Source organism: Zea mays, chromosome 4, assembly GCF_902167145.1.
Source record: "Zea mays cultivar B73 chromosome 4, Zm-B73-REFERENCE-NAM-5.0, whole genome shotgun sequence".
Lineage (NCBI taxonomy): Eukaryota > Viridiplantae > Streptophyta > Magnoliopsida > Poales > Poaceae > Zea > Zea mays.
This window is the reverse complement of record NC_050099.1, coordinates 169,139,167-169,211,255: the sequence shown is the minus strand read 5'-3', so window position 1 is coordinate 169,211,255 and position 72,089 is coordinate 169,139,167. Positions and strand designations below refer to the sequence as shown.

The following is a 72,089-nucleotide window of genomic DNA, read 5'->3' as shown; positions in this document are numbered from 1 at the left end:
TTTTTCAAGTCCCTACAAATATTTTCTTCATAACTTTCCTCATGCTCATACGTATACGTATGCCTCCGGTGTCATACGGTGAGCTCTACAAGCTAATTACACTCATATAAGGCAAATCCATGCTAATTTCCCACTAATCCTCTCATCCTCCCACTAATCCTCTCATCCCTCCCCCTAATCCCCCCACCATGGCTATAAATAGAGGGGCAAGGGCCTCCTCTCATCCCACCCCAAGCCATTTCATGGCAACTCCCTCCCCCCCCACACGCCCACTCCCACTCCACCTCCCACACAAGCACCCACTAGCACAAGGATCATTCGGTCGTTCTTCGATCGTTCGTCCCCCTGTTCTTACTTTGTTCGTTCGTTCGTCCGATCGTTCGATCGTTCGTCCGTCCTTTCGTCCAAATAATCTTTTTCCTGCCGTTATGCTGCCGAAATTCCGATCGTTCGTTCGTTCGATCATCCGATCGTTCATCGTTCGTTCATAGTTACTATTCATCGTTCATCGTTCGTTCATCGTCACTATTCACCGTTCATCGTTCGTTCATATGAACTATTCAACATCACTATTCACTGTTACTATTCATCATTACTATTTATCGATCATCCGATCACCCCAAATTTCAACTACTCATCCATCATGTTGTCCAGTCCACCTAAGACCAGCCAGACCCATATTCCAGTCATACGAACTCCGGTGGACTGTGATTTTCATTCCAGTAGGGAACTTCCCATCTGGTCACCCATCCTAGATTTCTCCAAGTTGAGCACGCTTAACTTTGAGATTCTTTCAAGCCAGACTTCCAAAAATAAAGGCAAACCATGTTTGTATGGATACGTCTTCAATCCTATAAAACCTGGCCCAAGATACCACAGCCCACTCGGACCAGAATACCACAGCATTCCAGCTATTTGGGTCCCGCCTCACTGCTGTCTGATGTGACACAGTAGGTAGGAACAGTTTCCACCAACATAAACCTCTGCCCAAGAAAGCCCAAAAATAATTCCTCGCACCCCGCTCAAAAAATACATTTGTATTTTTTATTTTCCAAATATCTCTAAATATTCAAATTCTAGAATATTCCAAGAATATTCCTTTCCTTTTCTTTCTCTCCCGATGATTATAAAATCCAAAACTCCTCCATCCAAACTCAGATTTCAGTCATTCTTGTTTCTAAAATTCTTGTCAAACTATTCCCTATCCAACCATGTCATCTGAAAGGGAAATGTGCCCTTGGGCCATTTCTAAGTATTTTGGTGATTGAGTGCCAACACAAGTGCTTAAATGTGATTTTATGCTCATGGATGGACAAAGTGCAAATCAAAAGTAAAGGTATGTTTCTAAGCCTTAGTACATTGTTTTGAAGACTAATGTATTGTGTCTAAGTGCTTGAAACAGGAAAAATCAAATTGAAAATGTCTTGGCTCGAGCAGCCAAGAATCCGCTGAGTCTGGGAGCACCGGACTGTCCGGTGGTGCACCGGACAGTGTCCGGTGCGCCAGGCTGGCTCGAGCGAAGTGGCCGCTCTCGGGAATTCGCCGACGGCGTACGGCTAAAATTCACCGGACTGTCCGGTGTGCACCGGACTGTCCGGTGAGCCAACGGTCGGCTGCGGAATCTGCGCGCGACACGTGGCCGGGCCAACGGTCGGAAGGGGGCACCGGACTGTCCAGTGTGCACCGGACATGTCCGGTGCGCCAACGGCTCCCAGATCTGCAACGGTCGCCAGCGCCATTTTAGGAAGGAAATCGGGCACCGGACAGTGTCCGGTGTGCATCGGACTGTCCGGTGCACCCGACGACAGAAGGCAAGATTAGCCTTCCAGATTTGCTCTCAACGGCTCCTAGCTGCCTTGGGGCTATAAAAGGGACCCCTAGGCGCATGGAGGACAACACCAAGCATCCTTTGAGCATTGTTGATCACTCACACTACATTCTTGCGCACTTGTTCGACATTCTAGTGATTTGAGCTCCGTTCTAGTGTGCTAGTCTCTTGAGCTCAAGTCTGGGTTTTGTGTGTGCGTATTCGCTGTGATCTTTGTGTCGTGTGTGAGTTGCTAATCCCTCCCTTGCTCCGTGATTCTTTGTGAACATCTTTTGTAAGGGCGAGAGGCTCCAAGCTGTGGAGATTCCTCGCAAGTGGGATTAAGAAAAGCAAAGCAACACCGTGGTATTCAAGTTGGTCTTTGGACCGCTTGAGAGGGGTTGATTGCAACCCTCGTCCGTTGGGACGCCACAACGTGGAGTAGGCAAGCGTTGGTCTTGGCCGAACCACGGGATAACCACCGTGCCATCTCTGTGATTGATATCTCTTGGTTATTGTGTTGTGTTGAGATCCTTCTCTAGCCACTTGGCAAATTACTGTGCTAACAATTAATCAAGTTTTGTGGCTTAAGATTTTGAAGTGTTACAGGATCACCTATTCACCCCCCCTCTAGGTGCTCTCAATTGGTATCAGAGCCGTTCTCTTCAAGAAAGGGACTAACCGCCCGAAGAGATGGATCCTAAGGGCAAGGGGATGGTGATCAACGACAAGGAGAAGGAGACCTTCGTCAACGAGCTCAATGATGACAAGCCCACCGACTCAGGCTCGGGCCACAAAAGAAAAGACGGGAAGAAGAAGAAGACAAGGCGCATCAAGGAGATCGTCTACTACGACGATAGCGATGAGTCTACTTCTTCCCAAAAGGACGACGACAACGACTACAGGAAGACGGTCAATTCGAACTTTTCATTAGATTATTCTCGTATTCCACATAGTTCGAATTCACATTTGCTTTCCATTCCTCTCGGCAAACCTCCACACTTCGATGGGGAAGACTACGGATTTTGGAGTCACAAAATGCGTAGTCACTTATTCTCTCTCCATCCAAGCATATGGGAGATTGTAGAGAATGGAATGAAATTTGATAGCTCGGATAGCTCTATGCTTATAAATGAACAAATCCATAGAAATGCACAAGCTACTACTGTTCTATTAGCATCTTTGTGCAGGGAAGAGTACAATAAGGTGAGCGGCTTGGACAACGCCAAGCAGATATGGGACACCCTCAAAATCTCTCACGAGGGGAACGACATCACCATGCTCACTAAAATGGAGTTGGTGGAGGGCGAGTTTGGACGATTCGCAATGATAAGGGGAGAGGAGCCAACCCAAACTTACAACCGGCTCAAGACCCTTATCAACAAAATAAGGAGCTACGGAAGCACTCGATGGACGGACCACGACGTCGTTCGCCTAATGCTAAGGTCCTTTACCGTTCTTGATCCTCATCTTGTAAACAATATTCGTGAGAATCCCAGGTACACGATGATGACGCCCGAGGAGGTACTCGGAAAATTCGTAAGCGGGCGGATGATGATCAAGGAGGCGAGATACGTCGACGACGCTCTAAACGGTCCAATCAATGAGCCTCAACCTCTTGCTCTCAAAGCAACAAGAAGCAAGGAAACGCTACCTAGCAAGGTGGCACAAATTGAGGCGGCCGGACTTAATGATGAAGAGATGGCTCTCATCATCAAGAGATTCAAGACGGCACTAAAAGGCCGCAAGGGGCAACCAAGCAAGACCAAGACAAAGGGGAAACGCTCATGCTTCAAATGTGGTAAGCTTGGTCATTTTATTGCTAACTGTCCCGACAATGATAGTGATCAGGATCAAGGGAACAAGAGGGAGAAGAAGAAGAACTATAAGAAGGCAAAGGGCGAGGCGCATCTAGGCAAGGAGTGGGACTCGGACTGCTCCTCTTCCGACTCCGACAATGAAGGACTCGCTGCCACCGCCTTCAACAAGTCATCCCTCTTCCCCAACGAGCGTCACACATGCCTTATGGCAAGGGAGAAGAAGGTGAGTACTCGAGACACCACTTATGCTTCTTCTAGTGATAATGAGTCTAGTGATGATGATGACATAGATTATTCATGCTTATTCAAGGGCTTAGATAGATCTAAGATAGATAAAATTAATGAATTGATTGATGCCTTGAATGATAAGAATAGGCTTTTAGAAAAGCAAGAGGATTTGTTGTATGAAGAACATGACAAATTTGTAGAAGCACAAAAATCACTTGCATTAGAGATTAAGAGAAATGAAATGCTTTCTTTTGAACTATCTACTTGTCATGAAACCATTTCTACTTTAAAAGGTGTCAACAATGATTTAAATGCTAAATTAGAAGTAGCAAATAAATCTAATTCTTGTGTAGAACATGTTGTAATTTGTACTAGGTGTAAAGATTTTGACATTGATGCTTGTAGTGAACACCTAGCTTCAATTTCCAAGCTTAATGATAAGTTGGCTAGTCTTAATGCTCAACTTAAGACTAGCAAGAATGATTTCGATAAGCTAAAATTTGCAAGGGATGCCTACACGATTGGTAGACACCCCTCAATTAAGGATGGACTTGGCTTCAAGAGGGAAGCCAAGAACTTAACAAGCCATAAGGCTCCCATCTCCGCCAAAGAGAAAGGGAAGGCCCCTATGGCTAGTAGTGTGCAAAAGAACCATGCGTTTATGTACCATGATAAGAGACAAACTAGAAATGCTTATAGGAATTATAATGCTTATGATGATTTTAACTCTCATGCCATGTTTGCTTCTAGTTCTTCCTATATGCATGGTAGAAATATGTCTAGGAGAAATGCTATTCATCATGTGCCTAGAAAGAATATTATTCATGCTCCTAGGAAAGTAGTGAATGAACCTTCTACAATTTATTGTACGTTAAATGCTTCCTTTGCTATTTGTAGAAAGGATAGGAAAATAGTTGTTAGGAAGTTAGGGGCAAAATGCAAGGGAGACAAAACTTGCATTTGGGTCCCTAAGGATATTTGCACTAACCTTGTAGGACCCAACATGAGTTGGGTACCTAAGACCCAAGCCTAAATTTGCCTTGCAGGTTTATGCATCCGGGGGTTCAAGCTGGATTATCGACAGCGGATGCACAAACCATATGACGGGGGAGAAGAAGATGTTCACCTCCTACGTCAAGAATAAGGACTCCCAAGATTCAATTATATTCGGTGATGGGAATCAAGGCAAGGTAAAAGGGTTAGGTAAAATTGCAATTTCTAATGAACACTCTATCTCTAATGTGTTTTTAGTAGAGTCTCTTGGATATAATTTGCTATCGGTTAGTCAATTATGCAATATGGGATATAACTGTCTATTTACAAATGTAGATGTGTCTGTCTTTAGAAGAAGTGATGGTTCACTAGCTTTTAAGGGTGTATTAGACGACAAACTTTATTTAGTTGATTTTGCAAAAGAAGAGGTCGGTCTAGATGCATGCTTAATAGCTAGGACTAGCATGGGCTGGTTGTGGCATCGCCGCTTAGCACATGTGGGGATGAAGAACCTTCACAAGCTACTAAAGGGAGAACACGTGATAGGTTTGACTAACGTGCAATTCGAAAAAGATAGACCTTGTGCAGCTTGTCAAGCAGGTAAACAAGTGGGAGGAGCACATCACAGCAAGAATGTGATGACCACCTCAAGACCGCTGGAGTTGCTACATATGGACCTCTTCGGACCCGTCGCCTATCTGAGCATAGGAGGAAGTAAGTATGGTTTAGTTATTGTTGATGACTTTTCCCGCTTCACTTGGGTGTTCTTTTTGCAGGATAAGTCTGAAACCCAAGGGACCCTGAAGCGTTTCCTCAGGAGAGCTCAAAATGAGTTTGAGCTCAAGGTGAAGAAGATAAGGAGCGACAACGGGTCCGAGTTCAAGAACCTTCAAGTGGAGGAGTTCCTTGAGGAGGAAGGGATCAAGCACGAGTTCTCCGCTCCCTACACACCACAGCAAAATGGTGTGGTAGAGAGGAAGAACAGGACGCTAATCGATATGGCAAGGACGATGCTTGGAGAATACAAGACCCCCAAGCGGTTTTGGTCGGAAGCTGTGAACACGGCTTGCCACGCCATCAACAGGGTCTACCTTCATCGCCTCCTCAAGAAGACTTCGTATGAGCTTCTAACCGGTAACAAACCCAATGTATCTTACTTTCGTGTATTTGGGAGAAAGTGCTACATTCTAGTGAAGAAGGGTAGAAATTCTAAGTTTGCTCCCAAAGCTGTAGAAGGGTTTTTGTTAGGATATGACTCAAATACAAAGGCGTATAGAGTCTTCAACAAATCATCGGGTTTGGTTGAAGTCTCTAGCGACGTTGTATTTGATGAGACTAATGGCTCTCCAAGAGAGCAAGTTGTTGATCTTGATGATGTAGATGACGAAGACGTTCCAACGGCCGCGATACGCACCATGACGATTGGAGATGTACGGCCTCGGGAACAATTGGAGCAAGATCAACCGTCTTCCTCAACTATGGTGCATCCCCCAACCCAAGATGACGAATAGGTACCTCAAGTGGAGGCGCATGATCAAAGGGGAGCACGGGATGTTCAAGTTGAAGAGGAAGAAGCGCAACCGGCACCTCCAACCCAAGTTCGAGCGGTGATTCAAAGGGATCATCCCGTCGACCAAATTCTGGGTGATATTAGCAAGGGAGTAACTACTCGGTCTCGATTAGTTAATTTTTGTGAACATTACTCCTTTGTCTCTTCTATTGAGCCTTTCAGGGTAGAAGAGGCCTTGCTAGATCCGGACTGGGTGTTGGCCATGCAAGAGGAGCTCAACAACTTCAAGCGCAATGAAGTTTGGACGCTGGTACCTCGTCCCAAGCAAAATGTTGTGGGAACCAAGTGGGTGTTCCGCAACAAACAAGACAAGCACGGAGTGGTGACAAGGAACAAGGCTCGACTTGTGGCAAAAGGTTATGCCCAAGTCGCAGGTTTGGACTTTGAGGAGACTTTTGCTCCTGTGGCTAGGCTAGAGTCCATTCGTATTTTGCTAGCATATGCCGCTCACCATTCTTTCAGGTTGTTCCAAATGGATGTGAAGAGCGCTTTCCTCAATGGGCCAATAAAGGAGGAGGTGTACGTAGAGCAACCCCCTGGCTTCGAGGATGAACGGTACCCCGACCACGTGTGTAAGCTCTCTAAGGCGCTCTATGGACTTAAGCAAGCCCCAAGAGCATGGTATGAATGCCTTAGAGATTTCTTAATTGCTAATGCTTTCAAGGTTGGGAAAGCCGATCCAACTCTGTTCACTAAGACATGTGATGGTGATCTTTTTGTGTGCCAAATTTATGTCGATGACATAATATTTGGTTCTACTAATAAAAAGTCTTGTGAAGAGTTTAGCAAGGTGATGACGCAGAAATTCGAGATGTCAATGATGGGCGAGTTGAACTACTTCCTTGGGTTCCAAGTGAAGCAACTCAAGGACGACACTTTCATCTCCCAAACGAAGTACACGCAAGACCTGCTGAAGCGGTTTGGGATGAAGGACGCCAAGCCCGCAAAGACTCCGATGAGGACCGACGGACACACCGATCTCAACAAAGGAGGTAAGTCTGTTGATCAAAAGGCATACCGGTCAATGATAGGGTCATTACTTTACTTATGTGCTAGTAGACCGGATATTATGCTTAGCGTATGCATGTGTGCTAGATTTCAATCCGATCCTAAGGAGTGTCACTTAGTGGCAGTGAAGCGAATCCTTAGATAGTTGCTACGCCTTGCTTCGGGATCTGGTATCCAAAGGGGTCTACCTTTGACTTAATTGGATATTCAGACTCCGACTATGCTAGATGTAAGGTCGATAGGAAGAGTACATCAGGGACGTGCCAATTCTTAGGAAGGTCCCTGGTGTCGTGGAACTCTAAGAAACAAACCTCCGTTGCCCTATCCACCGTTGAGGCCGAGTATGTTGCCGCAGGGCAGTGTTGCGCGCAACTACTTTGGATGAGGCAAACCCTTCGGGACTTTGGCTACAATCTGAGCAAAGTCCCACTCCTATGTGACAATGAGAGTGCTATCCGCATGGCGGAAAATCCTGTTGAACACAGCCGCACAAAGCACATTGACATCCGGCATCACTTTTTGAGAGACCACCAGCAAAAGGGAGATATCGAAGTGTTTCATGTTAGCACCGAGAACCAGCTAGCCGATATCTTTACCAAGCCTCTAGATGAGAAGACCTTTTGCAGGTTGCGTAGTTAGCTAAATGTCCTAGATTCGCGGAACTTGGATTGATTTGTAGCATACATGTGTTTATGCCTTTTGATCATGTTCCTTCTGCATTTTGTTGCTTAATGGTGCTCAAGTTGTACAAACACTCCCTGGACCTCACAAGTCCGTTGCAAAGTGGTGCACATGTTTAGGGGGAGATGTGTTACAACTTGACCCTTTGAGACTAACCATGTGCTTGAGTTTGCTTGTTTTAGTCTCAAAGGAGGATTGAAAGGGAAAAGGTGGACTTGGACCATGAAAGACTTCCACTGCACTCCGATGAAAAGAGTAACTCCTCCAAGTTCATCTTTATACTCTTATTGCCTTTGTATTCTTAATTGAAGATTTTGGTGAGGAAATGGGGTTAAAGGGCCAAGATTGATCCCGTTTTGGTGCTTGATGCCAAAGGGGGAGAAAATAAAGGCCAAAGTGATAAATGGATCAGCTACCACTTGAGAGATTTTGAAAATAGTAGAATAGTGTTTTTGCTTTGTCAAAACTCTTTTATTGTCTCTCTTGTCAAAAGTTGGCCTCTTGTGGGGAGAAGTGTTGATTATGGGAAATAGGGGGAGTTTTTGAAATCTTTGATCAATCTCTTTTGGAATGACTCTCTTTATGCTTCAACATGTGTGTTTGACTTAGAGATAGAGATTTGAGGTTGATTTGCAAAAACAAACCAAGTGGTGGCAAAGGATGATCCATATATGCCAAAATTGAATCAAAATAAATTTGAGTTTTATTTGAAGTGATATTGCACTTGTTCTAGTTGCTTTATGTCGTGTTGGCATAAATCACCAAAAAGGGGGAGATTGAAAGGGAAATGTGCCCTTGGGCCATTTCTAAGTATTTTGGTGATTGAGTGCCAACACAAGTGCTTAAATGTGATTTTATGCTCATGGATGGACAAAGTGCAAATCAAAAGTAAAGGTATGTTTCTAAGCCTTAGTACATTGTTTTGAAGACTAATGTATTGTGTCTAAGTGCTTGAAACAGGAAAAATCAAATTGAAAATGTCTTGGCTCGAGCAGCCAAGAATCCGCTGAGTCTGGGAGCACCGGACTGTCCGGTGGTGCACCGGACAGTGTCCGGTGCGCCAGGCTGGCTCGAGCGAAGTGGCCGCTCTCGGGAATTCGCCGACGGCGTACGGCTAAAATTCACCGGACTGTCCGGTGTGCACCGGACTGTCCGGTGAGCCAACGGTCGGCCGAGCCAACGGTCGGCTGCGGAATCTGCGCGCGACACGTGGCCGGGCCAACGGTCGGAAGGGGGCACCGGACTGTCCGGTGTGCACCGGACATGTCCGGTGCGCCAACGGCTCCCAGATCTGCAACGGTCGCCAGCGCCATTTTAGGAAGGAAATCGGGCACCGGACAGTGTCCGGTGTGCACCGGACTGTCCGGTGCACCCGACGACAGAAGGCAAGATTAGCCTTCCAGATTTGCTCTCAACGGCTCCTAGCTGCCTTGGGGCTATAAAAGGGACCCCTAGGCGCATGGAGGACAACACCAAGCATCCTTTGAGCATTGTTGATCACTCACACTACATTCTTGCGCACTTGTTCGACATTCTAGTGATTTGAGCTCCGTTCTAGTGTGCTAGTCTCTTGAGCTCAAGTCTGGGTTTTGTGTGTGCGTATTCGCTGTGATCTTTGTGTCGTGTGTGAGTTGCTAATCCCTCCCTTGCTCCGTGATTCTTTGTGAACATCTTTTGTAAGGGCGAGAGGCTCCAAGCTGTGGAGATTCCTCGCAAGTGGGATTAAGAAAAGCAAAGCAACACCGTGGTATTCAAGTTGGTCTTTGGACCGCTTGAGAGGGGTTGATTGCAACCCTCGTCCGTTGGGACGCCACAACGTGGAGTAGGCAAGCGTTGGTCTTGGCCGAACCACGGGATAACCACCGTGCCATCTCTGTGATTGATATCTCTTGGTTATTGTGTTGTGTTGAGATCCTTCTCTAGCCACTTGGCAAATTACTGTGCTAACAATTAATCAAGTTTTGTGGCTTAAGATTTTGAAGTGTTACAGGATCACCTATTCACCCCCCCCTCTAGGTGCTCTCATCATCCCTTAAGCATGGTTCATATTCCAGAAAACTCCCAAAATACTCTTGTCTCATATTCTGCTTATAACTCTCCTGTTCATATTAAGTCAGACGATTCATTCATCACTATTCTCACCAACAGTGAACTTCACTATGCTACACCACATACACCTAGCTATAAATACACCCAGCTACCCTCTCCCACTCCACACACTCAACACCCTCAGCCAAGGCAAACACCCCACTCACTCAGTTACTCCGCTCTGCCGGCTACACGCATAGTGCCGCTTCGTCTCCAGTCCACCCTCCTGGTAAGCACCTTCGCTCCACCACCACCAGTATCTCAACACCATATGACACAGATTCTACTCACGACTCTACCCATCCATATATCGCTATTCTGACCACTATACTAAATATTTGTTGGTATACTTGTTGGTTTATATGTTTGTTTGTTCATGTTGCATAGTTATCGGAGCGTTCGTGCCGTCTCGTGGAGGCCAGATCTGCAAATCTACGCCAGGCAGTGGAGCTAGAAGCCAGTTCCGCGAGCTCCTCTTCCCCCTTCGCCGGATAAGCACGACAAGCTCACTAGATCCCTTTGATGCATAAATTACCTATGTTTTTCAACCACAACCCTCAGCCTGTTATTTTATGCATGATATGATTTTGAGACAAGTTATTATGGCCACCCAGCCGCTTGCCGCAATCAATCCCTGATATATTTGTTACAAATGATTTGAGGAAAGGTGTGAGTTTTCAAAAGAAAATGCTTTTCAAAATGTGTATGATGAAGGGTTTTCACCCTTATCACCTTTGAGTAGGGATGATCAGGGACTCCCTGGTTTAGGGGAGGGCCTAAGGTGATGGCTCAGCAGGTTTAGGTGTGAGCAGAAGGATTGTTCCCTCACATAAGGACTGATTTGTCATCCTTCACTACCTGTACTCATGATAAGTACAACCACTCGAGACTGTGTGGGCAGTCACTCAATCTGAACTCGTACGGTCCAACCCTAGGGTTATGAAGGCTGGGGAGCACCGGGAGGATAAGGAGGGGGAATGTTTTGTCCGGTTTGGGTATGGCGGTGGCCTGACTCCTTCCGGTATAATTGTTAAGGTTAGGACGTGCGAGGAAAGAAAGAGATTCGGCATTCGGGTCTCATGACGGTGAGATCGCAGAAACCGGACTAGTGGGTAAAGTGTACCCCTCTGCGCAGAGTTTGAAAACCTATTCGAATAGTCCGTGTCCACAGGAATGGACGAGTCTGGTATGGTATGGCAATTAATGTTTTGTTTTTAAAAAGGGTGCGTTTGAGAAAAAAATGGTTTTTAAAAAGGTCCGGCGGTTGAGCAGTGAGCTATGGTGGACGGGACGTCCAGTAGCTGTTTTTGAAAATGAAAACCAGTGGGAAACTGCTGAGATACGTGGATGGTTTAGTCCATGGGATTTTGTTCTATATTGAAAAACTTCCTGCTCCTTTGGGAGAGGATGCGCTTTGCAAAATACAAAATGTTTTACAAAACAACCCTGCATAAAATATTGTTGTTTCTGCAAAATATCCTGAGCTCCAGATATTCCATGCATTATATCTGATTTCCCCATTTCGCGGGTGAAGGTGGGCTGCTGAGTACGTTTGTACTCACCCTTGCTTATTTGTTGTTTTTCAGAAAAAGGAGATCGGGTAAGAGTTACGACTGTTCCCAACCTTGCATGTGGCTTTTGGACCGCTGAATTGCTTCGCTGCGTATATCGGGCTGCTTCAGCCCCACTCTGATGATATGTCCCGAGTTGTGGACCAACTCTTAAAGTCGTTCACCACCTTTATAGGTTTGTATCGTTTAAGCAGATCTGTAATCATCGGATGTATAAATGTGTTTACTAGCCTCTTGGGACTAGTAATTGTATCACATTTGAGTCCCAGAGGATTGGGGCGCTTCAGTGACCCACCGGACAATCCGGTGAATTATAGCGGAGCACGGCCTCAGAAATCCGAAGCTGAAGAGTTTGAAGTCGATCCACCCTGGTGCACTGGACAGTCCAGTGCGCCAGACCAGGGTTCACTTCGGTTTCTTTTGCTCCTTTCTTTTGAACCCTAACTTTAATCTTTTTATTGGTTTGTGTTAAACCTTTGGCACCTGTAGAATATATAATCTAGAGCAAACTAGTTAGTCCAATATTTGTGTTGGGCAATTCAACCACCAAAATCATTTAGGAAAAGGTTTGACCCTATTTCCCTTTCAGCTCCCTTAGGAACGACTTTTTGTAGCTTCGGCAATTTAGGCTCCGCATTCCCTTAGGAACGACTTTTGAGCTTCGTAAATCTGTGAAGAAGATATATTTCATTCTGATAGAAGCAAAATCATTACAAGAAATTAAAACTAAGTTTTCATTGCTTGTTCCTTATTCAAAAAGCAAAATAGCCTAAAAATAAAAGTATTTGAGAAGCAGGATATTGCTCAGTATATGTGCTTTGATTCTGGCACAATACTATTGACTGTACGAGCTTTGGACTCCTCCTTGAAGTCATGTTGTTGTTGGGAGTGTTGGCGCCCTTCTGGTTGTTTGCTTCGGGAATAAGTAGGTTGCAGTGGTGGTGGCGGTGGGAGCTGAGTCCAAGAAGCTTGTGCTGGCTTGCCGAAGCAACAGAAGCTGCAGGTTGGTTGCCCACATATTCTGGTATGTAAGGAGAGTGGCACAAAGCAGTATCTAAAACCTGCTTTGGCTGATTCTGCCGAGCTTCTGCTTCGGCAATCTCTTTTTGCTTCAGAATAGTGATCTGGCATGTTCTTGTAGTATGGCACTTGTCCTCACCACAGAATAAGCAATAGATTTTCCTAGGCTGATCCCCATATCTTCCTCCGAAGCCCCTGCCGCCTCTGCCCCTTGGAGCTGGTGGCCTGAAGGAGCTTTGCTGCTGTCTCAAAGCCTGTGAGGTGTGCTGTGGCCTCTGAAGCTGACTTCCTTTGTCATCATTCTGACTGGAGCTGTGGATTGATCTGACATGCCTAGGGTGGATTCTCCCTCCGAAGCCCCTAGTCATCTCAGAAAATCTATAAGCTTCCTCCCTTCTTTGTCGGAAGTCATTATCAGCTCGGATGTACTCATCCATTTTCTGAAGCAGCTTCTCTAAAGTCTGGGGGGTTTCCTGGCGAAGTATTGGGTCATAGGTCCTGGCCGAAGGCCCTTGATCATGGCCTCAATGACGATTTCATTGGGCACTGTAGGCGCTTGTGCTCTCAGTCGCAAGAACCTTCGGACATACGCCTGAAGGTATTCCTCATGGTCTTGTGTGCACTGGAACAAGGCCTGAGTTGTGACTGACTTCGTTTGAAAGCCTTGAAAACTGGTAACCAGCATGTCCTTGAGATTCTGCCATGACGTGATTTTCCCTAGCCGGAGAGAAGAGTACCATGTCTAGGCCACATTTCGGACTGCCATGACGAAGGACTTTGCCATGATAGATGTGTTGCCTCCATATGAGGATATTGTTGCCTCATAGCTCATCAAGAATTGTTTTGGGTCCGAGTGCCCATCTTACATGGGTAGCTGAGGTGGCTTGTAGGATTGTGGCCATGGGTTAGCCTGCAATTCTGCTGCCAGAGGAGAAGCATCATCAAAAGTAAAGCTACCATGATTAAAATCATCGTACCATTCTTCTTCGTTGAATGAGCCCTCTTGACGAAGCTCCCTATGTTGGGGCCTTCGGTCATGATCATCTTGAGTAAGATGACGCACTTCCTCAGTAGCTTCATCGATCTTCTTCTAAAGGTCGGCCAGCCGAGCCATCTTCTCCTTTTTCCTTTGCACCTGCTGGTGAATGATTTCTAGGTCTCTGATCTCCTGGTCCAACTCCTCCTCCTAAAGTGTTGGACTGGTGGCCTTTCTCTTTTGGCTTCTGGCCTCTCGGGGAGAGAGAGTCTCGTGATTTGTGTCCAGTGGCTGCAGTGTAGCCCCTGGCGCTGTTATCTTCTTCAGCGGCATGACGAAGGTTGATGCTTTACTGAAGATTGTGGAAGTGAGTACAACGGAGGTGGATGCTGATGTTGGGGACTTGTTTTCGAATGCTATGAGTTAAGAACAAGGCAACACAAAATGTTAATGATTAAAGCCCTTCGTCCTCCGAAGCATTATCTCTCTTAGGATATAATGATCTTCAGACGAAGGTCATGAAGGACGTATCTTCATCATCGCAGTATATATTAATGAAAAAAGCATATGAAACATGAGAGACAACATGAATTATACAACATCTTTAATATATCTTTATTAAATCGTCATAAATGAATATGAACAATATTGCATTACATTTGTACCTTCGGCTTGACAGAAGGCAAAAGTCCAAGCATGACGCACGAATGAATACAAGTCAGCGTGAACAGTACGGGGGTACTGTTGTTCATCTATTTATAGGCACTGGGCGCAGCCTGTGTAAAATTACATTCATGCCCTTTATGTTTACTATTGACATAAGGACAATCCAACGAGGACTAGATAGCCTTCCCCCTTTAAGTCGGTTCCTTTTCCTGCCGCTGAGCCGAAGCTGCCTTGCGCGTAGCTCGGAGCTGCATCATCCTTCGTCTCGACCATGCTTTTCATATTGTGTATAGTTTCATTCTGAGTCCGAAGGTACCTGTACATATATTACACTTAAGAAACATTGTTAAATCATGTTTTTGAGAACCTTCGTAAGACGAAGGCCCCCAACATATATAGTGTGTGTGGGTGTGAGATTTTCCACCTTTTATACCGTATTTCGAAGTGAAAAAATAAATAAATCATCGTGCTCAAAGTACTGTCTGGGTACATGGTATGCCTTCTTATCCAAATTAAATTACTAATGTAATGTAATTTATAGATGTAATATTGTTTTATGGGCAATTTTGTCATCAATAACATATTCATTTTAGTCTATTCAAGTAATTTATTAGTTCTTTTAAATAGTTTGTGTGTAGATAAATTCCATCCATCTTAAAACTAGAAATACGTTAGCATCTATATGACAATATCAGTATCGCATATGAAGAGTGATTATAGGCTGATAGAATTGGTACATTATTGATCCTTTTTTATAAGTTATGTTGTATTGTATTTCACATGATCAATGAAATCTATATCTCTAAATAAACCACTAGCTCAAATTAATAGAAATACACCCCATATTACCTCTTTCATTGAGATGTCCTTCGTTCGCCTAACACTTAGGCATGTGTTGTGCGCTAAATCTAGGTGCATTTGAGCACCAACACATTCAGGCCACACTGTATGTAATACTCTATGTTCTCTTGTGTTTAATAGAATGATGAACAAAATATGGAGAAGACTACAAGCTCAAATATTAAATGAGCGTCATGACCTTCTAACTCTCCCTTTTCGCTCGGTTCTTGTGACTTCTAGCCTAACGGTTCCTAGTTCACCTTTATGCCTATTGTATGAGAACTGAGAATCTTGAAGTCTGGGATCTTGGGTTTCCTTAGGAACGTCTCAAACCCTAAGATTCGAATTAATCAAGTTCTAACCTCTCATACGCTGCTCTACTATATATCCTTTTATAGACCTCTAGTCAGTTGCCCATGCATTGCCATGATTTCTATATATCATATGAGTATACTTTGTTTTAATAAGACACAAAATATGTGTGTTCCATTGGTTACGTGGGTGTAAATGTGGAGCCAACAATCAAGGTTCAAAGCCTCATTTATGCATATTTTTACTTTATTTTTGTATTAAGATGGAAGAGTCACATGGGACGATCGTTGAAACTGGTGCTTTATATAGTAGAGAATAGGCCAAGAGAGGAGAGAGTATTACATGTCGACCAGACTATAAATCCTTTGGTTGTGCCACAATCCTCTTGTCCTAGTCGTAGAGTCATATATCACCATTTCTTTGGTTGTGCCAGTCTATAGGATGTTCTCTACAGTGCAGGCGTACTAGTCATGGAGGCTGGTATGTCTCATCATATGGATGGGCACTCGAATCCATACCATCGAGTATGGTGTAGTCGATAACCAGTGCACCACTCTATACTTTATAATGCTTCCTAGATGTAGGATTTATACGATGGACTAGAGAAGGTGAATAATCCTTTCTAAAATTTTAGGCAAAAGAATTAAACTTATCGGTCTAATCAGGACTATACTGCACTATCTTTTTCTAGCACCTTATAAAGATCTTAGTTAAACAACTAAAGTGTTGGTCTAGGTAGAGCTTACACCTAAACGGATCTAGTTTAAAAGGTCACATGAACCTATATTACTAGTACTCGACGAATTCGAGGGCTTTGACACATACTTGTGAGCAGAGCGAATAAAGCCTAAGCATAATAGCGCTATACTCAACTAGCAACTCTGCATAAGCTAAAGTAGTGAGATCAACTAGTTAACAACATAACTTAAAAAAGCTATTAAGCTGTATAAGCTTACTAGTATAAGAGAATAACTATTTTAATACACAAGTAAACTACTTACAAGAACTACACTAATCATTAGCTCAATATGAACAAGCTAGTGTTAGGGACTTGTAAACCAATGAGAAGGAAAATTTAGACAATTAATTTTCTCTCAAGGTTCGGTGATTTGTCAATCACTTCTCTCTATTGAGGCAACCCCAAAGTTATCGTTGATCTTCTTGCTAGTGGTGACCTGCAAGTCACACTCTCTCACATGGAGTGCTCACACTCAAGCTCTAGCACTTGGTCTAATCAGACCACTTGGCACTCTTTACACCTCACTTAACTAGTGTTGTTCTTTGTGTCTCCCACGGGGTGAGCACAATACCCCTCACAAAAGCTTTCACAAACAACTTCGTGCGAGCTTCCACGAAGCCAGAACCTCCAAGCTATCTAGGAGACAACAAGTTCCAAAGTAATAAGCAAATGTCCTTACTTGATGACCTCTCTAGTGCCTCAAAGCTTACACAATTGATGTGATGCACTAGGTTCCTCTCAATCTCACTATAAATCAACTCCAAGTGGATATGAGTGAGTAAGATATATGGGTAGGCTCGATTATGCTCAACAAGTGTTCCTAATACTCTCCACTAGGTGCTCACACCTAGACACCAAACATATTTATAGCCCCACTTCCCATAACTAGCAATTATTGCACTTTTTCAAGAAATCCGCGTACTCATGGATGGTCCACCGTTGAACCTGTGGATAATCCACATTTAAATTCCAACGACTATATTTAAAATTAAAATTATGTTAGTAAGTCCAGGTGATGTGTAGCGACGAGTCCGCTATTAGGGCACAAATAGTCCTCTGGTCATCTTTCGGCACACGGAGAACCTCCTAGTTTCTATCCATGATTTAAAATAGTACGACAAACATTCCACCACAAGGACTCGAACAGTCCACCAGCAAATCAAACTTCATACACTGAAACTTCAAAGTCTGACGTAAAACCGAAGGGTTTGGACATCTAGGGCTAAAGTCCAGGCACCATCTGCACTACAATACCATTGTTAGATGTACTAGGACCTTGTACCCATATTCCTATATACTAGATGCATAGAAACCAATAGATTATACCTTTGGGATTAGAGAACAACGTCAATAGGGTGATGATTCTCGACTTAGAGAGAATGAGATAGCGGCAGTCAGAGGCGAAGCTACTTAGCAAGTAGTGGATGCATATGCACCCACAAAAAAACTATTAAACTAGTAACTTAGACTAAATTTTCACCATGTATGCATCACCTTCAAAATATTATTGTGCCCGCTCAATGCATGTGCACACTCTTACAATTTATTCTAGGTTCGCCACTAGCGGCGTCACTAACCGTGCTTAAGACAAGATCACATCTCACGGATATACGGGGAAGAGGAGGCTACAACAAACTTTGGTTCCCGTACAAGCTCGACCATAAAGGTTGTTGCGTCATATAGATCGAGCCTGTATCGATCTGCTCGACCACGTCGGATAAGATCAGCACGCCAGCTCTCCACTCCACTGAAAAGTTCAGCAGCATAAACGTACCAGAGACCCTCTGAGTAATCAAATTACAGCAAGTGGCTAGAAAACATGACCGGGCAGCGGTCAATTCTAGATTTGAGTTTGAGTTTATTTCATGGCTAGCCTGCAAAGTTTCGGTGGCACGGTAAATGCGCCCACAAGTATATATAGTGTGTAAATTCCAAATATGTATCAAGTGTAAGATGCAAACCTGAGACTGAGAGCATTGCAACTATATATTTGCCTGTAAGCGTACAGCAGCCCCGTCCAGCTCTGAAGTTAGCCCTGAAGGATTTCAGGCGTGCTCGGCCAACTCCAGCAGACCGTTTTCAAAAACCGGGCGTCTGTTTTATACCGTAGATGACACTGTTTTGCTTATAGAGTGGAGTTCAAAATAAAGAGTGAGATAGGTAATTTGCTCGGTGAAGAAGGGTCATAGATGTGCTAGACGCATCTCAAGCTTCTCAACAGCTCCTCCAAATTCAGTACAAGATAGTTATTACGCCGGAATGCGATAGAACAACAAAGCAGGCCAGCACGTACGATCCACATGCGAACTGTGTACTGTATTCGTATTCGCACGCGTTTGGGCTTTGGACTTCGATTCCTTTTATATGCAACTGACATGGCATTGGTATGCAGCCCACTAACAGTTACTAGCCTGCTGCTGGTGTTACTACTGTATCTAGCATTACTGCCCTCTGAGTGCATATGCGACCGAAGCGTGTCTGCCACGTCAGCGTCCCTGCACTAAAGTTTACTGCATTCATCTTTTTTTAACTGAGGTATAGAATAGAAACACTGCAGCAGCAGGAAAGTCAGATGTACTGTACACTGGGAAGTTTGCGTTGGGAAACAGCAAAATTGCTTGGCTAGCTTAGCTGGTCAGTGGTGGTCACTGACTTTAGTATTAGCTTGTCAATAATAATTGCCAGGGACGAGTGCATGCATGCCCTATTCCCATGTGAATATACTCCATGTACTACTACACACAGACAGTCATCCATTTCCCATTTTCAAAAGACCGACGTTTTTGAAGTGATGCTAAAAGTAACCTTTTTCAAAAACTAATTGAGACTTTAACAGACCTTTGGACACACGTACCACACGCACGTTCGAAATGTACTCCGCGCGTACCACTACGACGTACGTTACGTAGGAGTGTACGTTGAACCCATCCAAGCACGTGTATCTCTGACACCGTGACACAATGGCGTACGATGATACAGGAATAACAACGTTTCTGTTAGAACTCAGTGAAAACGAGATTCGAGAGAATAGTGCAAATGACAGTTGTACTTTATTATTGCAGGGGAGTCCTGATTATATACATGTGAAGGGGTGTCTCTCAAGGGGTATGTCCCTTAGGGAGAATCTGTCGCACCCTTTGGATTGGTCACATATACAATATACAATATTTTGTAACACTCCCTCTTGATCAATCCAAGTCCATTTGATCATCTGCAAGCTGACTTCCAATATATTATCTCCTCAAAAACCCTGTGGGAAAAATAAGGAGTATACAATGTCTTTTGGATTATGAGTAAAACTCATATTAAAGTCCAAAAGAAAATATGCTTGTAATCATCATGTATAAAAACCCCTGTGGGGAAAAGTCAATGATGAAGCATATAGCTTAGTTGATATTACCTCATTAAAAACTTTGGATGAGAAAACCTTAACAAGGCAAAACTCATACAAAGAAAAGAGTGTAATATGATGGTACAAAACAGGTCGAATATCACGGAGAATTACTCCCCCTGATCTTGCAATCACTTAAGTCTTCTCATACCAATCACCTCAACACATTTCTGAAAACATTGAGTATGGTAGAGATTTTGTGAATAGATCAGCAAGATTATCACAAGACTTTGTTTACAAGATGTTAATATTTCCATTTTCCTGTTTCCATCTGAACAACACAAGCTCAATTATCCTTATGGATAATGGTCAGTGGTTCAATTGAACCATAATACGACATTGTTCTCCAATGGACCTCTAGCCCAAAGAACAATAATATGTCTATAGTCATCATCTCAAAAACCCCCGTGGGGAAAATAAATGATGAGACATAACTCAGGCTAATATTTCTCCAAGATAATCTAGTCAGAAAATCTGAGAAATTAACATATCAGCCGAGTCTCCTTAAAAACCCAGTGGGAAAAATAAGGAGAGTAGTCATACTCTATTGGTGATCCATTTGAACTTTTATGGAGATAAACTCATAACCTAGTTCAAATGCAACAATAGCTATGTCATAATATATCATCCTCGAAAACCTCTATAGGAAAAATAGATGATACGACATAGGCCTTGTGTTGATGTTGCCTCGTTAAAAACTTTGAATGAGAAACCCAAACAGGGAAAAACTCATGCAAAGAAAAGAACACAACATGATGTAGAAACAAGTTCTTTCGATCAAGAGAAAACTCCCCCTGATATTTGCAAAACACTAAGTCATCCCATACCTACTCTCAAACATACTTAAAATGTGGAGTAAGGTAGAGACTTAGTTCGTAACTTGTTTTTCATCTAAACAACACAAAGTAATATTATCTCCATAGATAATAAGGTCAATGATATAAAATCATGACCACCACATACCCTCAGTATGTAGTATATCATTCTGTACAATCCCACGAAGTGTACTATAGAATGATTAGTGTAAGTGACCATTAATCTCTGTTGATCAACATTTATCAAACAGTAGGTCCAACTTACTGGAAGTATGTCATTGATCTTGTACCTGGGGATCTTCTATAGATATCCAAGATCAATATATCCAAACATAAGGAGAGCATGAGTATACCTGGAGATCATAACTCGATCTCATGTGCCGTTAGCTAGCAAATCTTTGCAAAGCAATATCCGGCCGGATGCTCTTGCAAGATACAATAGCACATCTCATGATCGGAAAGAATCAAATAACAATGATTCTCTCATATTGAATTTCTTCAATATATGTTGGATATAGACAATTTTGTATCCAAGATACTCAAGATAGTTTACTTTGAATTGAAAATCTCTTTCAATTCATATCCTCTATCTCGGACTCCGTCGATAAGTAATGTATGTTTAAAATATGCTGCACATATTTACAGTGAACATACCATTCTTTGTGTATCCTTTCAGAAGGAAGGATTCACTAGGTCGAATGTACCATATTTGACCAGGATGCTCTAAGTCACAAAGACTTTCCAAGCATTACAAATTTGTGATTGGTGATTATGTATTTGGAATCCTTCAAGACTCCATAAATACCATAATTCAGTGACCACATATGCATATGTTGTCACTACATCTATCAACTGCAAAGATAGATGATTTACTGCCCATATTATTGTATCGGAATTTAACTACTCACAATAGAGGAGAATTTATAGCATTAAAATAATGCTTGGGTTTGCGTATAAACCCAGTTGCTACTAGCCATGCTTTCTCACCACCTCATTGTTTCCAAGTCCATGAAAACGAACTTGTATCCACAGTAAGATACCTTGAAGTGAAAATAAGTTAACACTTCTTTCTGGTGAGCAAGGCTATCTCTGCAACATTGTATCACTCAATAAGATCCAATTTGAGCATACTCGTGCTCTGCTATGGCCATAGTATTTTGGATCACTTGGAGTGCATATACAATTGCTGAGATGTATGTGTCGACACTTGTAGCTTTTAAATAACACAATTCTCCAGTTGACATAAAGTCATTTTTTATGTACCCTTATGATTCCTCGTGAAATCCCAAAACGAGAATCAAGGGCTTCCGATAACCTAGCCTCATCAGTGCGCACTGAGCTAGGTTGTGAATGTCTTCCATTCACAGGATAATCCATATCCTCTAGGTGTCTACCAACACTAGGTTGGTTACCAACGAATAGTTGGTCTGCATTTACTATCTCAGAAGGCCTAGCCTTCAGCTGCTTGCAAGCATCTTAATCCCAATTTGTGACCATACTTCTCCCCCTCTTATTTACAACAACGTTGCAATAGGGAGTTTAGTGGTGTTCTATTTAACCACTCTTTCTGGCACTTCCACATAGGATTAATTTGAGTGACACCTCATAGTAAATGCACATGGCAGTTAATTTTGCAACTTCTTGCAAATCATTCGAACCCAAAGGTTCAGTTTTAGTACGTGATCCTGAGCCTGAATGCTTACTTCATTCATTATAATTTCCTGGCATTCTTTTTGGTACTCGAAATCTCCCCCTAATGCCTGGAAAAGCTCATGATTCAAGCAAGCGTACGGGCCATAAATAGATTCTCATGAAGAGATTCTAAAACTTAATGATCGACGGAGAATGAATTCTCATATAGATCCCCAGCTTTCTGTGTGCCCATACATGTACGCTGCGGTGGTGAGATTGGGAACATACCCAATGTACGCATGGGAAATCTTTCATGGATTCCCTCGTACTAAAACCATAGGGGAACTTATACATGTAGTTAATCACAAGTCAGGAGCGTGCAAAACTTCCTGACTCCAACCATAACTAGTTGGAAATGACAATTCATTACTGATGGTCATTAATGATCTGAAATTTTCAAATCTATCACAGATTCATCATATCCTTTATGGATATCATTCTGAATACCAAGACAAACAATCATCATTGTAAGCAGATTTGGTAAATTCAGCAGTGTGGAGGCTAATGTGCTCAAGCTTGAGACATTGTTACTCAATGGTCATGTGTTGTCCGAAGGACACACTTGAGGTCATCATATAGATGCACCAAAGAACCATATAAAGCCTTCAATGTCCATATAATCTCTATAATGGACCACACTCGTTCCTTTGAAACAATTCAAAGAACTTAACCAATTCAGATCAGATTTTAAGATAAGAGGAACTTAAAATCTCATTTCCGATGATACTCATCAAGTATCCATCTTATGGGAAAAACATGACCAATAGAATTGTTCATAACTTTTCATTTCATCCCAACAATGGGATGACCAAATTCAATCTTACCCACCATGGTAAGTATCATCACTTGAAAAGTTATAACATATGCAACACTTTGTATGGAAGGATGTATGTAGAATACAGTCCATAAGAAATGTTTCTGAGAAACATATGCAATATCCATCACTATCACCTTGTGTTTCCACATGATAGAAATTATATGGATATCTCTATAATATGGAAGATAACAATTAGGATGTATCAACACATCCTTGATACTTCCAATACCAAAGGGGATATGATAATAACATATCATGATATCGCGCGAAGCGATTGTTAAAATATTCTTTCCTCTTTCCAAAGGAATATGAGAATATTTTGTTTTCCCACTTATAGAGTTTGTGGCTCAATTCTCCACATTGCATGTTTCTACCTCAATTGGAAGAATCCCTGTACAAGTTTGCACAACTCAAATCAATGAGTCTTCAACTCCCTTTGATGAGTTGGTTCAACTCTAATCGATGAGTTGGTTCAACTCAAATCGCATGAGTGATCGACTCCAATCGATGAGTTTGTTTAACTCAAATTCATATGAGTTTTTACACTCAAATCACATGAGTGTGTTCAACTCACACCGCATGAGTTGAACCTATCACAACATCAATTATGAGATTATACCAAATCTCATGCATCATTTATATATTACTCAAAAGCAAATCATCTAACAAAGTGGTCTTCTCTTAGAAAAAGAAGTGTTGTTACATGATTAGTCCAAATCATGATTTACACAACTAACCACTGTTATCATGTCAGATGGAAGATTGAAGTACCCTTCATATCTTAGCTTTCATGAGTAGTTTGTATATATTGGGATTTCATATACAAGATTAGATGCTTAGGCATACAACACTATATCACGTATAGTGTAATGACAAATGAGTTTGTCATACTCATTGCCCTTCTCTTTTTAATGTGCTTGTATATTTGCTTTCAAGCAAAATATATGAATACAAAGTGTTAGTCTACAACATCATGTAGACACATACTCATAAGTCCACAAGTCTTATGATTTTCTTTGCTATTCATTTTGCGCTTGCACATCAAGCCACAAAAGCACATAAGTTCTTTTCATAAGAACCATAAGAGAAAGAGAGCATCTCATTTCCTCCAAATCGAAGAGGTGAATTCCCATATCATGCAAAAATGAAATGAACATATCCAATAAACATTAAGGATAATTAAGCCCATTAAGCGAGTTCATCAAACTCTATTAAATTATTATCCTTTAAATGGCTTAACCATTTTATCTTGCTGCAAAATATATCATATATTCATATGTTGGAGAAATTCTGGTATCACATAAAGTGTACCAACAGATTTTTGAAAATTGGTGTACACAACGTAGATAATCTCCATGTAATGAAACAATGGAGTAGATCTCCCAGTAGTGGGCAAAACATTTGCTGCCTGAAAGCATGGTCTCTGGGCTGATATATTCAAGGAACATACCGCAGCCAATGCTTAGGACTCCACTACCCTGTGCTTGACCAAAATTTCAAAAATAAAATGGAAATCACCATAAAGGTGAATAACCAACATCACATCTCCAACATATCTACTTGGGAGAACACATAGGTAATCATCATCGACATATGATGTAGACCTCTTACTGATGGGCAAATAACCTTTTGCTGTCTAAAAGCTTGGTCTCAGGGCAAATAAATTCCAAGAACTTATTGCAGCCAAAGCCTAGATCTCCATCATGTGTTGAATAATCCCAAGTCAAATATATATGCCTCATATTTTGCAAGAATTCATCATTTAATTAAGTAGAACTTAATTAAAAGAATTCTTTTAGCAGTCAGCATGACTGCAGCGTCCAGCCTGGCTCCATAGCCCGCGACGCCTGCGTGGTCCGTGATCTTTTTGGGTAGCACGTATAGGTAATCATCTCGAAAGATGTAGACCTCATAGTGATAGGCATTTCAAATGCGGCCTAAAGCACGGTCTCTAGGCTACTAAATTCTATAAAGAATTTAGCGCTGTCAGTGCTTAGGACTCCATCACCCTATGCTTTTCCCAAAAAATGCAATCTTATGTTGCATGAGGACCGTTAAGTTTCGACTTAATTATGTGCTATGTTTTCCATGCAAACATAAAAGAATGCAAAAACAAAAGCAAGTCGAAAATATGTGAATTATAAATGTAAATAAAAATATAATTCACTAACAACTCTGTATGTTTTTTTTTCATAAAAAAACAGATAAATATGTACAATTACATATATCTTTAGCGGTCTAAATATTCGAATTTAGATACTCTGCATTAAGCAAAAAGTAATTGTACAGAAAATAAATAAATAACAGGGCGTTTGTGGCCCAACTATGGCCGAAATCGGCCCATGAACAGGCCTGGTAGCCGCCACCAAAGAAAGCCGACGGTTAGGGTTAAACCCTAACCGCTATCCTCCATGGACAGAGGCGGCCGCCGGCATGGTGCTCCTTCCCTGGCGCGGCGCGCGGGCACAGTTCCCCGGGCGTGCGCGGGCCCGTCTCGGCGGGCGGATTCGGCCCCGGTCCCGGCGGCGCGGCGGCTCGTCAGCCAGGCGGGCGCGGCCTCGGCACGGCGGCCTAGCCCTGGCGGCGCGGGCAACGGCTTCCCGGGCGTGCAGGTCCTCGCGGCGCGGGGGCGCAGGCACTTGACGCAGCGGCCCGGCAGCCAGTAGCCCGACGCGCTTCTGCGCGGGAGCGCAGCCCCGACCGGTGGGCACCGGCGCGGCCCCGGCGGCTCGGCGGCACGGCCACGCGCGGCTGCCCGGCGCGGGCTCGTCCCACGGCGGCCTTGGCGACGTGGCTTGAGCGCGACCGCGCCGCGTCGTCTCAGGCACGCTACGGCGTGGCGGCTCTGGCCCCGGCGGTGTGGTGCACGGGCTCGACGCGCGCTCGGGTGCGGCGTCCTCATCCCCTATGCGGTCACGACGCGCGCGCGAATGGCGGCCCGGCGAGGCGCTTCCGAGCGCAGCCCCAGAGCGAGCCCGAGGCGGCGCGGCCGCGCGGGAGCGGCCACGGCGCGGGCGCAGCCCCAGCGCGGGCGCAGACGCACGGCCCCGCGGCGGTCGGGCCACGGCGCAGGTGCAGCCCCAGCGCGGGCGCAGACGCACGGCCCCGCGGCGATCGGGCCACGGCGGCGTGGGGCGTGGCCCCCTCGCAGCGTGGGCGCGCGGTCCCCACCGCGCGGACGCGGCCCCGTTGAGGGCGCTGTGCTGGCGCGCAGGGCGAACGCGGCAGTCAGGCCCCGACGAGCCAGAGACCAGCGGCGGCGCGACTAGTCGGCCCTGACGCGGCCTCACCACGTAGGAGCCATTCGTTGGAAAGCATGCATGCGTGTCGGACTGTCGGTGCTTCCCGTAAAATTTATGCAAGAAGCAAGGAGGTATGGTGTCCTCACCTTGAGTGTGAGGAGCGCATAGTCCGGCGTCTCAACTGTTGTCCAGCATGGTTGGTGAGATCAATTCCTGTGGCCAGACTCAGGCAAGATCAACGCTTTCCAGTGGTGTCTGTTTTGCTTAGTGAAGTTGTGGCCGGTCGCGTTGTCGATCAAATCAATCACCACACAGACAACGCAGGACATGGTGTATTGGAGCAAACGTGCCTCCACTGTTCCTCGTTCTCCAATGGCAAGATCTCTCTATTCTCGCGAGCAGTGCTGATAACGTGTTAGAACTCAGTGAAAACGAGATTCGAGAGAATAGTGCAAATGACAGTTGTACTTTATTATTGCAGGGGAGTCCTGATTATATACATGTGAAGGGGTGTCTCTCAAGGGGTATGTCCCTTAGGGAGAATCTGTCGCACCCTTTGGATTGGTCACATATACAATATACAATATTTTGTAACAGTTTCGATCTACCGGATTCATCCGTTTTCACGTACGTCGTTCCATCTTTCGCGCGCGTACTACGTGTGACAACTCGGCCACGTACGCGCGCAGACGACGGAGCAGTGCTTCACAGAATCCTCCGCCACTTGTCACCAACACAGGCGCGCGCTGGTGTGCATGCACGCATGCCATCATCGTCCCTCGCCGTGCCTCGGTAGACGGTAGCGCTGGCTAGAGACCTAGAGTAGTAGTAGCCTGTGCTTGCTTGCTAGTTGCTAGCCGGCCTGGTCAGGTCAACACATCGTCGTAGCCTCCTATTTAACGTATCCTCGCACATCACAAGAAGGACACTCTCCACCAGCCAGCCAGAGCCAGTAGCCACCACCAGATCGGCCTCCCCGTTGCTCATCACCAGCAAGAGCAACTCAGCAACCTAGCTAGCTATAGGTTTAGGTAGCAAGAGCCAATGGACTCCAGCTTCCTCCCTGCCGGCGCGGACAATGGCTCGGCGGGCGGCGCCAACAATGGCGGCGGCGCTGCTCAGCAGGCGCCGCCGATCCGCGAGCAGGACCGGCTGATGCCGATCGCGAACGTCATCCGCATCATGCGGCGCGTGCTGCCGGCGCACGCCAAGATCTCGGACGACGCCAAGGAGACGATCCAGGAGTGCGTGTCGGAGTACATCAGCTTCATCACGGGGGAGGCCAACGAGCGGTGCCAGCGGGAGCAGCGCAAGACCATCACCGCCGAGGACGTGCTGTGGGCCATGAGCCGCCTCGGCTTCGACGACTACGTCGAGCCGCTCAGCGTCTACCTCCACCGCTACCGCGAGTTCGAGGGCGAGGCGCGGGGCGTCGGCCTCGCCCCGGCCCCTCCGCGCGGCGACCACCACCACCACCACCACTCCGTGCCGCCATCGATGCTCAACAAGTCCCGCGGGCCCGGCTCCGGAGCCGTCATGCTACCGCACCACCACCACCACGACATGCACGCCTCCATGTACGGGGGCGCCGTGCCCCCGCCGCCGCACCACGGCTTCCTCATGCCACACCCACAGGGCGGCCACTACCTGCCTTACCCCTACGAGCCCACGTCGTACGGCGGCGAGCACGCCTTGGCCAGCGGGTACTATGGAGGGGCCGCGTACGCGCCGGGCAACAACGGCGGGAGCGGCGATGGCAGCGGCGGGAGCGCGTCGCACGCACCGCCGGGCGGCAGCGGCGGCGGCTTCGACCACCCGCACACGTTCGCGTACAAGTAGTTCGTTCAGCAAGCCATAGATCTGCGGCATGTACGTTGTACGCATGCATGCATGTATCGGGCGCATGCAGGTCGTCCTAGCTAGCAGTGTGCACGCCTAGCATTCCTATTGTGTTTGGGTAACCATGCATTCTCTAGTTTCTTAGCAGCTTGTTTTCCTTAAACTACGTACCACTCTCTAGTTTCTTAGAAGTAGCTTCCAGTGCTTGTTGCCAGTACTTAGTACTCCTATTGTGTTTGGGTAACCGTTGCGACGACGAGATTATTTCATGTATGCTTTCAGATTGACTGATCGTGTGTCTTGTGAAGATTATACATATGAAAAACTTGCCAACAACTACAACTTTACATAACTTTTCGAGATGTAAAACTTTTATTCTAGTAGTTTATTCATCCGAGGACGTGTATAAAATTTGATTTTCAAATTTAAAATTTTCAAACGTATTTTTCTATGACAAGATGATTTCAAATAAAAAGGTTGTCAACTATAAAGTTTCATAATTTTTGAAGACCTACAACTTTCATTTTGGTGGTTTTTCATCCGAGATCGTTTGAAAAATTGATTTTTTTTTCTATGACGCGAAGAAGGTTGAAGCCACCGAATCGTTTATATATACACGTCACTAATGTATATGTGTTAGTGACCTTGATTTAAAATGCACGTCACTAAACATATCAGAGTAGAGACACACAAAATAAAAAAAATGTTTGAAACTAGTGACGTATTTACATATAAATACGCGTCCCTAATTGTATATAATTAACGACGTTGATTTAAATACACCTTACTAAATAGATCACAGTAAAGACACGTGAAATAAAGGACATCAATAAGTTAGTGACGTGTTTTTACGATAGACGTTAGAAAGATAGTTGGAATAGATGCATGCATATGCACAGTTGTTAGCGACACATTTTTTTTAAAAAAAAGTCATCACTTAAAAAAACTAGTGATTTGTTTTTAGCTAGTGTCATAGATAGTTACCTCCAGTTTAGACGATTTTGACGTAGTGAGAGAAACTGTACGCTACATGAAACTACTACACCTACACGTACTGCTAGCTGCAGCGCGACGGAGCAAGTAAAAGGAAATTTCGAGCGTGGAAAACCGAAGAAAAAAAAGGACCGGCAGCGGCACCAACACACACATGCATGAGGAGCTAAGCTAGCGAAAAGCAACAACAGAAGCACACAAAAAACAAGACCTAGCTAGAGGCGAGGAATCGAACTCACCATCAAGACCTACTGACGGTAATAACCGCGCGGTTGTAGGACAGACAGACAGACAGTACGCTACGAACTGTATGCATGTACGGCAGCGTATCTGTGTCGTCGTTTGAGTGTGAGATGCATCACTATTATTTGTCGACCTCTAAAGCCTTCGTTGTCGCTGTTACTACAGCCTATAATAACCTGTAGGTGAGGTGAGGTGTTCGCGTGGCTTCCGACGGGAGGGAAGACGGCGACGGTCGGCGGCGGCGGCGCATGTGTTTCAGACTCTGGACCTACGTGAAAATGCCATGGATTGCGACACCCATGCATGCGCGTCATCAAGTGCCGGCGATCGCGCAGCTTTTCCGCTCTACTAATTCTGGCGGCGGCGGTGGCGGTGGCGGCGGCGGCCATGTCCGATCCATGCAGGATTTCCAAAACTAGAGTTTTTTTTCTCTCTCCATATATACACCGTCTTCGTCTTCGGATCCGATTCCTATTTGGAGTTTCACTCTTGCTAAAGTTTGTTTATTTAGATCGTGTCCTATATTAAATATTTGAATATCAAGTATACGTATCAAATATATGTTTAGTTAAGTTTAATAAATTTAGTCGCGTCTTCTCTAATCTTTGTCTGCGTAATTATTTTACTATAATTAGAATATATTTAGTATCTATAATTATTATAAAATATTCCGATGAGGGCAGAAACTAAATTTTAGTTGGGTAGAAGTAGAAACAAACACCACCCACTTAATCTATTCTGGCTGCTGCTGAGACCTGCATGCTGTGCATCCTGCCATGCATGCATGCGTCGCAGTATCGGCAGGCCGGCCTTCTTGGTTCCGTTTCCCCTGCTCCAGTGCATGCCCCCGCTCGCTGCTGTTTCGAGAACTGAATACCGCAGCTCGCCTTGTTTTGTGAGCTCTCTCTCTCAACCCTAGCTCCTTCCCTATGCTGCCACACACACTCTCTCTCTACTGTGCGCACGACCGCGTGAGGTCAGGTCTATTTTTGTTTCGGCACGGCTGCACGTACAGCCTGCGTCTGCGTCGTGACGAAATACATGCCTGTAGCCATGCATGCAGCGGTACAGGACCCCTTACGCCACGCCAATTGTTACTAGACTAGTTACCATACGCACGTACGCAGTATGGCTCCCGTTGTGCGCTCGTACGTTTGATTGTCAAGTCTCGGAGTCCCTATCCCTTCCATATATATATTCCACCTTTTTCTTTTCTTTTCTTGAGACAACAAAGCGCATTCAGCAGCCGCTTTCCGGTACTCTGCAAGGAACTACCACTACTACGCATTCCTACTCTGAAAAAAAGATGAATGACAGTTTGCGAGCCAGCGGACGACGCACATATATAGCAGTTAGCAAAAGTACTACATTGAAATGACACTTACTAGATCGCCAGTTCGAAACACATAGCAGAAGTACTACACGAAGAATACGCACCAAAAATTCCAAAAAAAAAAACAACAATGCTGTTAATTCTATCAGACATGTTTGATTAATTCCTTGGCCTGCTTTTTAACCAAGGACCTGTTTATATCTATTAGCTGATGGCAGTTAGCTAGTAGCTGCTAGCTATTATCTGATTTGGTCCAGCTAGCTAAATCTAGCCAACAATTAGTTAATCTATTATATATATATATATATATATATATATATATATATATATATATATATATATATATATATATATATATATATATATATATATATATATATATATATATATATATATATATATATCTGTTTAGATCCAAATAAGATAATATCATTCTTAGCAGATAACTAATATCTATCGGGGTCAAACAACAGGGCCTAAGCTAGCTGATCAGTTCAGAGTACAACATAAACTATTTAAAGTACATGAAATAATACCAGAGAGAACGCTCCAAAAAAAATCCAAAACCGGTGCTGATGTGAGAAAACAGTGACAAACGTGGGGGTGGTGTTCACTGTTCATCAGTCCCGTCCTGTCCCCGTCCCCGTCGTTTGATTCCTGCTTGGCCTGCTCAGCCTGGAGCTAGCGTGGCGTCCTCGGCTTGTGTCGCCACCCCGTTTTCACGTCTAAACACACTTCTGTCTCTTGTTGGAGACATCCGTTTCCTCCTCTTCCAGCTCTTAATTCATCTAGTCACCATCCACCTCCACCTCTCCTCATCTAAACCCTCTTGTCTAGGTCTTTCTTAGAGCCGGGTTCCAGTAGTGTCTCTGTCTCCACCTTCGGTGCCACCATCATTGTTGAGCTTCCTTTGTCCCCACCATCCCCGTTTCAGCTTCCTCTGTGGAATCACATGGAGGAATGCCGTCTTCCAGTCCCTAATTTCCACAAACTTTAACATCATCTTTTGAACACTTGATTAACTGTAAGAACCTGCATGATTATTGTAGCGCCGGTCCTATAATTTTTAGGGCCCCTATGCGAGCTCATTGTGATGAGCCTTATATAGTGTATAATTTTTTTATGATATATATAAATAATATGTGTTAATTTTACCTATAAAACATAAACAAATACAATGATATATATTCAATTTAACATGTCTGATAATTATTGATAAATAAGGTTGACCAAAATAACAATATATTTAGGGTTAGTTTTGCAACCCCATTTTTCTAAGGAATTCACATTTTTCAAGGGAAAACAAACTAATTTCTTAGAATCCCTTGTAGAAATTCACATTGTAGAAATAAGAATCCCTTGGTAAAATGGGGTTGACAAACTAGCCCTTATATCTTAGAGGCCCATTACTTTCTTGGGCCCCCGGCGGTCACCTCCGCTGCATGGCCCTAGGACTGGCCCTTATTGATACCCAAGAGATTAATAGTCTTAGTACAAATTATTCGAGAGAGATCGGATCGATATTGTAATGCCAACATACCTTTTCATGAATAAAGCTAACAATTGCGATAACTAGATATTTATACAGTTCAATGGAACTAATATGACAACTTGTGGCAGTATCTTATAACAAGCGCAAATATAGATAATAAATTGCTCTCATTTGTCCTGTGCGCACAACCATGGTAACTTTTCCTCTTTACTTTTGGAATGTTCAAATTTAGCCCTTGTTCGGTTATTCCAATGTCTCATGGATTGGAAGGATTTGAAAAAAAAAATTATGAACAATTTTGACTTGCTATGAATTGAAACCCACTCAATCCCTCAATCTATATAGATTTTCATGAAACCGAACAAGCTCTTAGTTGTGTTGTGAGACAATGACTCATATATTGGAACTTTTTTTTTTGAAATGCATATAACGGGTACAGAGACGAATTTGAATGCCGTCTTAAATAGCTGTAAGAACCTGCATGATTATTTATACACAAGACATCAATAGTCTTAGTACAAACTATTCACGAGAGATCAAATATTGTAACGCCAAGAACTTTTTCATGAATAAAAAGTAACAGTTGAGATAACTAGATTAGACAGTTCAATGGAACTAATCTAAAAACTTGTGGTAGTTTTTTCGATAAAGGAAGCTTTTATTTAAATACCAAGTACGATACATCAAGAAAATACAAAGCCTTGGTACAGCTTCCAGCCTCTGCTTAACGCAGACATCTAGCTAAAGATCAAAATAAAAAGGAAACATCATAGTCCCACGCTAGGAGTATTCAATCCGAAGACTAGATTGTCATTCATGCGCCTAGGAGAAAAATGTTGTGGCCGTCGGCACGAAGAGTTGTGATCCTGCTACAACCAAATCCTACAAATCCTCCCGCTGGAGGATAGCCCAGCTGAAGAGCCAGCGGGCCGCCAATTGGATAACTTGTAAAGGAGAGCAAAAGAGTTTTTTTTTCTTAAAAACTAAGTCGTTTTTACAGAGCCAGAGAGCCCAACACAAGACCGTTGCTCCAAGTAGAAACAAAGATCTGCCATTTTTAGTGAAGTCGCGAGCCCAAGACCCAAACAAATTATCCACATTTTTTGGTTGACCAAAACCTGTAACCAACTGAAAAATGCCTCAGACCGACCAGGCCAAGCGACATTCAAAAACAGATGATTAATAGCTTCCTGCTTATGACAAAAGACACAATCTAAGCCTTCTTTCTAGCTTTACTTAGCTAAATTATCTTTTGTGAGGATTACTCCACGCCGCAAAAACCATAAGAACATTTTAATTTTCAAAGGGGACTCGTCAAGGCCAAGTAATGTGATTTTACCGAGAATTGCCCATTTAAGGTTAAGTTCCAGTAGAAGACATCGTGTTCGTGAGACAACACAAGACCATCCATATGTGAAGGCAATCAAAATTTGTGGTAGTACCCTATGACAGGCACAAATATAAATACATTGCCCACACTTGTCCAGTACATGCGCACAACCATGGTAACTTTTTCTCTTTTTTTGTTGAAATTTTCAATATTTAATTGTGTTGTGAGACAATAACTCACAACCAAGGTCTGTAAACTACAGAAGACAACGCCACAATCTATGGGCATATTGGAACTTTTTTCAAAGGCATATAACGGGTACAGAGACAAATTTTCGAAATGTCTAGATCATCAGGCACTGTCTCAGCATCTGCTTTAACTCCTGTAAGATATACAAGGTTTTCTTTACTACCTTGAAATGCTTAGATATAAGGCTTGGTCGCTTTTTCAATGACCCAGGAATAACTAGGCAAGGATGACGCTTTTGGGCTGGTTGGACTGGTTCGCGTGTGACGCCGTTAATTACTGCCTAGGCGGCGGCTTAAAAACTGCCAATTACTAAAAATGAGACTATGTGTGGTTTTGTAATCTAATGGCGCATTCTCGTTTCTCTAGCAAATCTGCACTTTGTGATCAGTTTACACTTAACAACCTTTGCACAGGCAGTTCAAATATAATGATTTTAGGAAAAGGGCATCGGTTCAATCATTAGTCCTGGCTACCTAGTTTACCAAATTATGAGATCTTCAAACACATTTAGTAGATGCTCCATAATTCGAAATATTATGATCGGCCAGCTGCTTCAGATAAACTATTGCTCACTTGAGAATCATACAAACTACTGATACCGATTGACATACAACGTTTCATTGAGCTCAGAACATCCTACTAACAAGAGAACGGGAGTTTCACCTGCTGCGTGAGGCTGTGAATCTCGTTGGGCCGCATAAGGCGGCCCGTGAAGTCGAGGCCAAGACCACCTTCTGGCCCACGCGCTCGCCGCTCGCCTGAGCCGGTCAGCTCGCTTCCCACCCGCTCGCGCCACGTCTTCCTCCACGCCGGCAGCATCTAGCTTTTTTTTTACAATTTAAATATATTTGGCCTAAAAGAAAGCTGAGCCCAACCATGCAATGCGTGCGGTTTTGCTTCGCACCATCGACTGGTTTGTGAGTCCGGCGGTAACAAAATCAAGGCTGAGACCTGAACTGGCACTGACACTGGCACGCACCAACCTCTCCGCCGCGCCTCTTACCGCGGCAGTCACGGACCGTCCAAATGGGCACCGGGAAGCTCTAATCAACGGCTCTGCCTCTTCTCCACGACTCCAACTACCCCAAGCATTTCGCACGTACGCGGTCCACCACTCCACGTATCCACCATCTCGCTCTCTCTCTCGCGCGCGCGCCGGCGCCGCTCCCTTCCGATCCGCCTATCTAGGTCTATATAAACACCCCGCCCCACGCACTGGTCAGTGCTCACACACGCGCCGAACACACCAGTTCTCTAGAGCAGCACCGTTCGTCCATTCGCCCACGCACGCCGCGTGATCCGATCGCGCGCGTAGGGCTCCATCGATCCGCTACCGCTACAATGGCAATGTCGTACACCACCCTCCACTACTTCGCCGTCTCCTGCGCCCTCCTCGTGGCATCGGTGTCGTCGCTGCCGCCGCCGGCGGTGTTCCAAGTCGGCGACGAGCGCGGGTGGACGGTGCCGGCGAACGGCACCGAGACGTACAACCACTGGGCCAAGAGGAACCGGTTCCAGGTCGGCGACGTCCTGGGTATGTGACAGTGATACGCGCACACTTAATTAATTACTCTTGTCGTACCGTGCCTGTAACTAACCTCTGTCGGAATGCGCGCGTGTTTGATCGACACGGCGCGTCGTCGACGCCGACGCCGCGCGCGTACGTGGTCGTGGTGCATGCATGCAGACTTCAAGTACGGCGCCAACGACTCGGTGCTGCTGGTGGCGCACGACGACTACAAGCAGTGCAGCACGGAGACGCCGCTGGGCCGGTTCACCGGCGGCGACACCAAGTTCGCGCTGGACCGCTACGGCCCCGTCTACTTCGTCAGCGGCGTCGCAGGCCACTGCGAGGCGGGACAGCGGATGATCGTGCGGGTCATCAGGCCCGGCGCCTCCGCACCGCGCGGCGCCCCTGTGGCGGCGCCGGCGACGCCGCCAACCGCGAGTGGCAGTGGCAGATCAGGCGCGCCCAGCCCGGCCACCTCGCCGGCCGGCTCCGGCTCCGGTTCCAGTTCCACTTCTCCGAGCCCGAGCCCGAGCCCGAGCCCGCTGCCGCAGGCCAGCGGTGCGTCTAGGCGCGTGCTCGTGTCGTCCGTTGCAGTTGGGCTTGTGCTCTTGGTTGCCTGTGCCATCACCCTGTCGTCCGTGGTGGCTTGATTAAACTTAGAAGTCTGTTTTCTGCATTCATGTACTTAGTGCGCCGTCAGTTTAGGAAGTAATGTTAGCTTGTCGAGATCTAGGAGGTATACGCGTGTCGGTTAGGAATGGTTGGGCCACTGGGCCGAGTCCGCATGCTCTTTATGTTAAAGACTTGGTAATTTCAAATAAATGGAGTTCTTGCCATGCTCTAAGGCTAATTGGGATTTTAATCTCGTTTTCTTATTACATTTTTGATTTTTTATTCGAACTTGAAGCCACCATTTACCCTCTGCTCTACTATTATTAGATTAATGCCGAATGGATGAATTTAAAAAAGGAAGAATCGAAAACAATTTGGTTAAAAAGTTTAATTATTCAGTCAATGTTCACTAATCAATTGTGTGTTCGGATCTGAGCGTTCGTCAGATACAGATACAGCATATAAATGTAGTTTATATATATATCTATATTCATTATCATAAATGTGAACAGAAAAAATGGACTACAAGAGAACTATATTTTGAGACGGAGTGAGTAATATATAAGGAACATTAGCTCGCCCAAAAGGCTGTATACACCATAATTAATCATCGCACCAAGCGCAATACAATAATATATCATTAATCTTTTATAGTCATCAATCAGGTGACATTAAGATTATCTTTTAGCTTTTAGTAGTTTGCACACTTGCATGCATGACGTTATTGCATGCTATCGCAAAGATAATTAAAATCGAAGTAGTATGTATATGTTTTGCACTTCTTCCATTTACGTTGCACTCGCAACCCAAACGAGCACAGTACGTACTCCCGGCCGGTATTGTCAATGTCCTTGCGCCGATCACGATCGATCAGCACGCCCCAGCCCTGAACCCCACGACGCCCCGGCCAACGTCGTACAGCACCTCGAACGTCCGCTGCTGCACGTTGCCGATGATGCCCAAGGAGCTGTCGTCGCTGTTGCCCGCGAAGGCGAGGCAGTTGCTGAGGATGATGCCGCTGGCGTCGAGGCTGACAACGGCGCCCCCGGAGAAGACTAGCGCGACGGACGGTATGCTGACGCTGGACTGGCCGCTGAAGTCAAAGCAGGTGTCGAGGATGCCGCTCGGCTGCGCCGGCGGGTACTGCTTCATCCCGGCCTTGAACGCCGACGACAGCGCCGAGTAGGCGGTCGGCGGCAGCCGCGTGATGACCGTGCCCGAGTCCATGACCGTCCCAGCGGAGAAGACCGAGGCGGGTATGCTGAGCTGCCTCCCGCCCACCCTGATGGCCTGGAGGCGCACGCCGTAGAACGTGGGGACCTGGCTGCTCCTGAGCATCGGCGTCTTGACGAAGCCCGAGGTTCCGCTACCGCCAGCAGCGCCGAGCGTGAGGAACCCGGAGGAGCTCGGTGTCGGCGGGAGGCAGTACGAGAAGGCCCTGCCGAGCGTCCCCGCCGTCTGTGACACCAGCGACTGCGCGCCGCCGCCGAGCCCCATGAGCCCGTCGGTCTGGTCGTTGAAGCCCGACTCCACGTTGCTGCACCCGAACTGGAAGCTCCTGACGGCGCTGGAGCCCAGGGCGAGCGTGTCGGAGCTGTAGGTCCCCGTGGTGCTGGAGCCGTCGCCGTACGTGACAATGTACTGGCACTGGGAGCTGGAGGAGCAGCCGTTGCCTTCCTGGCCGAGCTGCGCGCAGTCGGCGGAGCCGCAGGAGAACGGGGAGTACGTGCTCGACGAGCTGGGGTCGAAGAGTGGGTCCGCCTGGGAGTGGCACTGCGAGCACGGCTTGCACTGCACCCACGACACGTCGCTGCCGGTGTCGATGAGCATGGTCTGGGACGTGGCCGGCGAGCCCAGGCCTACGGTGATCAGGTACTCCAGCGTGTTCAGGGAGGTGCCCAGGGCCGTCGGCACGGTGGCGTCCGATCGCTGGACGTCACCACCAGCGCCACCGCCGCCTGAGAACTTCCGCTGGATGTAGGCAGCTCGGAGCTGATCGCGGTGGAGCGTCTCCTCCAACGTCGGCATCTTCTTGGTCGGCAACGGCGAGCATGGGCCGTGACGGTGATGCAAGGGCACCGTGGCGGCACCGGCGGACGACGAAGGAACCGCTGAAACCGTCGTCAAAGCAAGGGAAACGGTTGCCAGATATCATTACAACTGCGCACAGAATAATTAATTAACCGTGCACGGACGGACAGTACTACACCTTTGGACTGGGAACAGACGGAGTCAGTTCTCGGAGAGCCCATGGACAGAACCTTGTAGCTGCCATCATCGCCTGCGCGAGCAATGGGAGAGCGATGGCTGAGAAAGAAGAGGAGGAGAAGCAGCTTCGGAATAGAAGAGGTCATGGATGACTTGCGGTTCAGGCGTTCAGCAACTGAGATGTCAGATATGCAGTGAGTTGCCGCTTCAGAATGCACCTGCTGCTTATATAGAGAGACGGAGGCAGGGAGCAAGATGAACCGGGGGTGCATGCCCCGGAACCGACGCAACCAGCCAACCAGGACGACGGCGGCGATCGACTCGTGGTGGACTAGGTAACGGTGGCGTGCATACATGGGGGCACGACCGCCGCCGTACCAAATCGGACGGCGAGGCGTGCGGTCTTCTCCAACGGATGTGTTGCCGCCTAGATCAGCGCGCAAAAAGACCACTTTTGAATTCTTCATCTTTGTGATAACATTGGATGATTATTAGCTAAGAACGTCATCTTACTAGACAGTCAGTCTGTTTGAGTTCGGAAAATTAGGCAACTGACTTATATTTAATAACAACGCATTATTTTACGCAGCAAGTTCCGACTTCGAATCCTTTGCTGGGGCAATTTACATAACAAGCTTATGAGTTATGACTAGAGAGAACGATGCTGAGTGCATATTGAAACCGTTGCATATATATATACTAGTTGGTTGCCCGTGCGTTGCGACGGCTTACAACAATACTCACGTAAACTATCCACCAAAAAAATTCAATATTTTTTTATTAATTGTCTCCACTCTCCGTATAATATTTTTTGATTTGGCTAATTGATGTTATTGTTTACTGCATGCAATATATTATGTTACAACACGACCAATAAAGTGAGCGATTAGAAAAGAGTTCACAACGGCTGACTGAACGAACAGAGATTATAAAATGACATAATTCCACCATACAGAGACCAAATAAGAGAAAGTTTATGAGCTCAAGTTTTTAAAATAAGTCACATGAACTCAAACTTATAAAAAAGATGGATCAAAATATGGAGTGATTGCTAAAGTCAGACATCAATAAAAATTGGATGCGCTCCATATAAATTATGCTACTTCGTAACAATTACTAACGTTTAAAACCAACAAATAATCTTTCATTTTACTGTTAGTGTGACAAATCATTGTTGCTCCATCCAATTCAGCAACCTCAAACACCATGGAGTCCATTGCGCTAATGTGGTCTAAGAAACAACATAATGCTTGCAAGAGCCAAGAACGTCGTGCCGTGCTTAGGCTGTAGCCTCGGCCCGTAGTGCTAGCCCGGTCTGACACGATTATATTTTTTATTTTAAAAAAACGTATATACATATATACAATTTATATTAAATATTAAAAACATCTGAACATAATGTTTTACTGGTTAGACAGCTTCACCCAGTGTTTCTTACCCTTGTTTGATCAGGGCATGGGTTCGAACCCCACCTCATGCACCACTTTTTAACGTTTTACGCTGATTTAATCAAATTTCCCGACAGGCTAGCCCGTCACAGTCAGCAGGCCGGCATAAACTGGTGCTTTAAGTATATATATATATATATATATATATATATATATATATATATATATATATATATATATATATATATATATATATATATATATATATATATATATATATATATATAGTTCCTCTCAATTTTTTTTGTTATAAAAATAAGTGAAATTTTGGACAGCGTCAGTGTTTCCAAAATATAACTTGGACCAATATTTTCTCTCCGTGATTGCTAGATAGGGACGGATAACGAGCTAAGTACAACTTTTCCAAGTTTACTTAATTAATAAAATCTTGTTTTCTTGATATACTGAATTTTTTGAGAGCTAACTTCGAACGGAGCTTAACGAACCGAGTGTAACGAGCCGATACGAAGTAAAAAAAAAAAATCACTGAAAAACAACTCGTTTTTATTTTAAAAACATTTTATTAATCGAGCCAGTAAGCTGGCTCAACGATCTTTTTTGTCCGGATCTAGTTGTAGGCGGCGTCAATGAAATAGGGAGAAGGCTAATCTGTAGCCATTATCAGCAAGGGAAGAGTGCTTGGCACTTTCCACAAGGACAGGAGCTCAGGGTCATCGGTTTCATCACTAATGGACAATGGTTGCGAGAGAAATGGTGGAGGCTGATGAAGAATCTGCTACAGTGTTAGAAATGCTCTATCTTGGCAAGCTTTTTAGTGAATGCTCTATCTCTTAGCTCGATCAGCAGGGTAGCTAGGGTCTCTAGAAATGCTCACCACAACAGTGAGAAAGAAGGGCCTATCTATAACAAACATAATGTAGGTTTCAACTTGTCAAGTTGGCAACAGTTTAATATATATGAGCAAGATGCCGCCCGCTCACTTTTTAATTATATGATGTTTAGAAGAAGATAATTAGTAATCAGTATGTCTTACTAATTAATTAGTTTGTTAACTTAATATATAAATCAGTGGTGAGAGTATTTTGTCAATTTTACCATTTTGTAATGTGCAATAGCATCTGTACGTATTTGGAAGCTAATCATTCATCATGAAACGATGACGAAACCTAGTCATGCATCATTGACTTCTACTAATCTTGTGCTAATTTTATAATAATAATAACAATAGATTAGTCTGTTTCGCGAAATTTAACTACTTAAGCTTCAGATGGCGCTTTCGAGTGAGAACGGGCATACTAGGCCAGCGGACTCGGGGCATCAGTAAAGTACACCGTACCTCTAATTTCCCACCATTTATACGTTGTCCCATTGTATTTGTGTCATGGCATTGTTAACTTGAGGGCGCCATTTCGTAGAAAGATTCTGCAATGTTCGGCAACCGGTCACATCGCTGGAATGAGATTCTGTACCAGCTGTATGCTCTAATGGACCAGTCTCCGTTCCGTCCTTCAGAAGAACAAGTTTATGAGAACCCATTAGCAAACCTCCAAACGTTAAGTCCAAGACCCAATCATTTCTTGAAAATTACACTTGGATATGCTGCATCTGCTTAGCTACTTAACCTGAGAGAAAACAGTTAGAACTAAGAATTGTTCATTTTTGGTATTTTTCTTTTTGAAACTTACATGGGGTTTTGAGCCACTACTGCAAAATAAATAAAAGGCTGAAAACTAACAGAAGTCGTCCAAATTAAAACAATAGCAAGAGAAAAGAAGCGAAGGGATAAGCCTAAGCTAAATTGTTTTGGTGGTCGTGCCACCTCCCACCAGCCAAAGGAATCGAACTTTAACTGACTTAGACTCTGTTCGATTTAGTCGTAGATTTTTAAAAATCTAATTTTAACTGTGAGCTATGAGAAAGTTGTTATGTGCTGATGGTTGTTGGAAAACTAAAGTATGTTTAGTTGAAACAACTGTCAACTATAAATGCTATAGACATGACCGTTTGGTAACATGAATGACAAAAAAATTGGAAAATCTAGACAATTAACATATAGGCACTCATGTTAATATAAATGCTCGCTCAGTAGTATTTTCTGTTTTATCAATAATTTGGAGATGTTAACCATGGTAAGAAAACAACACTTTAGCCTAAGGTAAGAACTCTTTCTTTTTAATTGAAAGGTAGAGCTCCTTGCTGAAAAAAAGGTAATCAAGGTAAAAAAGTTTAACTCGTTAACTTCTTAATTGATATGTACCGACCCCCATTCTAAATTATATGTTTATTTGTTTTTAAACATATTATTTTTACTATATATCTTGGTATACTTTATATCTAGTTGCACAATTACAGTTATGTATAGTAAAAAATAAACTATCTTATAATTTAGAATAGATAGAATACTTCAACAACAATAAAGTGCTTTCACCACAGGCTCAAACGGCCATAATGTCTCTCCCGTCATAGAACCAACATTGTTATCGATTCTTCTACAACCGGTGGTGAAAATGATGTAGCAGAAATATTTTTCATGGTAGTGAATAAGAACTAGAGTTTGAATTTAATGGATGGATCAAAATTTGTAACAACCATATAAGACCAAATGTTGAAAGTCAAAATATATGTTTATGTCGTAAGATGCAACAAGAGTTCATATAAACTAAGCTATGGTTTTAACTAAATTTCCATAGAGATGCAATTCGAATGATGAAAACACAAATAGAGTAATGCACATCCAGATAGAGATTCTAGATGGGTATTTATTGTTTACAAAATAACCAGAGAGAGCAAATATAAGAGATTTTAATTAGTTGCATGCATAGATTTATTTATCAAAGTTGTAATACCTAATTTGGAGAAAAATGATAATCTAGGTGGATTGCTTTCTCTAAAAGTAACTTCATCAGGATCCCTACTTAAGCCATCAAAACCAACTTTAAGGTCCATAACAAAAAAGAGCTCTAATAGGTCTTTACTACTAGTGTCCTCAGTTTTTAGAGGGACCTCAAATCCCCATCCCATCTCTCATTCCTAGGGCCCTAGTGCAAGTCCTCAAATGATGTTTGTTGAGTGCTCTTGGAACCGTGCTCACCTATCCGCCTCCAATGCTGATATGCCTCCTCCTCTATCTCCGATTAGGAAAACACAAAGGTGTATTGGAAGTGAGAATATCAAATGTTTTGTGATAAAATTTAAATCATATAAGGTCATCTATTTTTGGTTGGAGAAAGTAATTATTCTCAAACGCATAGAAACTATGTTCATAGTTTCAAAAGAAAGAGAGATAACATGAACATAAATTTTAGTATAATGCATTCATAGGAAAGATAACATCTTAGATAAGTAAAACAACTTATTGTTGGACACCAAAATGAGCGGACGGTCCGGCCCATGGGTCCGGACGGTCCGCGTGTCCCGAGATTAGATTAACTCGGATGTTTATCCTTATCTCGTGCGTGGTTATCCATCTAATCACGTGGAAGTTTGTTGGCTATCTCTTAGGAAAAGGTCCAGACCTCCTCCCCTATAAATATAAAGGGGTACGGCCGATTGAGAACCCCCGAACACATTCCAATCGAACCAATTACCTTATTTACTTTTCCTGCCCTAGGAGTAGATGTAGCATAGTTCTAGTTGTAGCCTTCCGCATATCCACCTCCACCCCTAGTTGACTCTACGTCGTCTAGATCCGTCTTGGGTGGCCTGCCGATCCCAAGACGACCCTAGGATCTCACCCCTCCCGGGGGGCAAGATCTAGTTGTCCATCCAAGACCTCTTCCTCGATTTGATCTCTTAATTCCTAGGCGACTCCACGTCGTCTGGGGACGCTCCAGGTGACCTGTCGACCCGGAGCACCTTAAGATCTTTTCCCCCCAGGGGACGAGATCTAGATTCCAGCAAGGAGGAGGAAGACGACCCTGTCGCCAGGTCGCGGACCGTCCGGCCCAGAGCTGCGGACCGTCCGGTGTGACGCAGGGAAGACACCGCTCCTGCGCCCAGGCCGCGGACCGTCCGGCCCAAGGCCGCGGACCGTCTGCGCCGTCGTAGAGGGCACTACCAGGCGATCCGGCGACCTGTCGCAGGCCGCCACTACTGTTCACCTTGCAGAGCCGAACCCAAAGTGCCAAGTACCGCCAAGCGGTTCATTATAGTGTTTGGTGACCAAAAAGGCGCCAACATACTTTTTGGCGACTTCGCTGGGGACGAGGTTGCAGGTCTACAAAATTAGGCTTACATGGCCGATTCTAAAGATCTCAACAGTGCTTCTCCAAACAGCGACACAAGGCTGACTAATTTATCGGCCGCTGAGCGTGAAAGATTAAAAGATGACATGAAGAAAATAGACGAGGAGGTCCAGCGACAAGCAGATCAGGTGCTCAAGGTGGCGGATAAGTGGTTCCTCTCGCATTTCAGGGTAGATTGTCACCAGAAGGCCGTCCAAGAGAGGGAGATAAACGCCGAGTACATGTCAGCCGTGCTGCAACAGCTCCCCACGATAGGTGATGCCAGGTCAGCCGATGATATTCCATTTATTAAAATTTCTTTTGATAATCGGATTAAAAGTATCACAGAGGATATAGAAAGGATGGCACATGCATTAGGAAAAACTCACATGCCGAATTTTTTATCACATAAATTAGGCGTCAAAACAATTGCGCCAAATACATCGGCAACAAATGGGTTTCCCCAGCCATATTCTGGTATGCCGATGGACTCATATCCAGGACGAGCGTCACCACCATCTTCGCTAAATGGTGAGTCAACTCTGAGCACGGCCGGACCGTCCGCACACAATTGCGGACCGTCCGGCCCTCCGTCAGACCGTCCGGCACCCTACGCCGGATAGTCCGGAGTTACACAGAGCCCACCACAAGGGTCACAGGTGTTGCCTGACGTGACCGGACGGTCCGAGGATAGTACCGGACCGTCCGATCCACCCGCAGACCGTCCGACTGTGCAGGTCGGACCGTCCGGAGCACCAGAAGTCACCTGTGATCCGCCTAGTGCGGAAGGCCGACATAAATATAATCGGTCACCCAAGCCCCAAGAACTAAAAAAGTCACATGTCCCTGAGCTTGTTTGGCCCACTAAGGCCAAACCTTCTGTTCGCTCTCACCCGCACTCGACACAAAAGGAAAAAGTTAAGTTCACATTTAATATTACTAAATGTGATAAAATATTTGATGAGTTGCTTAAACATGGTAATATTAAATTGTCACATATAATTCCTCTGGTTGAACAATTAAAAGGGCGTGTTTATTGCAAATGGCATGGCTCCTTTCTCCATAACACCAATGATTGTGTCGTCTTCCGTCGGCAAATACAATCGGCTATAAACGAAGGCCGGTTGAGGTTTCAAAAAGAGGTGAAAATTGACAGGCCACCTGTTCCTGTCACCACATTAGAGCCAACGAGCAAAAAGGCCATAATTCGGCCTTGTGCGGCCGATAAAAGTAAAAATAAAAATATCGTCATTGGTGATCCTCGCACACCAAATATGTCACGCAGAATGGTTACTCTAAAGGCTCCGGACAAAAGAAAGACCGGGGGCACCGGGGGGCAAGCACGATCGGACACCCGATCACGGTCATCTGTCCTGCGTACGCCGGACGATCCGGGTACTAAGGCCGAACAGTCCGAGACAGGCGCGGACAGTCCGGCTATGATGGCCGGACGGTCCGCAGATGGTCAGAAGCAACAACCTCAGACCATCGGACCACAACGTTCCAACACAAGTGTTAGGAAACAAAACACTACTAAGACGTCTGGACGACTCAGTAGAGTCGGCCCTACTTTTGGTCAGTTGCTTGCCAAATATATGAAGAAGGTCGTTCCACACAACCGGCCAATAAAACAAACGAAGTCAAAAGGGCGACCTGTGCGAAAGCAAAAGCCAACTAAACGGACCCAAAGGGTAGCACAACCAAGATCGCCTTGTCATCCTCCTCCAGGGATAGCATGGTGCGTCCCGTTCTATCCATCGTCGATGTGTTGTCCTGCTCATGTGTGGGGTGGTACGACGATGAATTCGTATTACTGGCCCAATCCGTTTGCTTATTTGGGCTGGGGGGCACCACAAGTTTTTGCCTATTGACATGTTGATCAGGTAGACATGGCCGAAGAGGATGCGATCCGAAACGGCCTCTGTGCATTAAAGTCCCATCAAGTATTTATATTATCTGATCGCAAGAGCCGATGACTTGCATCGAGCTGAGTCCTTACTTCGGGAACAAAACCTCATGAGGTCAATTGTTTCTGAAGTTTTCGCTGATGCTTTTGGTTCGCCAAGCTCCACCAAAAGGCAGGGGGGCATATGTTGGACACCAAAATGAGCGGACGGTCCGGCCCATGGGTCCGAACGGTCCGCGTGTCCCGAGATTAGATTAACTCGGATGTTTATCCTTATCTCGTGCGTGGTTATCCATCTAATCACGTGGAAGTTTGTTGGCTATCTCTTAGGAAAAGGTCCAGACCTCCTCCCCTATAAATATAAAGGGGTACGGCCGATTGAGAACCCCCGAACACATTCCAATCGAACCAATTACCTTATTTACTTTTCCTGCCCTAGGAGTAGATGTAGCATAGTTCTAGTTGTAGCCTTCCGCATATCCACCTCCACCCCTAGTTGACTCTACGTCGTCTAGATCCGTCTTGGGTGGCCTGCCGATCCCAAGACGACCCTAGGATCTCACCCCTCCCGGGGGGCAAGATCTAGTTGTCCATCCAAGACCTCTTCCTCGATTTGATCTCTTAATTCCTAGGCGACTCCACGTCGTCTGGGGACGCTCCGGGTGACCTGTCGACCCGGAGCACCTTAAGATCTTTTCCCCCCAGGGGACGAGATCTAGATTCCAGCAAGGAGGAGGAAGACGACCCTGTCACCAGGTCGCGGACCGTCCGGCCCAGAGCTGCGGACCGTCCGGTGTGACGCAGGGAAGACACCGCTCCTGCGCCCAGGTCGCGGACCGTCCGGCCAAAGGCCGCGGACCGTCCGCGCCGTCGTAGAGGGCACTACCAGGCGATCCGGCGACCTGTCGCAGGCCGCCACTACTGTTCACCTTGCAAAGCCGAACCCAAGGTGCCAAGTACCACCAAGCGGTTCATTATAGTGTTTGGTGACCAAAAAGGCGCCAACACTTATATTAGCTTGTCTTTTAGCTAAGACAGGTCAATAAAAATGCGAAATCCAATACTAGAGAGTATTCTAGAGATAGAGTTTGTGCTTGCGGTGAATTTGGCCATCGTTTGCTTGCACGATTCCCACAGTCTACATGTGGGCCTACTGTCCTCCACCCTGTAACATGTGTCACAAGAGCTATGAGTGTTTGGTTTCAAGGAGTAAAGTTTAGTATGTGTCACATCAGATATTTGAATGCTATTACGAGTATTAAATATAGACTAATTATAAAAATAATTATAAAGTTAAAGAATAACAACAAGAAAAATTATTAAAACTAATCAGTCCATGGTCAGCAAATGTTTACTATGGCATCACATAAGTGAATCATTGTTGGGGACCATAATTAGGGGTACCCCCAAGACTCCTAAAACTCGGCTGGTAACCACCATCAGCACAAGCTGCAAAGGCCTGATGGGCGCAATACAGATCAAAGCTCCGTCCACCCAAGGGACACGATCTCGCCTCGCTCGAGCCCAGCCTCGGGCAGGAACAGTAGACCCAGGTGGATTCACGCCTCGCCCGAGGGCCTCCTCAAGCAACGGGCACACCTTCGACTCGCCCGAGGCCCGGCTCGGGCAGGCTTCGCAGTGAAGCAACCTTGGCCAGATCGCCTCGCCAACCGACCATATCGCAGGAGCATTCAATTCAAGGATCGCCTGACACCTTATCCTGACGCGCGTTCCTCAGTCGGCAGGGCCGAAGTGACCGCAGTCACTTCGCCCTTCCACTGACTGACCTGACAGGAAAACAGCGCCGCCTGCCCTGCTCCGACTGCTGTGCCACCCGCCAGGGTGAGGCTGGCAGCAGCCGAGTCCAGCCTCAGGCGCCATGGGAAGCTCTGCCTCGCCCGACCCCGGGGCTCGGCCCCCGCCTCGACCTCGGAAGACGGTCTCCGCCACGCCCGACCCCAGGGCTCGGACTCGACCTCGGAAGACGGTCTCCGCCTCGCCCGACCCCAGGGCTCGGACTCAGCCTCGACCTCGGAGGAGTCACCGCCTCGCCCGACCTTGGGCTCGAACTGACCACGTTACAGGGGGGCACATCATTACCCTACCCCTAGCTAGCTCAGGCTACGGGGAACAAGACCGGTGTCCCATATGGCTCGCCCCGGTAAACAAGTAATGATGGCACCCCGCGTGCTCCCATGACGACGGTGGTTCTCAGCCCCCTACGAAAGCAAGGAGACATCAGCAAGGACCCGACAGCCCCGACAACTGTGCTTCTACAGGGCTCAAGCGCTCCTCCGACGGCCACGACATCACATGAACAGGGCACTAACAACTCTCCGACAGCCACGTCGGCATGTACATAGGGCTCTGGCTCCTCTCTGCCGAACACGTTAGCACGTTGCTATACCCCCCATTGTACACCTGGACCCTCTCCTTACATCTATAAAAGGAAGGTCCAGGGCCCTCGTACGAGAAGGTGGCCGCGCGGGAGGACGGGCTGACGAACAAGCTCTCTCTCTCTCTCTCTCCCTCGCGGACGCTTGTAACCCCCTACTGCAAGCGCATCCACCCTGGGCGCAGGATAACACGAGCCGCGATTCCCTTTTTTCCCCCTTGTGTTCCATCTCGTGCCGACCCATCTGGGCTGGGACACGCAGCGACAATTTACTCGTCGGTCCAGGGACCCCCCGGGGTCGAAACGCCGACAATCATAAACTAATCAGGTTTAATAGGTTTGTCTTATTGTCGGGGATACGATCCTCGGTCCTTGGGGCCCCATCGGTCAGTAACCACACCGGTGGAAAGGCCTCTGGTAACTGGGGCCTGATGGTCAGTCGGAGGAGACAGATAATGTCTACCCTGGAAGAACTCGCTCCCGGACGAACCCCGTGGCACTAAGCCTGGGATCGGGCGTGCCGAAGAGAAACCACTCGAGTGGACCCCGCGCATGGCCCAAGACCAACCCATTGTAAATGACCAGCCATATTAACTACGCCTAACGTCGAGCCACAACGGAGGCGCCGATCTGCCTCCCACTTATGACTCGAACCCTCGGGATGCAGAGCACTCATGACCTGCGAGCTCCTCGGACTGTGACACATTTTTGGCCCTCGCGTTCCTCGGCCAGCGGTACACTCATGACCTATCGGGACTAGGCCTGAGTGCGCACGCCGCGGATAGTGGCGCAACACGACGAGCCGCACCAAGCCCCCATGTTAGGAAGACCAGAGGTCGGCATAGCCCAAATGATGGCGCTCAGGCCCACGATGCCCGTGCCATCCACAATAAAGAATACAGGACAACCAAGCGATCACGAGCACGTGTGGCTTTACCTCATGGTAAGACGCCCAATTTTACAATTGTCTGGTGGCTCCTTCCCAAGGAAGCCAGCACGGGCCGACCCCCCTCAGCCCATAAAAGGAGGAGGCCGACCCCTGGACACGGGAGGTTCTTTTGTCTCAAGTGGACTTAGAGCTTCTTTTTGCTCAGATGGACGACGAACGGACGGACCCCAGACGAGACGACGTCCAGAAGGCCGAAGAATAGGAGGAAAACTTAGCTAAGACTCCACCTTGTAACCACCTCCCCCACGAACAAGAGACTTGGAAGTCTCTCCTCCCTCTCTCGCCCTGCTTGTAACCCTTACTACGAGCTTTGATCATTAATGGTGTCGGTAGCATAAGTCGACGATGACTCGATGTAGAGACGTTCTGCCTGAACTAATATAAATTTTGCGTCTATCGTTCGGAGCCCGGAACGCGCACAATAAATTTATTTGTCGGAGCGAGGCTCAAGACACCGACACTTATCGTTTAGTGTTTATTAGTATAATTACTTTTGTAATTAAACTGTAATTAATATTTCTAACTAGCATCCAAACATTCTATGTGATAGTGATTAAGAAAATAGTTTGCTTGCGTGGAACTATAATTAATATTCTTAACTAGCATCCAAACATTCTATGGGATAGGTATTAAGAAAATAGTTTGCTCGCGTGAAAACGACATGGACTTTGCTTGCATCCAAACATAATGCATTCACTGGAAACTGGAAGCTAGCCACTTTCTTAGCAAATCACCATATAAATAATTCAAAATACATCTATAGCAGCCCCTTAATCTGATTTGTCCCTCCCAAACTTAAATCCTACCATCGCCTCTGTATCCATTGCTTCTTGCGTGGCCGAGCGAACTCTGTTCCTGCCATGGTGTAGTCCCCCTCGCCGCGTGATGTCTGTCATGGACAACGAGTGGCTCTCTTCTCGTTGAAATTGGGCGCGCACCGAGCTTTCGCTGCTTTTGACCGTCGGATTTAGAGTATGTTTGGTTCGCTACCTAATTTATTATATTTTATCTAACTTTTTTGTCTAAAATTAGTTATTTAATTTAAATAACTAAATTTAAATAAAGTGTGACACAGTTAGCCACGAATAAAACGTCGTTCCTTCGGCAGCGCTCGGTTGTGTGGGTTCGGCAGCTTTGTTTGGCACCGGAGATTCCTGGACAGTGGCGTGTGGCGCGTCCGTATCAGCAACAGCGACGTGCGTCGTCGTCAGGAAGCAGATTCCTTCTACGCTGCGTCTTAGCTTGTCCCCTGCGGCAGTTGGTCATCCATCCACGGCTATCTTCTCTACTACTCTAATTAACGACACTACGTATGTGTACGTACGCGCTGCGCCGTTGTTGTTGGGGAGTCTGAGAGAGAGATGGATGGACAGGCCGAACGAGCTTCTCAAGAGCTGTGCAAGCTTGTCCGGCCGGGCACAAGTGCACAACACAAGACGTCGTCGTCCCCGGACCAAAAAGAAGTTGTTGCACCTGCACAAGCCGATAGATGCCCTCTCACTATATAGATAGATACTTAGATATAATAGCTCTGATTTGTAGGTGTTGGTACCGATCTGGGCGTCAATCACTGTTACCGTCCGACGGTGCTTCCTGCACGGTGCGGACAGTCCGTAGCTTTGGACCGGATGGTACGCGACCTAGCTGCAGGGGCGGCTCCTTTCCTTCGTTGCTTCGGCCGGTCCATGCCCTAGACCATACCGTCCACAATGGCGTAGGATCCTCTTTCTTCTCACGGGGCTTCTGTTTGACGAATAATCCCGTTGTTTGGCACCAAAAAGAGCCAGCGGACGGTCCGGCCCTGGAGCCGGACGGTCCGCGGTCCGGACAGTCCGCGCCTGTGGGCCGGACGGTCCGCGCCTGCGCAGAGTAGATTAGGGTTCCGAGTTTTGTGCTATGTTTGTTGGCTAGATTTGCGGAATTAGCTCGGAATCCAGTCATGTAAAGGGTCCAGCCCCCCTCCTCTATAAAAAGAGAGGCATACGACCGATTTGTAATCATCAATCGAATCAATACAACTTCTATTTCGCATTTTATCCTAGGAGTAGTTCTATTCTAGCTTAGGTTTAGCCTCTCGATCCTCAAATTCTTCGCCTCTCTTCGACTCTACGCCGATTAGAGGAGTCTAGGTCGGCCGGCCCGAGCCTAGACAACCCCTAGGATCTCTCCTCCCCGACGGTGTCTCTCCCGGGAGCGAGATCCAGGCGCCGCCGGCGATCTTCCGCCGCCCCTGCGCACGCGCGGACCGTCCGGCCGTCAGGCAGGAAACCTTAGCCCCTGCGCCAGGTCGCGGACCGTCCGGCCCCAGGCCACGGACCGTCCGCGCCTGACCAGAGAGCACCGCCGCCGGTTCTTCTTAAGTATTTGGCGCTCCGAAAAAGCGTCAACATACTTTTTGGCGACTCCGCTGGAGAAAGCATATTTAGACCTATCAAATCGGCCCTCAATGGCCTGTTCAAGGGATAGCTCTGATATTTCCTCAAGCAACATCATAGAGCCGACTTGGGACACATTGCCGGCTGACGAACAGCTCCAGTTCGAGGAGCACAAGGAGCAGATGATCCAGGAGGCAAAAGCGAGGTTCTTGGCCAACTTCAAAGTGGACAGGAACAACAAAGTCGTCCGACATCGGGCGACAGATCCGGCTTCACCGCGACCCACGCCAGACATCCCCAATGTAAGTAATACAAATGAGCTGCAATCTCTTAAGAATTATGTAGATGAACAGCGTGAACAAATACAAAATATCATAGGGGATATGCAAAACGACTATAGGAGATTAGCGCGTGCATTTGACAAATCTAGTATTGCAAATTTTCCATCACACGAGGTAGAATTAGGGGGTAACACGCGTAATACATCGGCTGTAGGTTGTCACGACCAGTCACAACCCCTTTATGGGATGCCGATGGACACGTACCCTGAGCAACCGCAAATCGGCAGCAAAACAGCCGATCTGCACATGCCCGGACCGTCCGCACGTGAGCGCGGACCGTCCGGGCCAGCCACGGCCGGCCGGACCTATTTTTAATGAAGTACCCAGACACGCACCCGAGCCACCACATATGACACAGAACCCAAACTACCTAGTCGGACGGTCCGCATACAACGACGGACGGTCCGCATATAACCACGGACGGTCCGGGTACGTATCCGGACAGTCCGCGCATGAGTCTTTTGAGGAGGATTATTACCTGAATCCTCGCCCGTCCCAGCAACACTTCCCATCACACTGTGCAATGCACCAGCCCATTAATTCAGGATCCAGAGCCCAGGAAAGCTTTCCGGCCCCACCTAGAAGGCCGGAAAGAAACGATCAAACCTATGAGCCATATAGGGCAAATGGAAATGCACCACGTAGCTCAAACCAATGGGGGGGGGGGGAAAGACAACATACTAACATACAACCAACCCCACCTATGTTTGACCAGAGAGCCGGTGGTCTTGCACCGGCTGCCATTGATATAGTGAGGGAAGAAATAGCCGGGGCATTCCGAGATAAGCTTGGAGTAAGCATGGTCCCTGGGGGGCAATCATATCGGAAACCTTATGACAGCCTATTTGATCATCACCCGTACCCACAGGAAACTAGAATACCCGAATTCGCAAAATTTTTGGGTGACCAAGGGAAAAACACGCGCGAACATATAGGCCAGTTCTTAGCGCAATTGGGAGAATTGGCCGACACAGAGGCATTTCGCGTGCGTTTATTTTCATTATCTCTAACAGGAACTGCGTTCGCATGGTATGCCACTTTACCTCCTAATTCCATTTCATCATGGGGGGATCTAGACCAAAAATTTCATGATCATTTTTTTCTCCGGTGACTATGAGTTGGATTTGGTAGATTTAGTGTCATTGCGACAGACAAAAGATGAATCGGTTAATGATTACATCCGGAGATTCTGAGATACAAGAAACCGATGCTTTCAAATTCATTTAGCAGAAAAACAGTTAGTAGGATTAGCCTTTAATGGTCTACGATATTGTTTAAAAGAAAGATTAGAAGGCATCCAATTTTTACACTAGCGCAGTTACACCAGAGAGCTTTGGCTTGCGAAAGCCGGAGCAAAGAAACTGCTAAAACAATGCGTCACAATGTACATATAGTAGAATGCGACCAAAGTAGCTCAGATGACGAATCAGCAGAAGTGTATGCTGCTGAAATGGTTTGGCCAAAACAGGCCAAATCTTCGGCTTGTTCCTCCTTACAACCGGTTCAAAAGAAACGGCAAGAGGAGGTTAAGTTTACATTTAATGTTGGTAAGTGTGATAAAATATTTGACGAATTACTCAGAAATGGCAATATTAAAATAAATCACACTGTTCCATCCGTCGACGAGCTAAAACGTCGTGCGTACTGCAAGTGGCATAACTCATTTTCTCATGCCACTAATGATTGTAATGTATTTCGGCGACAGATTCAATCGGCCATTAACGAAGGACGATTGAAATTTCAGGAAATGCAGGTGGATACAGAGCCCTTTCCGATGAACATGATCAACTTCGAGGGCAACAAAGTCCTGGTTCGGCCAAATACAGCCGATAAAGGCAAAGGCAAAGAAACAATCATCAGCAATGCTAAAAAGGCCGATGGGGATTGTAAAGTTTCTTGCAGGAAAGTGGTGGCCGAGAAGACTCCCGATGGAGGGGAGACCCTGAAGGTGACCATCACAACCTCTAGCACTGGGGGGCAAGCGCAGACAGGGAGACAGTTGCGGGAACCCGTGCTACGCATCGCGGACAGTCCGCCATCCAGACGCGGACGGTTCGACGCTTCTCCGGACGGTCCGGAGACTCCAGCGGACGGTCCGGCCATGCTCAGGACTCGCAGCGACCACGTACCTTCAAACCACGACGACCAGAGATTGGTACGTGGAAAACATATACATTTAAAGCAGCTGGTCGGCTGATCAAGCCTGGCCTGACTTTCGATCAATTGTTGTCTAAATACGTGAAAAAGAAGGCCGGCCCCAGTGACCGGCCAGCAAAGCGACCCCGCTCACCCATTCATGAGCAACGTCAGGTCAGGCCGATTGGATCACCCCACCAATCGAAAGAAATGAAAGGTCATACTGTACAATTGAGACCTAACATACCGACATGGACACCTCCACCCCCTTATCCATCCATGCCATATCCATACACATACCTACCTCCACCATATGTCCCGAATCAAATGTGGGGCATGCCACCATATCCATTTGGGATGCAACAGTACCCCGCCTGGGGGGCACCCCAAACATCTGTTTTTGACAGGTTGGCGCCACCAGTACAAGACCGATTGAGCACCGCTCAATCCGGCCACCAGGCACAGACCCAACAAGATTGTCGGACTACTCGGCCTCCAAGGCCGACCAATCCGGCAGGGGGGCATATGCCTGCGGCAGCTGAAAGAACGACAAAAAAGGACATTATCAAAATAGGTATAGCAGATGTCGTTATACAAAAAGAAAGTGAAGGGTCGATGATTTTTGGTGAATCGGCCAATGAAAAATAAATCATTTAAAGCCGCTCTTCGTGCGCGGCCATATTGATGGGATACCGATTGCTAAGATGTTGGTAGATGGAGGGGCGGCTGTAAATCTAATGCCTTATTCATTGTACAGAAAATTAGGCAAACAAGATGACGAACTTGTCAAAACCAACATGACCCTCAGCGGTGTTGGAACTGATAGTTCGATCAATGCCAGGGGAGTCACGTCCGTTGAATTAACCATCGGGACTAAGACCCTTGCTGCTGCATTCTTCGCCGCTGATGTAGAAGGAAATTATAGTTTAATCCTAGGCAGAGATTGGATTCACGCCAATCAATGTATACCTTCTACATTACATCAAATGCTAATACAATGGGTAGGCGATGACATAGAACAAGTACATGCTGATGTATCGGCCTGCATCGCTGTGGCCGATGCCCCTGTACTCTGGACTTATGAGACTGCTACATGTCTCACAGGAGTAGATTTTTCTGATTATCAATTCATAAGTATAGATAAGAAAGGTTTCATTCCTGTAATGCTAGAGCCGATGGAGAATCGGCTAAATCCTAAATAAAGTTTAAATGATGAATACACACAAAGTTCATGAGTCCCTGGTCACGGACAGTTCGGCTTCCAAGGCCGGATGGTCTGGTCTTTCACAAAAGGGTTCGGACTTTAAGACCGAACATATATCACAGCAAAAGGATAGTATTACGGATGATCCGGTCCCCGAGACCGGAAAGTCCGCCGTCACACAACCTCTATGGGGAACATGATAGAGGAATTCAGAGATCTTGATAAACTAGGACAGGGGTTTACATCGGCCGATCCTTTGGAGGAGATTGACATAGGAGATGGTAAAACTCCAAGGCCGACTTTTGTAAACAAGACTCTGGAGACCGATCCTAGAGATGAGATGATCGGTCTATTGAAGGAATATTCAGATTGCTTTGCTTGGAATTACACTGAGATGCCTAGATTAAGCCGAGAGATCGTAGAGCATCGACTGCGTATTAAATCTGGTTTCAGACCTTTCAAGCAAAGAGCTAGAACATTTCGTCTAGATCTTCTCCCACGCATCAAGGACGAAATCCACCGGCTGCTAGAAGCTGATTTTATCAGACCTTGCAGATACGTAGAGTGGGTCTCCAATATTGTGCCGGTGGAGAAGAAGGAGTCAGGTAAGCTTAGAGTATGCATTGATTTTCGCAATTTAAATAGAGCAACTCCTAAAGACGAATATCCCATGCCCATAGCCGACACATTAATCAATAATGCATTAGGAAATAGAATTATTAGCTTCCAAGATGGTAATGCCAGATATAATCAGATTTTCATGGCCGAAGAAGATGCGTCTAAAACGACCTTCATATGTCCAGGATTCATTGGTTTATTTGAGTGGGTTGTCATGACATTTGGTCTGAAAAATGCTGGTGCTACTTATCAGAGGGCTATGAATTTGATCTTCCATGAATTGTTAGGAAACACTATGGAAGTTTATATTGATGATATTGTAGTTAAATTGGCTGAGTTTAGTTCTCATATAGCTGATTTGCGCAAAGCCTTTGATAAGATGCGTCGGTATGGTTTGAAAATGAACCCACGTAAATGTGCTTTTGGAGTGTCGGCTGGTAAGTTTTTAGGATTTGTCATACATGAACATAGTATAGAGATAGACCCTGACCGAATCATGTCTATTCGGAATATGGGACCTCCGACATGTAAGGTCGAGGTACAGAAGTTTCTCGGCAAGGTGAATTATTTACGAAGGTTTATTTCTAACCTAGCCGGGAAGATTGATGCGTTCACCCCTATTCTTCGGCTTAAGAATGATGTCGAATTCGCTTGGGGGGCAGAACAACAAGAAGCATTTGATCTCATCAAAAAAATACTTATCTTCAGCTCCCGTATTAAAAGCACCACGAGCAGGAGTACCATTCCGATTATACATTGCAGCTGAAGATAAGGTCATTGGGGCTGTTCTGACACAAGAAACTGAAGGGAAAGAGCATGTGGTGACATATCTAAGCCGAAGGTTGGTGGATGCTGAAACATGGTACACTTTTATTGAGAAGTTATGTTTATGCTTGTTTTATGCATGCACCAAATGTAGATGTTATTTACTGTCTAGTCATTGCACTGTTTCTGGTCAAGCCGATGTGATCAAATATATGTTGTTGTTTCATAGCCCAATTATGAGTGGTAGAATTGGTAAGTGGGCTTATGCACTCATAGAATATGACTTGGCCTATGAACCACTGAAATCTATAAAAGGCCAAGTCGTAGCGGATTTCATTGTAGAACATCGGATTAATGATATTCATGAACTAGACATGTCATACCTCACTATTACTCCTTGGACTTTATATTTTGATGGATCGGTTTGCAATGAAGGGCAAGGAATTGGCATCGTACTTGTTTCACCAAGTAGTGTCTCCTTCGACTTCTCTAGCCGATTGAAAACTTATTGCACTAATAATCAAGCTGAATATGAGGCCCTCCTATTCGGCTTAGAACTTTTAAATGGTATGGGAGTAAAACATGTGAAGGTATTTGGTGATTCTCAGCTGTTTGTCCAACAAGTGTTAGAAGAATATCAATGTTTTGATGGTACTCTAAATAGTTACCTTGAGAAATGTTGGAGCATAATCCATTCTTTTGACGAATTCAGTATTCGGCATATCTCTAGAGTTGAGAATGATAGAGCTAACGATTTGGCACAGGATGCATCAGGTTATCGGATAAAGAGAGGGAAATTTCACAAAACTGAAAATTTGATAACCAGTGCAGAGCCAAATTCCCAGGTCGCGGACCGTCCGCGTGATGACGCCGGACCGTCCGGGGTTACTAGAAATGTTCTCTTAATTGATTCGGCTAACAATGAAGCCGATGCAAGTGATTGGAGGACACCTATACTTAATTATTTACGAAATCCCAATATCAGGACAGATAAGAACATTCGGCGAACAGCTTTCAAGTATGTCTTGATGAGTGATGAACTCTACCACCGAACAGTCATTGATGTCTTGCTTAAATGCTTGGGCCCAGATGATGCTATATTGGCCATGGCCGAAGTACATGAAGGAATTTGTGGTACCCACCAATCGGCTCCAAAGATGAAATGGCTGTTGCAAAGGTCTGGTTTTTATTGGCCTAACATGATAGCTGATTGTTTCAAGTATTACAAGGGTTGCCAGGTGTGTCAAAAATTCGGCGACCTACAGTTGGTCCCTGCAGCCGAATTGCATCCTATCATCAAGCCTTGGCCTTTCAGAGGATGGGGATTAGACTTTATCGGAGAAATTCATCCTTCATCATCAAAAGGGCATCGGTTCGTGTTAGTTGCCACTGACTACTTTACCAAATGGACTGAAGTCGTTGCTCTGAAGAACATGACACACAAGGAGGTAATTTAGTTTATAACTGAGCATATTATTCATAGATTCGGCATTCCCCAGACCTAGACTACAGATCAAGGGACTTCTTTTATGTCAAAGGAGGTACGTGAATTTGCTAAATTATATAGAATTAAGTTGCTTAATTCATCTCCATACTATGCTCAGGCCAATGGACAGGCCGAGTCTAGTAATAGGACATTGATCAACTTGATAAAAAAGAAGATATCTGATAATCCTAAGTATTGGCATAAGATTTTGCCCGAAGCTTTATGGGCTCATAGAATATCTAAACATAGTGCTACTAAAGTGTCTCCTTTTGAGCTTGTCTATGGGCAGGAAGCAGTGTTGCCTGTGGAAATAAGTTTGAATGCTGTCAGGTTCACCAGACAAAATGATTTAACCATCACTGATTATTACCATTCAATGATGGATAATATTGATGAGGTGACCGACAAGAGGGTTATAGCTTTGGGAGCAATAGAAAAGGACAAGATCATGGTAGCCAGGGCCTACAACAAGAAGGTCAAAGCAAAGTCATTTCAAGTAGGGGACTGTTGGGGACTTGTTCTCAAATGCTATGAATTAAGAACAAGGCAACATAAAATGTTAAATATCAAAACCCTTCGTCCTTCGCAGCATTATTTCCCTTTGGATATAATGGATTTCGGACAAAGGTTATGAAGGTCACACCTTCATAATCATAATAAAAGATAAGAGAGATTTATACACAAAACACGGAAAATAACATGATTACTTTGAACATTATTATTAATTTATTTCTATTTATTTTACTTATATAAACAACAAAAAATTACAAATGTACCTTTGGCTTGAAGGAAAGTGAGGGTACAAGCGTGATGCTAATGCCAAGTCAGCGTGAACAGTACGGGAGTACTGTTCATCTATTTATAGGCACGGGACGCAGCCCGTGTAAAATTACATTAATGCCCTTTACTTTTATCAATAACTCTATAGTAATTCTTCGAGGTCTAATTTGGCTTTTCATCTTTAAGTCGGTTCCCCTTTTCTGCTATCATGCCGAAGCTCTTCTGCACATAGCTTCGTGATCGTTTCATCCTTCGTCATGATTGTCTTCCATTTCAGTCAAGCTTCGTCTTGATCATGCTCTTGTATACCCGCAACCTGATTCCGAAGATACCTGCTCGCATACTTGGAAAACATTGTCAAATCATGTTTTTGAGGACCTTCGGAAGCCGAAGGCCCCCAGGCCCCAACAGTAGCCCCTCGCAATATTAATTTGTTGTAATGATAAATTCATATTGCGATATGGACGAAGGCCTTAAGCCGAAGGTCCAAAAAAACACCTTCTCTTTGCTAGAATAGCAACAGTCTTTGACAAGCGGGACCCTCCAGTTTTCAACGCACTAGGTGTATAAATAAGAGCTCATCACGAGTTTATTTGGCACGCTCTCTTGCCAACTGCTTTTACTCACCCAACTTTTATCCTGCGCGCAACAACACTTGCTTGGCTTTTTAGATTTTTAAGCTTCGGTTTCGAGAGCACTTTCTCAGCGTTTGCAAGGATGTCTGAAGATAAAAAAGCTGTTGGTGATTCGAAGCTAAGTCTTTCTGAGGAGATGCATCTGGGCTTTCTTCAATCAATGTCGAAGACTAATACAGAGAAGATTACTAAAGAAATTTTGGAGGGTTTATCTGAAGATACTGGTGACAGTGATAGTTATGATGTGGATAGTGGTGGTGAAGACTCCGAAGATCGACCTTGGCGACCAAGCCATGCGGTTTTTGGTAAATCGAGTATTAAAGAAAATCATCTTGTCAATATGAGGGGCCGGTATTTTCGGGACTTGTCCGTTGTGAGGGCTGATAAAGGGGAGAAGACTTGTCCGACTCCTGAGGAAAATGAAGTCGTGGTATTCCGAAGCTTCTTGAAAGCTGGACTACGATTTCCCTTAAGCAGCTTTGTTGTGGAAATACTGAAGATATTTGAAATCTACCTTCACCAACTTACCCCCGAAGCAATCATAAGGATGAACATCTTTGTGTGGGCCGTGCGAAGCCAAGGTTTGGAACCTAATGCAAAAAGTTTCTGCAACATACATGAGTTATTGTATGAAACAAAACCCTGGGGTAAAGAACAGTATCACAACAATTTTGGCTGCTACAGCTTCGGCTCCCGGTCTGGGTCAAGTTGCCCCGTGCCAACCTTTCGAAAGAGGTGGCCCGGCGACTGGATGACGGAATGGTTTTACGTGAAGAATGACTTGAAATCACGGGAAGATATTAAAAGTATCATTATGCGTCCCATCTGGCAACACTTCGGCCTGCGAAGGCCGAAGGTGGAAATGAATGAAGCAGCCGAAGAATGCCAGAGAGCCTTCGGTGTTGTTTGTTCTTTTATTGGGACAAGGGATTTGGTCCAAGAACACATTGCCTTCAGAGTATGGCCACTTGTGGAAAAATGGGAAATGCCGAAGGAGACCATTAAAGAAACTGACGAAGGTGGACTAGTCAGGCTAAAATACACATTTAAATACGGAGATAAATTCGTTGAGCCAGATGATGACTGGTTGAAGAGTATTGAGGCCATCAGTGATGAATTACTTGGTGTATACTCAAAGGCCGAAGATACTACATTATCGGCGGCCTTCGGAGGCCGAAAAAGGAAAAGGCTCAACCGAGTATTTGATGCAATTGGGTTTGTCTACCCCGACTACCATTATCCAGCACGGGGTGAAAAAAGAAAGAATACATCTTCTGCGAAGGAAACTGCTTCAGCCGCTCCTAGCGAGCCGGCGCCGAAGAGGAGAAGGGTAAAAGTTCTCACACACCGGCCACGTTATATTGAACCGGCCACAGTGCCTGCATTTGTCGGTGGAACTCCTTCGGCCACTGAAGCTAAAGAGACAGCTCCCCTGCCAAATATTGAAGTGCTGGCCGAAGTGCCAGTGACTGAAAAAATAGAAGAAACGAGGGCTGAAGAAGTAAAGACATCAGAAGTCTTGAGTCCTTCGGCAAAAACTGAGGCAACAAAAAGCCATAAGGGTCCAGCAGTGACCCCTAAAAGAAAAAGGATGGTTAATGTGCTAGATGTTTTAGAGACAATCAAATCTTCAAGCACAACTCCAAAGAAAATTGCTAAAATTTCCGAAGTGCACACTGAAACTTTTGACGCCGAAGCTTCAAAACCACAGTCTGAAACTGAAGCCGGGCCTTCAGAGCCCGCCAAGGTGAAATCCTTGGAAGCTGAAAAAACGGAAATGGCAGAACAAATTTTGAGTGAAGAAACTGGCACTGCTGCCCCTAAAGCATCTTCCAAAATACGTGATTATATTGTACGACATGCTTCGGGGAAGAGATTATCTGAAGAAGAGATTTTTGAAGCTAATCACTATGCCCGAGAACTGAAGTATTCGAAAGGGGCCTTAGTATTCGACGGCACAGATGAAGATGACTTCTTATACTGCCTCCCAGACAACAAAGAATTATCTGTCTGCCGGGAGATGGCTAGAAGTATGGGGTTCCCGAAGCTTGAAGCTGGGCTCTGCGCTATGACGAAGGACGATCTTGCGGATAGCCTTGCATATAATAGTCTGAAGGTATGAGAATTGTATATTTGGAAATTTGTAATTTTTGAATCATTCTTTTATTCTTATACTAATTCTTTTTTCATATAGGGTTTAATACTGAGCAACGCTTTGAGAGCGCAAAAGAATGCCGAAGACGAGAGCTATAATATTGCTTTCAACAACCTACAAACAGAGGTTATTAAGCTGAGGAACGAAGCTTTGGAAAAAGATAAAATTCTGTTTACACTGGTGGATAAAATAAAGGAAAACGAAGCTACCTCTAAGGCTCAAGCTGAAGCCCAAAAACACGAAATTCAGGATCTTCGGAAACAGCTGGCCAGAGCTAAAGAAGAACGCATACTTGAAGAGACAAAACGAGAACTTAGTGATCAATGGGCAAATCATTTGGAAATAAATGTTGAAGAGCTTCGTGCATCCAAGAAAAGGTGCTATGACAAATCCATAGTGTGTTAAGAAGATAAAATCCAGCTTCGCCAGCGTTGGCGCATTCTCTAGCGAAGAAAATTTCACAAGGGGAAATCCAGAAGGCCCGATTGAATGGATCAGCCACGAAGCTGAGGCCTTCGAAGAAATCTTGAATAGCCGCGGAGACATATGTGCTTTTTCAGGCGCCAGGGGGATTGCTACTGTTTTGGAAAGAAAAGGCTGTGAACATGTGAAATCTTTAGCGCAATCCGAAACTGCCTTGTCTTCCGAAGATATAAAAGACCCCTCGGCCGAAGCTAGCCTGGTTGGTGGAAAATTTTTCACCGACATCTGGGACAATGGCGGCCGAGAAATGGCCCAAGAAATCATTCAAAAAAGCGAAAAAGGCATCCATGATGCTAGGAAGGTAGCAGAGGCTGCTGAGAAAAACGCAGAGCCCGAAGGGCAAATAGGTATTAATTAGTGATAACTGACTTTTCGTTGTAACTTTTTGATTTCGAACTTGTTCATGGTTTGTAATAGTAATATATCCATATCTTCTCTTCCCTCAGAACCTGTTGAGCTATCACCAGGCCCCCACACGAAGGGGGATGACGAAATTAAACAAATGGCCGAAGCCATCATGGATAGAGTTGTTGATCAGCTTCTAAATGAAGCTGCAGAAGTAGTCTTAAAGGAAGATTAAATGTTGCTGTAAAAACATTTAGATTGTAATGCTTGCTGAGTATCATGTGTAATATTGTGTAACTTTGGATATAGCATTTTAGCTGTTTATAATTCTATTTTTGACGATGCATGAAACATCATATACGTACCATTTTTTAGCCTTCGGCGAAAAAACACCTTCCCTTCTTTTCATGCTTCGTAAAAATCAATGATCAATCCTTGTAAAATCAATAATCAATAGGTCCTTCCATTTCAGAGTTTGACGATGGTATAACTTTTCAACGGCTATTTTTTGTGCCTTGTCACTATTTCTTCAAAACAATCTTCGAATACCATTATCGAGACCCCCCTTCTTGCGTTGTTGATGCACTATGATGTATGATGTTATGCTATGCAAATGATGTAATGATGTAATGCTGTGCAAAATGATATTTGCCGAAGGTTGACATTAATTTTTCTCTGTAAGCCTCCCTTAGGAGCTTCTTCGCCTTTACTTCAACGGAATCAGCGTTTATTTTTCGCTGTAAGCCTCCCTTAGGAGCTTCTTCGCCTTTTACTTTCAGCGGAATCAGCGTTTATTTTTCGCTGTAAGCCTCCCTTAGGAGCTTCTTCGCCTTTTACTTTCAGCGGAATCATCGCTTATTTTTTGCTGTAGGCTCAGAAAACTTACACTGCGCTCCCTTAGGAACGACTTTTTGCTGCTTCGAAAAAATTGCGTTGCGTTCCTTAGAACAAATTTTTTATAATTCGAAGGTCCTCCTTGCCATCATAAATTCTCATGCTTCGGCAACTTAGGCCTATGGAGAAGATATATTTTCATTATGGTAAAAAGCGAAACTATTACAAGAAATTTGAAAGACGATAAAAGACATTTAGACTCTCTATAATTGTTCCTTATTAAAAAGAAAATAATACTGAATGTGAAAATGTGAAAAGCTGCTGTCGAGGTAGGATATTTTTAGTAAATGTGCTTCGACTCTGGCACAGTGCTATTGACTGTGCGAGCTTCGGACTCCTCTCTGAAGTCCCGCTGAAGGTGAGTGTGCTGACTCCCTTCTGGCTGTTGACCTCGTTGTGTTGGTGGTGGCAGTGGAGGCGGTTGCCAAGATGCTTGGGGTTGGCTTGCTGAAGCAACAGAAGCTGCAAAGTGATTGCCTACATATTCTGGAATGTAAGGCGAATGGTACGAAGCAGTATGCATGACCTGCTTCGGTTGACTCTGTTGTGCTGCAGCTTCTGCTATCTCCTTTTGCTTCTGGATGGTAACATGGCACATCCTGGTGGTATGGCCCTTGTCTTCACCACAGAATAGGCAGTAGATTTTTCTTGGCTGATCCCCAAATCTTCCCCCGAAGCCCCTGACGCCTCTGCCCCTTGGCGCTGGCGGCCGAAAAGAGCTTTGTTGCTGCCCCGAAGCTTGCGAGGAGTATTGTGGCCTTTGCTGTTGGCTCCCTCTATCATCATTCTGAGTGGAGTTATGAATTGACCTGACGTGCCTCGGATGAAATCTTCCTCCGAAGCCCCTGGTCATTTCAGAGAACCTGAATGCCTCCTCCCTTCTTTGGCGGAAGTCATTGTCAGCTCGGATATACTCGTCCATCTTCTGGAGCAGCTTCTCCAAAGTTTGTGGTGGCTTCCTGGCAAAGTATTGCGCTGAAGGTCCCGGCCGAAGTCCCTTAATCATGGCCTCAATGACAATTTCATTGGGCACTGTTGGCGCTTGTGCCCTCAGACGCAGAAACCTTCGGACATACGCCTGAAGGTATTCTTCGTGGTCCTGGGTACACTGGAAAAAAGCTTGAGCAGTAACTGGCTTCGTCTGAAACCCTTGGAAGCTGGTTATCAACATATCCTTCAGCTTCTGCCATGAGGTGATTGTCCCTGGCCGAAGAGAGGAGTACCAGGTTTGAGCGACACTCTTGACGGCCATGACAAAAGACTTTGCCATGACTGCAGTATTGCCACCATACGAAGATATGGTTGCTTCATAGCTCATCAAGAATTGCTTCGGGTCTGAATGACCGTCGTACATGGGGAGCTAGGGTGGCTTGTAAGACTGGGGCCATGGTGTAGCCTGCAATTCTGTTGATAGAGGAGAAGCATCATCAAAAGCAAAATTTCCATGATGGAAATCTTCATACCAGTCGTCCTCATTGTAGAAGCCCTCCTGATGAAGCTCTCTGCGCGAAGGCCTTCGGTTCTGGTCATCCTGAGCAAGATGACGAACCTCTTCTGAAGCTTCATCTATCTGCCTCTGAAGGTCAGCTAGACGAGCCATCTTCTCCTTCTTTCGTTGCACCTGTTGATGGAGCATCTCCAGGTTTTGGATTTCCTGGTCCAAATCGTCCTTCGGAGGCATTAGACTGGTGGCCTTCCTCTTCTGGCTTCGGGCCTCCCTAAGAGAGAGGATGTCCTGATTGGGGTCCAGTGGCTGCAGAGTGGCAGCCCCTGTCGCTGAAGCTTTTTTCGGCGGCATGACGAAGGTGATGCTTGTCGAAGATGTTCAAAGCTCAAGAAATGGAAGTGAGTTCACCGGAGGTGGGCGCCAATGTTGGGGACTTGTTCTCAAATGCTATGAATTAAGAACAAGGCAACATAAAATGTTAAATATCAAAACCCTTCGTCCTTCGAAGCTTTATTTCCCTTTGGATATAATGGATTTCGGACGAAGGTTATGAAGGTCACACCTTCATAATCATAATAAAAGATAAGAGAGATTTATACACAAAACACGGAAAATAACATGCTTACTTTGAACATTATTATTAATTTATTTCTATTTATTTCACTTATATAAACAACAACAAATTACAAATGTACCTTCGGCTTGAAGGAAAGTGAGGGTACAAGCGTGATGCTAATGCCAAGTCAGCGTGAACAGTACGAGAGCACTGTTCATCTATTTATAGGCACGGGACGCAACCCGTGTAAAATTACATTAATGCCCTTTACTTTTATCAATAACTCTATAGTAATTCTTCGAGGTCTAATTTGGCTTTTCATCTTTAAGTCGGTTCCCCTTTTCTGCTATCATGCCGAAGCTCTTCTGCACATAGCTTCGTGATCGTTTCATCCTTCGTCATGATTGTCTTCCATTTCAGTCAAGCTTCGTCTTGATCATGCTCTTGTATACCCGCAACCTGATTCCGAAGATACCTGCTCGCATACTTGGAAAACATTGTCAAATCATGTTTTTGAGGACCTTCAGAAGCCGAAGGCCCCCAACAGGGACCTGGTGTGGAAGACCATCCTGCCTCTAAGGAATAAAGACCGGAAGTTTGGAAAATGGTCGCCGAGCTGGGAAGGTCCTTATAAAGTAAAACAGGTAATATCTAGTAACGCCTATTTGTTACAAACATTACAAGGCAAGGATTTACCCAAAGCTTTGAATGGGCATTTCCTCAAGCAGTACCATCCTAGTATGTGGCAAGATGCTTAAAGAAAACTGATGTGATCACATCGAGTTAAGATGCTTTTGGTTTGCCTAGCTCCACCAAAAGGCAGGGGGGCATATGTTTGGCACCAAAAAGAGCCAGCGGACGGTCCGGCCCTAGAGCCGGACGGTCCGCGGTCCGGACAGTCCGTGCCTGTGGGCCGGACGGTCCGCGCCTGCGCAGAGTAGATTAGGGTTCCGAGTTTTGTGCTATGTTTGTTGGCTAGATTTGCGTAATTAGCTCAGAATCCAGTCATGTAAAGGGTCCAGCCCCCCTCCTCTATAAAAAGAGAGGCATACGGCCGATTTGTAATCATCAATCGAATCAATACAACTTCTATTTCACATTTTATCCTAGGAGTAGTTCTAGTCTAGATTAGGTTTAGCCTCTCGATCCTCAAATTCTTTGCCTCTCTTCGACTCTACGCCGATTAGAGGAGTCTAGGTCGGCCGGCCCGAGCCTAGACAACCCCTAGGATCTCTCCTCCCCGACGGGGTCCCTCCCGGGAGCGAGATCCATGTGCCGCCCCTACGCACGCGCGGACCGTCCGGCCCCAGGGCGCGGACCGTCCAGCCGTCAGGCAGGAAACCTTAGCCCCTGCGCCAGGTCGCGGACCGTCTGGCCCCAGGCCGCAGACCGTCCACGCCTGACCAGATAGCACCGCCGCCAGTTCTTCTTGAGTATTTGGCGCTCCGAAAAAGCGTCAACACCCGTTTAACACAGCCGCACTAAACACATAGACATCCATCATCACTTTCTGAGAGACCATCAGTAAAGGGGAGATATCGATATTTTCCATGTTAGCACGCCCACCAGCTAGCTAATATCTTTACTAAACCTTTAGATGAAAGAAGATTTTGTGAGCTACGTAGTGAGCTAAATGTCTTAGATTCGCGGAACTTGGATTGATTTATATCTTATATGTGACTTTATGCCTTTGGCCATGTTCTCTTAATCTTAATTGTGCTTTATTGCTTATTTTGGTGCTCAAGTTGTAAAATGTCATCTATGGACCTCACAAGTCTTTCTACATTGATTCATATCTTTAGGGGTAGGATATGCTACAACTTGACCATTTGATACTAATATTTGCTTGAGTGATTTTAATGTAGTCTCAGGTGTATTGAAACGGAAAAAGGTAGACTTGGACAAAAAAGGCTTCCACTGAATAACGGTATTAATGTACTTTGTTCAAGCTGCCCTTGGTGTTTCATTGCCTTTTGCTCTTAATTTGCAATTTTTTTTGGTGAGCAAAGAGGTTTTATGACGCTAGTTTCTCTGTTTTGGTGCTTAATGCCAAAGGGGGAGAAAATTAAGGCCAAAGCAACTGAATCAATCGCCACTTGTGAATTTCAAAAATATTGTGTTTTGAACTTGTCTGTTTGACCAAAACCCTCTTGATAACAAAGAGGAGCACTCTGATTGCAAAACTACTCTCTTGTGGGGGAGAATCCTTTCTTATGGAAAAATGAGTTTTTGGTTTTTGATAAAAACTAGTCTTGAAAATGGTTTGATTTACAAAACTAAAGTGTTTTGACTTAAAAGTTAGAAAAAATGAATTTGTTTTGCAAAAACAAACCAAGTGGTTGTAAAATGATCCAAATATGCTAAATCCTATAATTATTCAATTGGTTTCTAGTTTGACTTCAATTTGCAAAAGTTAGTTCATATTTGGTTAAGTCAGGATTTTCGAGTTGCTTTAGGTGTGTTGGCATAAATCACCAAAAAAGGGGAGATTGAAAGGGAAAAAATGTGCCCTTGGGCCATTTCTAAGTGTTTTGATGATTAACTACTCAACACACCACTATGAACTAACCATCTTGGTATGAGCATGAGAAAATGTTCCATTCAAGCAAATTGAAGATGCAAAGTCCAAATGAGTTGGATTAAGAGACTAAAAAGTGTAACCTTGGATAAAACCTTAAAAACAGGAAGTTTAAGTGTTTCAATAAGTCGCACTTACTTTATGTTATGTATCTTGCAATGCTATTTGGCTATTAACTTCATTGTGCAAGTAAAGTGGCATTTGGGCTTGTGTTTGGGCATATTGCAAATTATTATGGAGTGAAGTAATAAAGATATGATTTTAGCACTTAGTCAATTGTTTTGTGTGCTAATCATGTTTGTCTAAGAGCTAGGGAACTCCTCAAGTTGAGCCAAAAAGAAGCAAAGATATTTGGCACAAAACAAGAGATGTTGGGCCAGACTGGGCACCACCAGATAGTCCAGTGAGGGCCTGGTCAGCTGGCCCCAACTGCCACTCTCGTAAATTTTTGGAGCGCGCTGGCTATAAAACCCTTGACAGTCCGGTGTGCACTGGACATGTCCGGTGTGCCAGGCGGCCAATGGCTCTCAGGCGGCGCAATGGTCGACATCGTGATTAGCGTCGGACACATCAGCTGGCAACAGGCGAGAAGGGGCACCAGACATGTTTGGTGCACCCGCAGACAGAAGACAATCAAAGCCTTCTAAATGGAGGAGCAACGACTCCTTGGCCCCTTGGGGCTATAAAAGAGGCCCCTATGCGCCTCTACCAGTACACCAAGCATTTCTAGAGCACACTACAACTCGAATACTCCATGACCACACTTCTAAAGTGTTTGGAAGATATTTGAGCGTATTTTCTGAGTCGTTACTCTATCGCTTTGTTGTTGCGCTCTCTTCTTTGCATTTCTGCGTGGGTTGCTACGATTCTGCTCTTGTGTGTGTTCTCACTCCCTCCCTTACTCTATGTTTGATTGTGATCATTTGTGTAAGGCCGTGAAAGACTCTAAACTTGTGGAGATTCCTCACAAATCGGTTTGATATAAGGAAGACATATGTGACACTCAAGTTTGATATTTGGATCACTTGAGAGGGGTTGAGTGCAACCCTTGACCAAAAGAGGTCACACAACGTGAAGTAGTCATTGGCCAAACCACGATAAAATTCATTGTGTCTCTTGCCTCTTTACTTTATTGCGATTATTGTCTTCTTGAATTCTTTTATTCACTTGGAATATTGCTCATAGTTTAATACTCATCCCAAGATAGCAATCAAGTGAAGAGTTCTCATCTCCCTTCTCTCTACTATCAAACTTGGTTTTATTTACACTAACCCATATTATAGACCAAGTTTGTGCTGTTTTGAGTAAAATTTACAGGATAACCTATCCATCCCCCTCTAGGTGCTCTCATCTGTAATCTTCCCTGCTCTATTCAAAGGAGGGGTGGTCGTATCCATCCACAGGGCTAGTTCGGTTCGATTCACTCATTTTTGTCTCCATTGAAATTTTGAGTCAATTTTGTTATGTGTTGTTCCTTTCCCTCTCTTTTGAATTTGTGGAAAAACCTTTGAGTTCTTGTGTGCACACACACCCTTGGTGCGGTTCTTGGTCGTGAACCGAGTTGATCTCAGTTTGAGTTTGTTTGAGAAAACCCCAATTATGTCCATATTTTTAGATCTGCGATTGATTTACAAATCCAATTGAGTTCAAAATTTGTGGACACTTTGTGTCGGCATTTCGACCCCGGGGGTCCCTGGATCGACGAGTAAATTGTCGCTACGTGTCCCAGCCCAGACGGGTTGGCGCGAGACGGAACACAAAGGGGAGAAAAACAGTAAGGGGAAACCGCGACCTTCGTGTTGTCCTACACCCAGGGCGGATGCGCTTGCAGTAGGGGGTTACAAGCGTTTGCGTGGGAGAGAGAGAGAGAGAGAGCCTTGTGCGTCGGCCCGTTCTCCCGCGCGGCCAACCCTCTCGTACGAGAGCCCTGGACCTTCCTTTTATAGGCGTAAGGAGAGGGCCCAGATGTACAATGGGGGTGTAGCAATGTGCTAACGTGTCTAGCAAAGGGGAGCCAGAGCCCTATGTACGTGCCGTCGTGGCTGTCGGAGAGGTTTTGGCGCCCTGTTCATGTGATGTCGTGGCCGTCGGAGGAGCGCTTGAGCCCCGTGGAAGTATAGCTGTCGGGGCTGTCGGATCCTTGCTGACGTCTCCTTGCTTCCGTAAGGGGCTGAGAGCCGCCGTCGTCATGGAGCACGCGGGGTGCCATCATTACTTGTTTACCGGGGCGAGCCGGATGGGACGCCGGTCTTGTTCCCCGTAGCCTGAGCTAGCTAGGGGTAGAGTAATGATGGCCCCCCTATGATGTGGTCGGTCCGAGCCCGAGGTCGGGCGAGGCGGAGGCTCCTCCGAGGTCGAGGCTGAGTCCGGGCCCGGGGGTCGAGCGAGGCGGAGCCGTCGTCCGGGGTCGAGGTTGAGTCCGATCCCGAGGGTCGGGCAAGGCGGAGATCGTCGTCCGAGGTCGAGGTTGAGTCCGAGCCCTGGGGTCAGGCGAGGCGGAGACCGCCTTCCGGAGTCAAGGTTGAGTCCGAGCCCTGGGGTCGGGCGAGGCGGAGTCCGTCTTCCGAGGTCGAGGTGGAGTCTGAGCCCTGGGGTCGGGCGAGGCAGAGACCGCCTTCCGGAGTCGAGGCTGAGTCCGAACTCAGGGGTCGGGCGAGGCGGAGCTTCCTATGGCGCCTGAGGCCGGTCTTGGCGGCTGTCAGCCTCACCCTGACGGGTGGCACAGCAGTCGGAGTAGCGCAGGCGGCGCTGTTTTCCTGTCAGGTCAGCCAGTGGAGGGGCGAAGTGACTGCGGTCACTTCGGCCTTGTCGTCTGAGGAGCACACGTCAGGATAAGGTGTCAGGCGATCCTTGTATTGAATGCTCCTGCGATACGGTCGGTTGGCGTGGCGATCTGGCCAATGTTGCTTCTCCGCGAAGCCTGCCCGAGCTGGGCCTCGGGCGAATCGAAGGTGCGTCCGTTGCTTGAGGGGATCCTCGGGCGAGACGTGAATCCTCCTGGGTCGGCTGCCTTTGCCCGAGGCTGGGCTCGGGTGAGGCGAGATCGTGTCCCTTGAGTGGATGGAGCCTTGACCTGAATCGCGCCCATCAGGCCTTTGCAGCTTTGTGCTGATGGGGTTTACTAGCTGAGATTAGGAGTCTTGGGGGTACCCCTAATTATGGTCCTCGACAGTAGCCCCCAAGCCTCGAAGGGAGTGTTGGTACTCGCTTGGAGGCTTGTGTCGCACTTTTTTGCAAGGGGACCGGCCTTTCTCGGTTGCGTTTCGTTCCGGTGGTTGCGCGCGAGCGCACCCGTCGGGTGTAGCCCCCGAGGCCTCGGAGGAGTGGTTTGACTCCTCCGAGGTCTTAGCGTGTTTCGTGATGCCTCGGTCGGTCTGGTTGTTCCCTCATGCGAACTGGCCATAGCCCGGGTGCATAGTCAGGTTCCAAGTTCTCGGGCTGGTATGTTGACGCTGTCAACGGTTTGGCCGGAGCCGGGTTTGCGAGAGCAGCCCCCGAGCCTCCGCGCAGAGCGAGAGGACGGTCAAGGACTGACTCGGCTTTTTTCATACGCCCCTGCGTCGCCTTTCCGCAAGGAGGAGGGGGGAAAGCGCCATGTTGCCCTCGGAGGGCGCCGAACATGGTGTCTACAGTGAGTTGCTAACGGGTGATCCGAGTGGACACCCGTGCCCCGTTCGATAAGGGTCGGCTAGTGGCCCAGAGGCGCGCTTCAAAAGTACCTGCAGGTGATTTGCCGGACCCGTTCCCGTTTGATAGGGTCCAAGGGCTCGATGCCTCCCTCTGATGGGATTCTGTTACAGAATCGATCCTGCTGGTCTCAGAAATGTCCTAGGGTACCTCGAGAGCGTAGCCCGAGCCTTGGCCATGTATCGGACGTACCCAGAGTCATCCCTCGCTCTACGTGCTCTGAGGCGGCTGTCGAACCCTTCGGGGGCCAGCCTACGAACCCCTGATCAGTAGTGGGCGCGGAGCCCGAGTGGCCTGAGGCGGCTGTCGAACCCTTCCGAGGGGCCAGCCTTCGAACCTTTGACCAGTAGTGGGTGCGGAGCCCGAGGGGCCTGAGGCGGCTGTCGAACCCTTCCGAGGGGCCAGCCTTTGAACCTCTGACCAGTAGTGGGCGCGGAGCTTGAGTGCTCTGAGGCGGCTGTTGAACCCTTCCGAGGGGCCAGCCTTCGAACCTCTGATCAGTAGGAGGGCTCGGGGCCCGCTTCCTTCGCGGAGAAGGATCCCTTTCGGAGTATCCCCTTTCCTGGTCCCTGTAGCAAGAGAGAGAAAGAGGAAGAGGAAAAGAATACGAAATCGAACTACGTGGCGCACCTTTTTT

At 45.8% G+C, this 72,089-nt stretch overlaps 3 protein-coding genes across 3 annotated transcripts; 2 read left to right on the top strand and 1 right to left on the bottom strand.

Moving 5' to 3' along the window:
- The first annotated feature begins 27,182 nt into the window (after nt 1-27,182).
- LOC103654015 (nuclear transcription factor Y subunit B-2) lies at nt 27,183-28,402 on the top strand. The gene has a single exon (XM_008680840.2). The coding sequence runs from the start codon at nt 27,321-27,323 to the stop codon at nt 28,113-28,115; it is 795 nt and encodes a 264-aa protein (XP_008679062.1). The 5' UTR covers nt 27,183-27,320; the 3' UTR covers nt 28,116-28,402.
- A 6,577-nt stretch (nt 28,403-34,979) lies between these two features.
- Nucleotides 34,980-36,101, top strand: LOC100285148 (uclacyanin-2). Its single transcript, NM_001279696.3, is given in 2 exon segments — nt 34,980-35,289; nt 35,443-36,101. Coding segments are annotated over 2 exon segments (666 nt in total). The 5' UTR covers nt 34,980-35,096; the 3' UTR covers nt 35,916-36,101.
- Nucleotides 36,102-36,344: 243 nt separating this feature from the next.
- Nucleotides 36,345-38,441, bottom strand: LOC100283965 (aspartic proteinase nepenthesin-2). Its single transcript, NM_001156863.2, has 2 exons — nt 38,087-38,441; nt 36,345-37,988 (listed from the first exon to the last, which is right to left on the bottom strand). The coding sequence occupies exons 1-2, from the start codon at nt 38,229-38,231 to the stop codon at nt 36,748-36,750; spliced, it is 1,386 nt and encodes a 461-aa protein (NP_001150335.2). The 5' UTR covers nt 38,232-38,441; the 3' UTR covers nt 36,345-36,747.
- Nucleotides 38,442-72,089: the final 33,648 nt, after the last annotated feature.

Excerpts from the sequence above, each read along its gene's own strand:
- LOC103654015 (XM_008680840.2), top strand. The coding sequence starts at position 27,321 with ATGGACTCCAGCTTCCTCCCTGCCGGCGCGGACAATGGCTCGGCGGGC.
- LOC100283965 (NM_001156863.2), bottom strand. The coding sequence starts at position 38,231 with ATGACCTCTTCTATTCCGAAGCTGCTTCTCCTCCTCTTCTTTCTCAGC. Across the intron at positions 37,989-38,086 it reads CGTCTGTTCCCAGTCCAAAG|CGGTTCCTTCGTCGTCCGCC; the intron begins GTGTAGTACTGT and ends CGACGGTTTCAG.